Genomic DNA, 72,089 nt, shown 5'->3' with positions numbered 1-72,089 from the left:
CCAGGCCTTGGTTGCTTGTTTTCTGGTTCACAGAGGACTTGGGCTGGCAGTTCATGCTGACCTGTTCCCTTTGGAGCAGGGTCAAGACTGATTTGCACATGGCTGGGTCCAAACTGAAGAGACATGGTTTACAAAATAATCATGGACTAGGTGGTGCCCAAGTAATTACCAGTGGCTGACATTAATTCAAGCCTTCCAACCATCACTTTTTGTGTACTTTAGTGCACCACAGCCCCACATGATCAATCACCAATCACTCCTCCCTGTGGTGGGCATGCCCAGGCCAATTACTTTCTGTTCTGGTTGGTACTGAGTAAGCAAATATGGAGGTGGTCACGGTGGGTGACAATGTCATGAAGGAGAGGAAGAGACTGGGAGAACCATGCTTGACTGATTGGTGGGGGGCCCTTCATATACAGAACATTTGAGTTTGTGTTTTGTTAGCTTCTCCTTTTCAATTCGGTTTGCATTTCAATATGTGGCACTGTTCTTCTCCTCAATGTTCTTTGATCATGTCTACCATTGAGATATACAACATGAATAATGTCTGCCTTTTTACTCTGGGAAGTTTGTTTTTTAATACATGATTTGTGGACCTTGGTTTTGGCATGAGGGTGGCTGTGATCCAGTACAATGCAGGGGAACAGGAAGAAGTCCATGGGCTCATCACACAGCATGTCTGTTACTGCTAGTTTTGAGTACTTTGGCCATTTCCTTCACATACAAACAGAGATAATCCTCTGCATTCATAAATGTATGTACATGTTTACGCATACGACTGGGCATGAACAAATGCATCTTTTTTATTTTTCATTTTACAATTAGAACAATTATGGAAAATCAAGTAAAGTTCTAACTTTCTGCAAAGTTTGGTGTCAGCTGTTTATTTATGCATCACTTCACAAACTTTCTGGTGGAAATTAACATGGGAAAACAAAGTTTTGCCCCCTGCCTTTTTCATCTGCCCTAGCTTGACAAATCACCCTTTCCAGGCAGGAGCTCATGTGGATGAACTTATTTTTCGTAAAGTATGTCAAATGATGGGCCTCGTTACGAGTGTGGCAGTCTGAGGACTGCCACACTTGCGGTGATGGTTGGACCACCGCACTCCAGGAGGTCTAACCACCACATTACAACCCTGGTGGACAGACCGGCCAGGGGACTGCTGTCACTGCCATCACTGCCAAAAACACCATTCCCAATGGGCTGACGGTGGTCTCAATTGTACCTAGCCACAGAGGCGCTGAATTGGAAAGGCTGGTGGAAAGCTAGTGCTGGGCCAACGGGGGGTCCTGCACTGCTCATTCCGATGGTGCTGGTGTGCTATGATATTGACTCAGCTCCCTTAAGGGAGCCAAAGCCAATACCATAGCATTGTTCCTGCCAGTTAGCACGGCAGGAACTTTGTAGTACAATGGTCCCACTGTGGTGGAACTGCCAAAGTCGTTATGAGGCCCTATGTCTCTCCTGAATCTGTGCAGGAAACCACAGGTGAGAGAATTGAATGCTCCCTCCTTTGAGATGCTGATGCTCTTTGGCACCATCCACGCCTCTGACAGCATCTCCTATAGCAAGCCAGCGGTAGCCCTAAAAGCAAATGAACTGAGCTAGCAGGCGTGTGCATCACAAGCTAGTACAAAATTTAACAAATATCTGTAAATTCTTTTAAATTGATTTAACTATTCAAACCAGGTAAACGAACATGAAATAATTGTTCTATAAGTTCTTCTCTATGACAATTAAGAATTAATGAAAGCATTTCTCTTGTCTCTGCTGAAGGATTTTCCTCCAACTCAGTTGTTTAGTAAAGTGCACTGAAGAAGGAGATACAGAGCTGAATGAACAGCCTTATACTGGGGCTCATCATCAGGAGGATTGTGCGATCAGCTATCTTTGACAGAGCTTTGTAGGTGACAAGTGTACTGGATTTCATTTCAAGTTGAAACAGAAGTCTCAGATTAGTTGTGTCTGCGAGCCCATCTCAGTATTACTACCTTCTTTTAGCAAAGAAAAAAAAAGGGTTAATCCAGAACAAGAAACAGGTTCGATCTAAGGCTGATTGTAATGAGTGGTGTTAAATTGCGAGTCCTATGCAAATTTGATTTTGTGCAGGGATCTGAATTCTGAACAATGCTGTAATTATTGCACCTCCCGCAATGCACCCCTGGCAAAATTCATCAGGTCAAGTGTATTGAAAATCACCATGGAAAATATGCAATAATTTCCAGTGCATGCAAAACCGAGTGCTGAAAACGCTGATGCTTCATATAATTCCCCAATTACCACACAAAAGCATAGAACATGAAAATCTTAGCCACATCATTTAAATGATGCACCAAGGGGTTATCAGTATCTACATAGTGCAAAAAATCCCTCAAAGTTTACTGTGTCCCTTCTAAGCAGGGCCTAATTCTCGGTCATCATTGGCTCACGCAGCACAAACTAACTTATACAGATCACTGCCTAAAAGATAGAACAAGGGGAATGCAGGGCCTTAAGAATAACATTTTAATATAGTATTATGTGTGAAAGTATGTTTTAGTAAAGTGAAGGCTAAATTCTGCTCCATCAAACAACACAGTCTGCAGTAAGGCCTGGCACAATGCATACATCGTGCACAGAAAGGCTATAGCCAGTGATTAGCAGAACCGAGACATTTAGGTTAAAACCAACCAACAGCTGACACCTTGAATGAGCAGGTTTTTCAATTTAATAGGAAAACCTATTTGAAACACTGGTGTTTGACTACACTGCTACAAAAAATGTAAATGCAGGCATAAATATATTTCGAGGCAATGTGCATCTCAAATTACTTGTTTGCCGCTGTGGTTAAGGCATACATTTTCTATTTCCAATCTGAGTTCTGATTAATATCAGCAAGTTTGAGAAAGGAAACTATAATTTTGAATGCATAGTTTAATTTCTGTTGAGATTCAGTCGCAGCCTGGCTTAAGTGTTTTGGGTCATAAAATCAACAGTACTAAACGTACAGACCATGACCCCAATAAATGTGGTCTCGTAAATATGGTTTCAAGTCACTTAATTAGTAGGACTCCAAGAACAATTATAGGAAATCCTAAAAGCAGTTCACAGAACAGTTATGTGAATTAACAATCAGAGCAGTTTTTTGTCTTTCCGCTTGATATTATCGTCGATATCGAACTTTTAAGATTGTGCAGTTAGTTGTGCAGTTAGCTTTAAGTGTTTTAAAGCATGATGCCTACAATTATTAAAACAAAATGCACCAAAGGCTTATTTAATCTTTCCACTGCTGAAGGTTTCCACCCGTGTTGCCGAGCCCTATATTTGACAGATGAGCATGTGAGCCTTGTATCACTCAGAACTTTCCTTACATTGAAAGTAATCCTGGTGAAATATATTCTCTCTTCCCCCCCACAGTGCTATTATTTTGGTAAAATGTAATATTGGTGATTTGCATTTTTCTACTGTTTGAAAATGATCTAAACATGCAATATTATGTTTTCTTCTACAAGAGAGATGGCAGCAAAATATTTGCTTTCCGAAGTTTCACATTCTCTCAGGGTCGGCAGGGACCCTTTGAAAGTGATGGGGCGAGTGAAGTGCCCCACCACTCCCCCAAAAACACATTAAAACAAACCCCCCCTCTAAAACCCCAAAGAAAACGACCCCTCCCTCAAAAAGCCCAAAATAAAATACTGTATCCCTCCAAAAGCCAAAATAAAAACATAACTACTAACTACAAAATGAAACAGAACCTCTCTACTTACATGCCTTACAAATTTCTAATTAATAAAATAAAATAAAATGGCACTTACCCACTGACTGCCCGTCCTTCTCAGGGTTCTTCTGCTCTCTGATGTACGAAGAGCTCCCCTAATCAATCCAAATGCTGCTCTCATGCTGTCAACCAGCATAAGAGAAGTGCTTGGATTGGATGTAGCAGGCTGGCTGGACGCTCTCTCAAGCCCTGAAAGCCTATTCTTTGTCTCCAAACAGCTGTCTAAGACAGCTGGGTGGAGAGCTTCAGAATGCGCATGTCAAGACAGCCGGCCAAAGTGAAATGCGCACTTTGGACCATCCAGTCAGTGCCCCATGCTGCTAATTGGCAGCAGAGGACATGCTTGCATGTCTCTAGGATAGGGGTAGGCTGACTGTTTTTTTTTTCCTGTGGGCTCGCAGCAGGTGGGGGGGGGGGGGTTGCGTCGCTCACCTGCTTTGTAAAGAATCCACTGCTGCATTCTCCGAGCATTCACACAAAAGTAGTTTCATACACAGGGTCGTATAAAAGAATTTTGTGAACAAAAATATCAACTGATATGAATATTGTGTTAAACATTTGCTAACAAAAACATTGTGTTTCTATATTTAAAATGTAAATTACAAAAATATTGTGGCAAAAGTTTTGTGGAATAGAAGACTGACCCAAAACAGGTAAGAATATCAGTATTTCATAAATAATGAGTTTAAAGTGATTCATTTAGTTAAAGTATATTAATATGTATGTGTAAGTGTATGGAAATGTTAATTGAAATATTAGTAGTAAGGTAAAAAGAGCCTTTTTTAACTTTAGTGTTATTATTTAGATTAAGTATATTAAAACATTGTTTAATTAACGTTGTTATATGTATTGGTAGATATAAATAAATATATATATATAACCAATTTATTTTCAGTCGATATTCTTGTTCATGATATTCTGTCTTACAACCTTGTTTTGCCACTCCACTCTACGCTACTGTGCTCTACGCTATTCCATTGCATGGCACTCAACTGTATGATGTTACACTGTATGCTACTACAGTCTACCCCGCTCCACTCCACAACACTCCACTCTACAGTATTCCACTCTGCACCACTCTACTCTATGCCACTACATTCTCGCAGTATTCGAGTATACACCATTTCACTGTACCTCACTCAACTCTATGCCACTCCATTCTATGCCACTGCACTCTAGATCACTCCACTCTATGCTATTCCACTCTGCACCATTCTACTTTGTACCAAGCCACTCTATACCAGACTATTCCACTGTATGCCACTCCACTGTACGCCACTCTACTCTACTCCAATCTACTCTATACTATTCCACTGTAAACCATTACACTGTTCCTCACTCCAGTCTACACCACTCCACTCTATGCAACTCCACGCCACTCTATGCCACATCACTGTACACCATTACACTGTATGCCAGACCACTCTACCACACTCCACCCTATGCCAATGCACTCTACAGCACTTCACTGTATCCTATTCCACTGCCCACCCCTTCTCTCTACAACACTCCAGTCTACATCACTTCAGTGGAGGGCACTATAATATATGCCTATCCACTGTATGCTATTCCACCTTATTCAACTGCACTATACGCCACTGCACTTTATGCTATTTCACTTGGTGCTGCTCCACTGTATGCCATTCTACTGTACACCACTCTACTATATGCTACTCCACTGTATGCCAGTAAATTCTATGCCAATCCAATCTAAGGCAGACCACTGTATGCTACTCTACTCAACGCTATTTCACTGTAACCAACTCCTCTCTTTGCCACTCCATTCTATGCCACTGTACACTACTCCACTCTACGCCACTCAAGTGTACAGCACTCCACTATACTCCACTACACTGTATGGCTATCCATTGTAGGCTATTGCACCTTCTTCAACTCCACTGTACGCCACTGAACTTTATGCTACTCCACTCAATGCTGCTCCACTGTACGCCACTCTACTATATGCTATTTCACTGTATGCCACTCCACTCTATGCTATTCCACTCTATGCCACTTCAGTCCATGGCACTCCACTGCACGGTCCTCCATTCTACTCCATTCCACTGTACCCAACTCCACTCTTTGCCACTACATTCTATTCTACTGTACATCGCTCCACTCTACGCCACTTTAGGCTACTCCCCTCCATTGTATGCTACTACACCGTATGCCAATCCACTGTAAGCTATCCCACTGTATGCAACTCAACTGCAAGCCACTCCATTCTATGCTGTCTAATTATGTGCTGCTCCACTGTATGCCACACTACTATACGCAATTCCACTGTACTCCACTCCACTGTACGCTACTCCAATTTAGCCACTCTATTCTATGCCACACCACTCTACGCTATTACACTCTATGCCACCCAATTCTACAGCACTCCACTCTATCCTACTCCACTCTATGCTACTTCACCCCAAGCAACTCCACTTTATGCCACTTCACTCTACACCACTACACTATATGCCACTCCACTATACGCTATTCCTCCCCACACCACTCCACTCTATGGCATTCCACTCTACACCTCTCCACTGTGCAGTATTTCAATCTATGCCACTCCACTCTATGCTATTCCACTGTATGCTATTACACTGTATCTGACTCCACTATATGTCCCTCCACCCTAAGCTACTCGATTCTACACTACTCCACTGTTTGCTATTACACTCTGCCACACTCCACTCTACATCATTCCATTCTTCCTCACTCCACTGTATGCCACTTCACTCTACCACACTCCACTGTATGCTATTCCACTGTACACCACTCCACTGTACCCCACTCCACTCTATGCCACTCTATTTTATGCTATTAAACTGTGCACGACTACATTCTAACCCACTCAACTCTATGCTATTTGACTCTATGCTACTCCAGTGTACACTATTACACTGTATGTTACTCCATTGTACCTTACTCCTCACTATGACACTCCATTCTATGCCTCCAATCTATATTATTCCAGCCTATGCCACTCCACGGTACTCTACGCCACTGTGCACTATTTCAGTATAAACTATTCTACGCTATTCCTGTGTCACTCCACTCTACTCCATGCCCTTGTACACCACTCCAGTTTACACTATTCCACTGAAAGCCACTCATCCTAGTGCCACTGCACTCTTTGTCACTCCACTCTGTGCCACTCCCCAATCCCTCACTCCACTGTACCCCACTCTACTCTATAGCACTTTACAGTGTGATATTCCACTGTACACTATTGCACTGTACCCCACTCCACTCTATGCTGCTCCACTCTTTGCCAGTCCACTGCTTCAAACTACCCTCCACGCCACTTCACTAACAATACTATACTCCACTCAACAATAGTCTGCGACTCTCCACTCTACCACACTGTGCTCCACTGTATAGCACTGTGGTGTACAACAATGTACTTGTGTCAATGCCATTGTACAGTACTCTATCCCACTTTATGACACTCCACTCTACGTCATACCCCTCTATACCACTCCACCTCAGTTTACTATACTCTACTCTAGCACATACTACTCAACTGTATTCCACTGTACTCCACTACTGCACTCTACGCCACTCCACTTTATGCAACTTTATGCCACTCAACCCCACCACAGTCTATCCCACTCCATTCTTCTAAACTGTACTGCACTATGCTCTGCTCCATGCCACTCCACTGTACAACACTACAATCCACTCTACTGTACTCCAGTCTATGACACATTCAAAACTATACGACACGCCAGTACACTGCACTCTACCACACACCACTCTACTCTACAGAACGCTCCTCCACTCTATGCTACTCCACTCCGCTATACTCTATTCTACTCCACTGCATGATAATTTTCAATACTCTATGGCACTGTACAACACTCCACTCTACACCACTCCAATCTACCACACTCTACTCCACTCTACTAGACTCTGTGCCAGTATACAAAAGTGTACTCAAGTCAATGCCCCGATGCTGTTCAAACCTCCACTCCATTCTGTGCCCCCGCACTCCACTGTACTGTACACTGTGCTGGTATACAACAGAGTAGACTCTGTGCCAGTGTACAACAGTGTACTCCACTCTATGTCCCTACACTAGACTGTTCAACCCTCTACTCCTCTCCGTGCTCCTGCACTCCACTGTGCAACACTCTAGAACACATTCCAAAACTCTAGGTCAGACCACTCTACTGTACTGTAGAAAATGCTGCTCCAATTGATTACACTTTACTCAACTTTACACTACGCCTGCTTACTCTAATACACTCGATGACACTGTACTATACAACACTTTTGTATGCTTTGTTACTCAATTCTATTCCATTCCGCTCTATGCCACTCCAGTCTACCACATTCCATTGTACCCATCTCCATTGTACCCCATTCAACTCTACAACACTCTACTCTACCACACTCTGTTGTATGCTGTTCCACTGACACTCCACTTGACACTGGACTCTATGATTTGAAACAAATTTTTAAAAAAACAAAATATTAAAATTCAATAAGAAAAAATAAGGTTAAACATTTGGTAATATTTGGGAAAACTGTTTTTATTCTCTTAATACAAACCAAATTTAAAATACACAAACATTAGAAATGCTAAAGTTATAGTTATAAATGTATAATTTACACACCTCCTTTAAATTAATATCAGTTTATTTATTTGTCCTCTAGAAACAAAACTTAAACTACACACATTTTACAATTTCTAAACTTATACTTGTACCTTATTTTTATAAATTATAAAACATCTTCAAATTACTATGTCACACATCTCCATACACTCTGTCGTCCTCTCACTCGCCACACTACATTAACGCCAAATTGCCACTCTACCATGCACTGTCTTGTCACAAATAATGTAATTTGTGATGTCATACGTTTTACTACATGTATGCTGACTGACTATTTACATTATTATGGTGACCTGCTTCAGCATGTATTGTCCTACGATGACACACTCTTATCAGAATTAGATATACTCTGTATTCACATAATTGATTGTTGAAATATCTTATTAATTACCAAGGGGCACATGTACTAATATTAGGAATAGCGATTTCTTAACTGCAATTAGCTTCAAACCGTAAATGTGTGGATCTTTTAATTGTAAAATAGCAATTCCTAGTGGGTCGCAAATTGGCCTACTTCATGAATATTAATGCAGTAGGTCACAATTTGTGACCCACTAGGAGTCACCTAAAGTTTTCTTTTTTAATGCAGCCTGTTGTCCTTAAAGAAAATGGATTGTGTTTCAAAAAGGAAAAAAAAAGATAAGTTTCATTTTTTAACAGTAGGCACTGGTCCGTGGGACCACTGCGTGCTCCTAAAAAATATTTTGTTTAACATTCTCAAAGAGTATGGGGTCCCATGGTGACCTTTTCCCATTTGTGAATGGGTTACCACCAGTTATGAGTTGCTGGTACAGTATTAAAGTTTTTTGACCAGAATTTCGTTGCAAAACACTAATATATTCCATACCAGTTCAGTAATTGGAAGGGACACTCTAAACGTGCCCATTTCAAATACTTAATTTGATTTGGGTCGCAAACACAAATTGGGATTCAGTAACAAGTTGCCAAATTGCAATTTGATGTTTGTACTTTTAGAAAAGCCTTTTTTATCGCAAACGGACTAATTCTGTAAATCCGGCCATTTGCAACCCCAAAAATGCTTTGTATTTCTGACCTATATATGCAGTTTGGCAGAGAGAGTTCATGCTGAGAATTATACCGATAACTTCTAAGATGGGCCTATATTACTACCCTTAAACAGGGCTACTTCGTTGGGCACTTGGTGACTTGGTGAAACTTCACAAGAAAATTGTAACTGGCCTTTATTTTTCCCTTGATGACTTGAACGTTCATTGGACTTAGGGAGCGTTGAAAGGGCAAACTACTGCAGTAGAGGAAAATAGAAAACTGCTTCCTGCAGTTGTACTATTGTCCTCTAAAAAAGTGCATATTCCAGACATTCGTATTCATCAGGGCGGCAGATCTAGAGAATAACATCTCTTACTTGCCCTTAGAGAAAGCAAACAGTTAATAATGATGTGACCCTGATGGTCATAGGTGCTGACAGTAGGAGTGTGTCTGCAGTGAAGATAGTGCAGAATTGTACACTGTTCTGAAAATCAGAGTTTTGTGGTCCCTATGAAATACTGCTAGGTGCTTGGGCTCATATAGGGAAAATCATTCTGCATGTCACATATTTTCACTATGTGTATATGGATGTCAGCTTCATCTGGGCAACTGATGCAAACACATTTCCACTTATCGCAGTCATCCTATTCCCATGTGCAGCTGTGAATGTTCAGGTAGAGCCTCATCCAGCATATGTACTTATACAAACAGACAAACCCTGGTAGTAACATGATATTCTCAGACACTTCCATCATATACCCACCCCAGCCATATATCTATGGGTACAGACTAAAGTGTCCATGATTGCCTTCCTATAGTAGATTGAACTTCAAATGCCAACCTACAGCCATAAAGTTACCAGGAACTCATTCATATGCCCGTTCATAGACTTATATGCTTAGGAACAGACTCACATGCGCAAGTAATGCCATCATCTGACTGATGTTCCCATCATAATTTGATGCCCATACATCAAATGATAGGTGTGGTCTCATAAGACTACGTATTGTCATTATATGGCATGACATTCTCGGCAAAGTCCTCCACAGCCGTATTCTGCTGTATTTTGTCTGATGTACCTCCTTGTGACCAGGCAAGGTCATCACATTCGGCGGAAAAGGCTTGAAACCACATAACAGACTTGTACACCCATATACAGTCCTCCTATAGCAAATGTAGATGTCACTTATCCTCAACCAGGAAACCTCCCTGAGGCACACTGAGCCTGAACCCCTGCTTGGAAAACCCTAATGTCAACATGTCATGCCCTCTAGATATATTTGTCCATCTCTGAACGGGGAACAAAGAGACAGTGATACAGTCCAGACACTAAGGCCCTCATTATGACCTTGGCGGGCGGCTTCTGCCGCCCGCCAATGCGGCCACACTCCCGCCGCAGTCATTATGAGATCCCCGCTGGGCCGCAACACGGGAGCCAGCTCCAAATGGAGCCGGCGGTGTTGCAGCCGTGCGACAGGTGCAGTTGCACCCGTCGCACTTTTCACTGTCTGCTATGCAGACAGTGAAAAGCTGCATGGGGTCCTGTCAGGGGGCCCCTGCACTGCCCATGCCAGTGGCATGGGCAGTGCAGGGGCCCCCAGGGGACCAGCGACTCCCCGTACCGCAAGCCTTTTCGGCTGGCGGTCGGGGACTCGTAATCCCCTGGGCAGCACACCGCCGGGGCAAATGTGGCGGGAAACCGCCGGCCCCGGCGGTGGTACCACAGCGCTTCCGCCGCGGTCATAATTCTCGAGATTGCACTGCCAGCCTGTTGGCGGTGCAATCGCCACAACAGCCCTGGCGGTCTTTGACCGCCAGGGTTGTAATGACCCCCTAAGATTTTACTAATTGGCTAGGTAAACATATGCATCGATAGGTGATATCTCCTCCACATCAGCTAGCAAATTCATACATTTTGTAATAACCCTCAGTAATAATCTGTCCATAACTGTGAATTTCACTAAAGTAGTATTTTCTACTATCACTAAACGTAAGGCACTAAATTAGCTTCCCCACTTCCATCATCCCACAAATATATGTTCATCACTATCTGCACTGTACTACTAGCCTTTATTTTTTTTCTGTTCCTATCCACCAACAACAAACTTCGATCTCTTTAAGTCCACTCTGCTTTCCCTATATTTAATTCATCCTATCATGGTGTATACACTTTGGCCATAAACCATGTCATTGGCTGTCTTTCAGAGAAAGATCCTTTTTCGAATTAATCTCTTTCTTCCACAAATTCCATCTACATCACTAACCCAGTTTATCCCAGGATCAAATGGGCTCATTGCTTTTTCAGCCACAAACTTTTATCCAAACTTATTCATTCTGGAAAATGAAAATCTATGCATGTTCCTCTTCCTTGCCTGGTTCCTTCTTGTGAAAAAACTCTTGGCTAATCTTTGATTCACCACTAGTCACTTGAGCTTTTTCAAACAGCTAAAGCTAACTACATAAATAAATAAACACCTAAATAAATACAGGCACATGCTTCATGAGTAAGAGACAACACATTGTTGATCCCAAATGAGTTAGACAGTATCTATCCCAGTATTGTCTTACAAATGTTGTTACATGTTACTTTCTGTCAGACATCGCTATATCTTTTTATCAGCCACTTTCTTCCAAATGTGGCTGTTTAGCAGCATTTCATTTTTGGAATAAGGTCATGTAGAAAGCATTTTGACCACTTAGGGAGTGATTACAAGTGGGCCGTATGTTGATGGATGCTTAAAGCCCTGTTTACGTTTGAATCAGAATTATGAGTTTGAAGGTATTTAACGCATCTGATAATTATTGGATGTGTTAAATACATCAGCTATCTTTAAATGCCTGCAGGTCAAACCTGCCAAAATGTAACAGGGAAAATCCACACAGTAACTGCTGTATCATGTAGATTTTCTATAATCCGATCTACCTCAATGACATTTTGACTGACTTTTTTTTCTCTTTTGATCCTGTTATTCCCCCTTAGAATTGTGGTTCACAATCACCATGGTAGAGAACTTTACAGTCCATAATTTCAATCCTGCCAAAAGAACTCCAACTTTGAGGTGAACTTGCCTGCTTTATATCACACTTCACACATGTATACACATGGTGACAGATCTTGTAGTTGGTTGGTAAGGGTCAAACAGTTTTCTATGGTAGTTTGGTGTGTGGTTGTATAGACCCTTGGGAAGAATTCAAAGTGTTTTAGGGGCCAATCTTTCCTTAATGGAAGCGAAATGATCTAAGGGCATGAAGTAGGTAGTCATGTTGTTTCGGGTTAGCAGGAGAATTATAAAATACACTCTCTTAGAGGTTAAAGATCTTGGTGTGCCACAATAAGAAAGATATGAAATATGTCAGGGCTCTCAACCTCATTGGAGTGTCAGGACTGTAGGGTAGATTACCAAAGAATTGTCAGAGAAATCCTATAGAGGTGTTTATATGTTGTTTTTTTATTACAGTTATGAGAGTCGTTTTTGTTACAGAGTTCAATTGAACAGCTCTGGATATCAGTAATAACTCAGTTATTGTGACAGGAAGCAATTTCTAGATAGGATACACTACCTAATGAAGGCATAGTGTTTTGTCAATACCTGTGCCATAGATCTGTAATAGCAGTTCTAGGTTTTTCACCTCACCGCAGAAAAACATTTGCTTTAGATAATGTATCAGTTTATATGTAGATCACTCAATTAGAGCAATTTGACTATCTAACAATGGTGTTAAAAGATTAGTAAGATCCTTATTTGTCTATAATTTTAAATACGTGTTAGGCGCTGATTCATCTACGAGGGTAGTTTTTAAACAAATATTATGGTTTAGATTTAAAATGGATCTAATTTACATAGTCTTTTGTTATCATTAACCCTTTGGTCAGATACTATCTACCTATGCCAATGCTGGACACTCCTGGTCTACAATATCTAACAAGCATTTGCAATGCAATAGGTCTCGTGTTTCCTCGTGTTAGAGCTATTAGCGTTGTAAATTACTAACTGGACTTTTTTTTCACATAAATTGTAAATGAAAAGTAAAATAGTGGACATAATCGAGTTCATTTAAAGTTCCACGGTCGCCATGAGCGCAAAGGAGAGACACAAAAGTCAAACATATCTGCAACGTGCAAATATCCATGTAACAGGGTCAATAGCCAAGGCGGTATCAAAACCGCCCCCAAGGTGGGGCAAACATAAAGCATTTACCAATGATAACAAAGATTTTTGAGAGGCAAGACCAAGAACGGGTGATAGTGATGGGCGTGCGGTGGGCGTGGTTTAAATCCCACAGATACATTACAGCAGGCCACAGTGCTTGCTTGCTCATCCTAAAAAGTACATCTCTCTCGTCCCACTGTAATCAAATGCATTTACCAACTTTGGCTTTCTTTAAACAAGACAAACAGCCTAGTTGACGATCTCAAGCTTTAATCACTATATAAAAAGACCAGCAGTTCATTTGAAATGAGCACCAGAAAGCTAATTTTATTTTTGTCTATGCTGTGTTAATATCCTGAAAATCTACTGCAGCTCTGGGCCTGCCAAAGTTACAAAGACACCCTTGGACCAAATACTTGGTTTTCGTTGTATTTCAGGTTTTATGATGACTTCAAATGTTCTGAAAATGTAGATTTTAAGAATTCTTGCTAAAGTAATATTTCCGTAAATTAAACTGGCACTGAATGGGTGGTGAGAGCGTTTACAAATTATTATAGTGCAGACACTGCTAGTTGGTCCATATCTAGACATACTCTAAGGTAGAGCTTTCCTGGCTCTTTTTCTGTGCTGCTGCCTTGTATTCGTAGGTTCATGTTTACTGCCTTGCTAGGTCAATGTAGTTACTTGTTCTGCGTTCAGCAGCTGACAGTCTGTTATAGAACGAGTGCAGCTTTTGGTTCTGATTTGAATAGCACTTAGAAAACGAAATACATCATACATCGTCATATAGGTAAGTTTATCAAAGAACACAAGCACATCTAAGAAAAAAAAACACATTAAGACACATTAACACAATCTCGTCGGACACAACAACTTGTACCGCAGACTCTCCCTGTAGTAGGTAACCAAATTGGTGCATTATTACAAAAGCGTAATGTGACAAGCAATGATGCAATTATTCATATTTTGTGAATAATGTTGAGTCTTAGCAAAAGCGTATAGATCACAAGGAATCCCTTATAAAGGAGACATGTCTCTGAAGGGATGGCAGCATTAAACACAGTCAATACAATTCGGATGCAGACAGCAGAGATCTGAAAGCCGCGGTTTTAATTAACAAGCTATGAATCCCACTAATGAGGTTGAGGTATTACATAAGGCTGACAATCAAAATGGACCGGAAATTCCCGTGAGCGTCGTGACCCTCAAACACAACCTCCCAGACAAGTTTGTGTGCGGCCTACGTATGCAGTTGTTCCCTAAAGTACCATGCACATCTCCCAAATGCTTGTGTAAAACTGCCTCCTGAATTGAATTACAGATCTAAAGTGAGGGGCCTCGGATGGAGTAGAAATTCAAGTCTTTAAACCGCAGCTTCATTTTGAGCCGGTTTTGCATATTCGCGCCCGGGTCACGTGGAAGGGTAGACCTTGCAATGCTCACTTTCTGGCTCACAGCGGAAGCAGGGAGGAGTTGTCTTCCTCGCCCAAGGAGGACGAGAGGAGGTGAAGCAGCACAAAGCGGCGTCCCAGGCCCTGCTGTCCTCGCTAGCATCTCGCCGTTGATAACGTGTTCTTGTTTCGTTGCTCGCAGCTATGTTCCCCGGCTTTCAGATCCAGTTGGCGTTTCGCGCTGGAACACTAATGCTGTGATATCGGGCCAGGAAAATATAAGCTGCCATAAAACAAAACTAAATAAAGAGGGTGGGGCAGCGACTGCATTTTGGAGTATAATGAATGGCTTCGATTTAAGCGCTTAATTTAGAGCGTAAAATGTTTCATGAGTAATGATGTTTTAGGAGCAAAGAAAGTGTTTCGCTGAAGTATTAATAGTCTTTGCAGAGGTTACACAGACCCATGGGTACATCACAAAACAGTCCTCCTACACAATCGAGCATGCATCTGCAATCACGCCCCCGGGCACACCTACTCCGAGTTACTATCTAATGCATTTTTACATGTGCACAGATTAAACAGAGCGAAAAGAGCGCGGGTGGGGTGGAGGGGGTTCACATTTTCTCTGTTGCCTTTGTGCCCTGCGTCAGATGGCACCGTGAATCCGTGGCCGAGGTTTTTGTGTGCCTTTAATCGGTAATTAAGAATTCTGAGACTAGACCCTGCCATTGTGCCAGTGTTTCCAGCTGGCAAGTATTACAGAGGGACCTGGCCACTAAGACGAGCAGAGGACCAGGAATAATTATATTTCCATAAATAGGCGTGTCATACCCTTTGCAATTCACAAGTAACAACTGCTCACAGAAAAATCTTAGTGAACTGAACACTAAGGGCCATATGTACAAACACTTTTTCCCATAGACAGAATGGGCAAAACTGCTTGCTACATCTGGCCCTAAGCGTGTTCTAAACATACCGAGCTACAAGTACAACATTGACACATATTTTCACTTTAGTAGGGAAAGTTATTTAACTTAAATATGTCTCTTTGGCATTGCAGTGCATTGTGTCTTCTTTGGAAGATATTTCCATGCCACAAAACCTAAAAATGATTTCACAGTAATAGCAACTTCTAGAAAATGTATGAAAGTATATTTTGCTAGACATTGTGGCAGCATTTTTTCTTGATATGGAAAATACTGACACTGTTCAAAAGGGAGTGGGTTGTGGTTCACAAATACTGTTACACTGTCATTAATATTGATTGCAAAATAAAATACTACCCTACATTTTGTACCTGAGAGACGTCACACAATGCATAATGTTAAGTCGTCCCATGCATATTAAGCACCGATAATGTGCTCATTAGAGATTCCAAGAAGCACCAAGTAATCACAAAATTTCATACACATCCTTTAAACATGGGAACTAATTAAACAATAACTCTTTAGATCTCTAGTAGTGGGACACAGGCAATGAATGTTGTAAATGGAAAAACTCTAATCGGTATTACATAATTTGGGTGGCAGCAGAAAAGAGCCACGAGGAACAGGCGCATGAGCAAAGCCACTGGCAATCAGTCTATGCATTTTCTTTGACAAACTGCATACTAATAAATTAGCAACAAGGAATGTGTTAGTAAAACTACCCTGATTCATAATTCATCAAAAGCAAACTGCATTTTCACACTGTTGATGGGTATGGAAGTGGTTTAATTGGGCTGAAAAAGATAAGAGGTTTCTATGGAGGCTGTAGCCTAAGAAGACTAAGAATCATTCATAAGATGTGCTAGCTATGTAACTAAGGGTGTGTGTTAGGATCAAATTGGCCTCCTCCTCCCCCTTCACCTCCTGCATCTGTTCCTCCTGTTTCCTCCTCCTCCTCCTCCCTTGTCTGTCTGCTCCTTCTCTTCTCCCACTACCAGTTCTTCTCCCACTCCTCCCCTCCTTATCCCCTTACTGGTTCTTCTTTGCCTGGTCCTTCTGGTCTTCCTCCTCCTCTTGCCATCTCCTCTTCCTCTTGGATTGCCTTGTGGTGGTCCTCTTTATTCTGTCCTGGGCCTCTTAGCCCCCCTCATATTCCTACTTCCCCTCTGAGACCTGATCCTGTTCCTCCTTATCTTGACCGTCATATTTCTGTTTTTCAGTGTTCCGGTCCTTATAGTCTTGCTTTCCTTTGCCCTGGTCCTGATCATCCTCCTCATTCTGATCCTCCACCTTGTCCTAGCTCTCTTTCCAGCTTCTCAAGTTATTTTTTTGAATTGGTTACCACTCCCTCTGCCTGGTGATCTTCTTTCTCCTGCTTCTTCTTCTGTTGCTGGTCTTACTCTTCTACTTCTTACTCTTCTACTTCTTGGTCCTTCTCCTCCTGGTACTCCTCTGGGGTGTGGTCTTGAACTGGTCCTCCTGGCCCAGATTTTCCAGTGCCTGGTCACCCCAGTCTTCTTCAATCCTTGTGCATTTTTGGTCCTGATCGTTCTTGTCTTGGGCCCCCTCCAGGTTCTGACCTGGTTCATTGACCTTTTTTGGTCACCTCCCTATTTTCCTTGTCCTGGTATTCCTGGAAGATTCCATGAACCTAGAAGAGGAAACTAACAAAGTAAACTTTCTTACTGGATTAAAAAGACTTGAGGAATGATTCACAAAGGACAACTTACATGTTTGTGTAAGTTTGCTCTTGTTTAGTATTCACAAAACTGCAATTTAATAGTAAGTTTACGAGTTGGGAGACTCCACAGTCGGGAGTGGTGAAATCTGCACATAAAAAGATAAGACCTTTTTATCTTTTTATGTGGTGAGTCTCCACACGCATAAACTTGTTAATACATTGCAGTTTTGTGAATAGTGAAAAAGAGTAAACTTACACAAACGTGTAAGTTTACCTATGTGATTCAGGCCCTTGGTGTCAAATGACCCCTAAAGCACCTCCTTCCCAAAGTAATGCCTGAAAAAGAGTATAGTTAATTTTCACTTAAAGTTGGTATTCAGGTAATGACAGAATATAAAATAGAATCCTACCTCCAAAAAGTCCCTCTAGTGTGCAGCAAAAGTAGAGCGAGCTTGTCAGGATGGAAACCGGCATCACCCAAGAGGCACAGCCAAACTCAGCCCAACGCTCTAGAGAAGCTGGTAGTTATAGCGCCAACAAAGGAATTACCTCAAGGCGCCAGGTAAGTGGGGAGCCTGCATTCCATAGCTTCACTTAATCAGCAGTGAAAGCACTATAATCTATTTTTCATGGCTTCAGTCAGGAAGCTGTGTCAGGGTGACGGGTATTCAGAGGCATCTCAGAAACCTGAAACCAGTCCTCCTCCACCAGCCGAGCAATGGCATGGTTCCAGCTTGATATATGCTGGGTAACTGGACATCCCACACGTAGATTCTCCATGTGCAACTCCAAAACCACTGAGCAAAAGTCCACTAAATTTTAATGACACAACAGCCTTCCTTCCATTACATGCCTTTACTTGATTTGGGGAAAGTTTGTTAAGATGTGTTAGACACATAAACAAAAATATGACTGTACAGTGTGCATGCTTCAAATATATATATCCATGGATAATCACAATCAAAGGAAAATATTGCTAATCATTTGTGAACACTGGAACAGTTTCCAATGTTAGCAATCACTGGAAGAACAAATGCAAGAGGAGCACAGTGAGAGAATGCATCCTGCATGATGCTTACAGGAAGAAATAGCCTGCCCATCTACTCAGATCACTACCTACCTTGTTGTACAAGCTTGGGAGAGACGGAAAACAAAGATGGCCCTTCACTTCCACATCTTTTGCCTACTCGGGGGCAGGAGGTAATAGATATTCCCTGTTTTCCCAAGCTGGGGTGTTGAAAACAAAAGCTTCCCTGTCTTGCTGAGCAACCGAGTAGAAATAATTGGCCTCAGTCTCTTCAGAAATAAAGGAGACCTTATCCTTTTTAAGGACAGAAGGGGGGCTGAATGGAATTCCCCCTTGTCCAAGTTTTAGGTAGTCTAGTTACCATTATCCCTCAAAATTTACCAAGCGTAAGGGAGAATTGCTACAATATCATAGCAGTGCCCTAAGACAGGTGCTGTTTCATGACCCCTTACTGGCTGGCAAGTACAGAGCAGGTGGGGAGCTTTGAACACCGTCACCGTGATAAGAGCAAAAGATACATCCTTGCCCACCACCTGGCCAGTGGTCAAGCAAGCTACATTTAAACGCTCCAGAGAACATAACTGCATCCACATTGCCCTGCCTACATATGTCAACTGGGGAGCGGAAACTTCAGCCTTCCTCCCTCCTCATTTTTCTGATGGTGGAAAAGGGCTTGGACAGTTCTCAATTGCCCCAGTGCTTTGTTTGCAAAAGCGGACAGGGAAGCTTGCCAGTTGTTAGCGGCCTCAGGTCTTTTTATCTTAATGTTGAGTGCTTAATGTTGCTTATGGTTTTCTTACCTATGGCCAAAATATAGGGGTGCCTCGATGGTGAAAATCCCCCTCCAAGTCACAACAAACAGATCTATATTCTGTCATAGTCAGTAATATAATTACGTCCAGCATAGGGTATGGAAGATACTCAAATTAATATAGAACCAACAGACCTCTTGCAATTCTCACGCCACATCTTTACTTAGAATATACAGTTGTTCAGAATTGCTTTGCATTCTCACATTCACCTTAGTCACCCAGGAGCATTCCAAAAAGATCCAATTCAGCTGTTTACTGGCCCTACCTATTTACCATTTCCTATTTGATATAATCAGACACATGCCACTTTTCTTATCCAGTGGGTAATGTGATCGATAGATAAGATAATCTTTATATTCGGTTATAACAATACAACCATAAAACACATAGGGGGTTATTCTAACTTTGGAGGAGTGTTAATCCGTCCCAAAAGTGACGGTAAAGTGACGGATATACCACCAGCCGTATTACGAGTTCCATAGGATATAATGGACTCGTAATACGGCTGGTGGTAAATCCGTCACTTTTCCGTCACTTTTGGGACGGATTAACACCTCCTCCAAAGTTAGAATAACCCCCATAATTCATAGATAAAAACACATTTAGGGCCTGATTCTAACTTTGGAGGACGGTGTTAAACCGTCCCAAAAGTGGCGGATATACCACCTACCGTATTACGAGTTCCATAGGATATAATGGACTCGTAATACGGTAGGTGGTATATCCGCCACTTTTGGGACGGTTTAACACCGTCCTCCAAAGTTAGAATCAGGCCCTTAATATTTTGCTAAAATTCAAAATTCAAAGTTTTCCAAATCCAAAGATAAAATACCGATTAAAAATGAACGCTGTTACGCCAGCATATAGCACATTTTAAAAAGAAACCTCTACCCCCTCACACTGCAACATCAGGTACCATGCGTAGCCAAAGGTAAGCTGGACGACAATGCACAAAACCCTTAATCTTGAACAACGGCAATAGGAATCTCTGTCTAAAAGGAGCATAAAACTCACAAAATCTGTGGAGAAAACTCATCACACAGGCAATTTAGGGTAGTTTTTGGATCATATTGACCGAGCAGGAAACACAAATTACATCACATAGATCCTAGGCGAAAATTAGTAATAAGCTCCCTTTCCCAAACATTGTGGACCACTAAAAGGTGACCCTCAGGGTCCGCCAGCATCTTCAGCATTAAAAAATCCCTCACAGATGGTTTCATTAGTTCTCTTATGTCCCTATTCATTCTGATAATTTTAATAAAATTCTCCTTCACCCAACGTTTATCAGCGTGTTTTAAACATTGCAGGGCATTAAAAATCTCTAGGAGATTCAGAAACATGGCATTCTGTTTAATAAAAAATAACTAGGGAATAGCTAACCCTAGATTGCAGGCCAGACAATCACGGATCAACTTCCTATTGAGGAAGTCGTAGTCATTTGTCCACACAGAGATCCATAAAAGGAAGGGCATAATCTTAGTACTATCACCCACAAACTCCAAATCCAGTTCCCCATGCAGACAATGCCCAGGTGCATTTGGCCCGATTCCAAGTAGCCTATAAAAAAAAAAAAATCTTTTTGGGGTGCATTGCTACCAGAGTAGCCCCAAATTGAGGCCCCATACGATAGGACCAGAAGACATTTATGCCTATACACCTCAAGATGTGGTAAAATAGGCTTGTTTCCTACCCTGGCTGCAAAATCAAATGTGGCACCAACAGCGGCATTAAAGCGCGCACAGCGCCTAGCGATACAGGGGACCCATGACTCTTTGTTGTCAAAAGTCACTCCAAGATATGGAAACTTGTGCACACGACTAATTTGTTGACCATTAATGGCCTCAGCCCCAACGTTACTCAAACGTTTACCACAAAGTTTACAACACACCATATAATGAGTTTTACTGATATTAACCTCCAGGTCCAGGTCAGTCATAAATTCCACATAAACATGGACCGCTACATGTAGGCCATTCGTTTATGGGCCAACAACACTGCATCATCTGCAAAAATCAATGACAGAATGTTGTTTCCATTAATTGTGGGGACATCCATGCAACTATCTACTAGCAAATTATGCAGGGCATTGGTATACAAGAGAAACAGGACTGGCGCAAGAATACAACCCTGTCTCACTCCTCTATTAAGATTAAAAGGATCTGTGCATTCACCATGTATCCTGTATCTCCCGTATCTCACAGAAGCATTTGTTCCAGAATGGAGGTTTCGCAAAAGGTCAACAATTGGGCTCTCCAGACCCATCGATAACAAGCCCCATATCTTACCGCGATTAACCCTATCAAAATCACAGCTAAGGTCCATAAAAGCAAGGTAGAGTGTTCCCCCCTTCGCACATGTGTATTTGACAATCAGCAAGAGTAAATTTAAACACTGTTCCTGGGTCCCCAACCCTTCCCTGAACCCATACTGCACCTTGCTCATCAGGTCGTGCTCTCCCACCCAATCCCTCAATGCGCCGTAAAACAATGCAGCCCAATATTTTCACCAGAGAGTTTAGGAGTGAAATAGGGTGGTAGGACTTGTGTTCACAACGATTTCCCTTTTTACACACTGGAACAATAGGAGTGGATTTCCATGGTGGGTCCCCACACTCATTGGCACATTTAAAACGTTCACCATAATAGGCGCCCACAATTGCTTGTTACACTTGTACAGGTCCATAGGAATCACATCTGGCCCAGGCGCTTTATGCCTCAACCTCTCCTGCAGGGCGACAACAACCTCCTCCAGGGTAAATCTAATAGACTGGCTTGGGCTGGGGTCAACAAGGTCAGTCACCTCTTCACCAAGGGCCTCTACTGAATAGATACTACAAAAATGACTCACCCAAACATCAGGTGGAATATTACAGCCCATCCCCTCAGATGTACCTGTATCAAGGGTGCCCCTATTCACAATCTTCCAGAACAAACCTGAATTTTTAGTGCAATACGCAAACTCCAACTCCTTCCATGCCTGATCATTTAGCTGCTGCTTCCTTAACGTCAAAGCAAGCTTGTACTGTGCCCTTGCACTACTCACATGTGCCTTCTTTCTAGCCTGCTTTTTCAAAGCCCTCTGCAGAGTTTTACTTGCCACATGGCAAGTTTTATCAAACCAGCCGCCCGATGCTTACATGAGGACCCTGCATTATTATTCATGCTAGATTAATTTATTCTATCTGTGGCTTCAATCACAACTGCCGCTAGGGTGGTTTCTGCCAGAAGAGTCCCTACTATCAAGTTATAGTTGTTACTCACCACGCTCACCACCACCTGTGGGATATTAGTTTGCCACCAACAAACCCTGCATACCTGATCTTTTGCTGTCAGACCAACCGGACCTATAACAGCTGGTAACCACCTGTTACAAGTGATATTCAGAATCACTGTAAGGGGATTGTGATCACTGAAATTTTGCTTTTGGACCTCCCCTTGCCAAACCAAATTGCTCACTGAGGGGGACACAAACACATAATTGATTGTAGACCCCGCTCCCCTACCCACAAAGGTTGAGGCCTGTTGACCAGAATGGACTTCCAGATCAAAGATATTAATCAGCCTCATCTTTTGTAGCCTCTTAATAAGGATCCTACCTCTAGCATCCTGCAGAACCTCACAAATAGAAAAACATTCCTTTCACTCAAAAGGATTGTCTGAGGTGATATGACCACCAATCCTCACATTAAAATCTCCTGCCACAATCACTTGAAATTACTTTAAACAGGGCTCCATCCTCCCTTTTAATGTCTGCAAGATGGGGAAAATGGCAGTAATTTGACAATCTAACTCTGTCACTGCATTATAAAAATTCAAAAGTAGGACATTATACTTATTGAGAAAAACCACCCAAATAGTTAGAATTCCCTGATGGCTACATCTAATGTGATATGTTCTATACATTTTGGAAGTACAGACCAAGGTCACTAAACCCCCTAGAATGATGGCCCAGCACCCGAACAGCAGGAACAGCAAAACTTTGGTACCCATCCCGTTCCGCTTCCCCCTCTGATCATATCTCTTGGAGCAGGATGAAATCAAAGCTAGAGATAAACCCTACCCATTGCATGTCTTGTAGCTTGGCATCGTACCCTGCCACATTCCAGGAAATTAAGGAAGACAGGGATGACACAGCTCTCAAACCAGCCTCCTCTGAAATTAAAGACATAGGCACCGTTTTATCCACCTGAAGACTCACCTCTTGACTGGAAAAACTCACCTGTCTTGGCAGTCAATCAATGTCCTCTAAATCTGAGAGGGCCGAGAATCTGTTGTTCAGGCTGAGCAGAGGCTGGGCATTCCACAAACTGGGTACACCTCGTGCACACAAACCATCAGGATAATGAGCTTGCCTATAAAAGAAGCTCAGGGGTACCAGCCCAATAGCCTCACAAGCATATGGATCTGCATGACAAGAAAGAATAAAACAACGGGCCAGCCATGGATATCTACAATCCACTATAATACAATGCCCTGAACCAGTCTTCTCCAGAGGGCCCACCCACCAAATATGTCTGACAAACAGAATGTCCACCAAGTCTCGACATTTAAAATCACAGTTTTTACCTAACCAATGTCCAATCTTATTTTTCAACTGCTCTGTGGATTGACTTAAGTCCAGGGGTAACGGAGGTACATTTGTGAGGATTACCATGTAAGGGGCACAATCCGGTGCTAGCTCCAAACAGGAGTAGGAGGCATTGAGAGTTAAACTTGGATCCTGTCTCCCATTGCTGGCAGTCCCTGCTAGAATTTTTACACACAGGTCTAGCACTGCCCTGGTTCTCTCCAGACTTATAGAACTTGCATGGGCAGCCACCACATGGCAGTGGGAACGCTTTCCATTATCAATATAAGATCTCCGAGAAGGTTGAGAAGGCTACCTGCACACACCCGCATGAGAGGCAGAGGTGACCACCAGCGAAGTTTCCTTCGCTGAAATAGAGCCCACGGGTCCATGGCAATCTGGGTCAAAATTGTCTCAAACTTGGGCCACACAGCCCCCCACCTACAGGACAACAAAGAAACTGTTGATCCCAGGGCTGGTAAATTTTCCTTAAGGCTTCAAGCAGGCCTTGATCATTTCTTAAAATTTGTCCAGTAATTTGTCAACCTCAAGAACTTGGTCAAGCCCAGCACATAAAACCCTCTGGGGACAGGAGCGAATCACCAGATCAGGGGAGACCGGTTTGAGTGTTTTTTCAGATATTTTCAGTGGCTTTTTCTTATTAGGTGGGCTACCACAGCAGGGAACCGAATCAGAAAGATTTCGATTACCACTGACCAAGGGATCCCCACTCACACTATTGATTCCATCTGCCGGAGCGGGCCTGAGCAAATCAACCTGAGGCACCACTGAAATACTATCTTCCATATCAGTAATCACAGACTCCTCTGCCTGGCCGGATGCTCGTTGTCGGTCTCTCAGTTCCATAGAAAAACATCTCTCGGCCAGGACTATTTCCTTCAATACCACCCCCTCCATCTAGGCCAATAACGAGTCAAGCGTGGAGCAGATCGGCTCCCTTCCTCCCACTGCTTGGTCTCCACCTCGTAACGTCCTTTTCCTTCCCATTACTGAACCACCCAGAACTCCTTACAACACAAAGGAAATAAACTTGCACTCTGGAAGGCCCGCCTCCAACTTAATGCATAAAAATAGAAGGTGGAGTCAACACTCACCCCACTGTCCAAACCAATTAGGAGATGCAGGGGTCTGATGAAAGACAAAACGTAAGAGTTGGGGCCAGCCCAGCCCTGGCCGGCTGCAGACGGGCACAGAAGGGCCCGCTCTCAGTCCAGTCTTTGCCTGGGCCACGCCCGATTGCATCCTGCATGCACGAGTCTTTGTAGAGGGTCAGGCTCACGTCACTGCAAAAACCGCTAGAATGGGACCCACGCAGCAGTATACTAGTCTCAATTTAGTGCCCCGGCCCCCTGACCAGATGCTGGGAATTGGAGTCCTTGTGGGGGGTCAGGGCCATGTCCCTGCAAAAACCGCTGGAGTGTGTACGGCGCAGTGGTATACCAGCCTCAATTTAGCATCCCTGTCCTCCTGACCAGGGTGCTGTGAATTGGAGTCCGTGTGGAGGGTCAGGGTCACGTCGCGGCAAAAAACCGATAGAGTGTGTCCCGCACAGCGGTACACTAGCCTCAATTTAGCGCCCCGGCCTCCTGACCGAGATGCTGGGAATTGGAGTCCTTTTGGAGGGTCAGGGCCCTTGCTGCAAAAACCACTAGAACATGACCCACGCAGCGGTACACCAGCCTCAATTTATCATCCCCAGCCTCTTGAGGCCGAGCATGGGTAATGTGATGGATCAGGGAGGAAACATATCTGTAGAACAAGTCTATGGTTGTGATTCTGTGACTTCTCCAAAGGCCTTAGAAATGTCCTATGTGTTTTGATGTACCCATGGCCTATTCAGAAATCTTGGAAGTCTAATTGTGTTATCCAGAGTGAGCTAATAAATGAACCATCATTGTACTACTTCAAACAGCGCTTTCATTTATCACAAGAAGAGTGATAAGTCCAAAGAAGTATCAGAGGAATCAGTTGGCCAACCACATACCATACACCAGACATCATCCACAAAAGAATAGAGCCCCTACTGTGTGTGAACATAACTTGAAACTTGAACAGGATAGAAAACAACTGCATGAGTGCAGGACTTTGCTCACCTATTTCACCCCAACACATTTTGAATGAGAAGGTCTAGAAAGGACAATTAAAATTCCTTTTATTGATGGTGTGCTACCACTCCCCTGTCACACAAAAGCTGAGTTCATATGTTCAATTTCAAGACTGGCTTGGCTACCATATCTACAGGCCCTGGTCATAAATGTACTCGAGGGCTGTATTACTGACCAGCAGCACTTTCCATGCCTGCTCTGTGGCGCACCTTCAAGTGTGTGTATCTTGAGCAGGACAGAACAGTGTGCCACACCATAGAAACACATGCACTTTCAGCAGGCAGGTACAATTTGCACTTCTGGCAAGGACAATGTATCACTGACTGAAGGAGAGAGCAGAGATTTGAAATCATGGCTCTGTCTTTCACTGTCAGCAGGCTGGCATCTTTTTTATGAGCCAGCAGGGTGCCCGCTGTAGGTGTGTGCAATAAGTAACTTCCCCCCACTGTGGAGGGATGCCTTTCGGTGGTCGCGACTCCTCTGCACCCATCCCAAGTGGTGGGGCACACAGTCAGCGCTCCTTCCCAAAGGATTTGTTTGCATTGCACTTGCATCTCTAATTCAACTCCTGCACAATAGCCAAAGCATATCCTCATTTGCATGTCCTCAACCTCCATGCAGGTGAGGGGACACTCCCTATAACAGAAAGGGCCGCCTCTATAAAATGGATTGTGTCATCACAATATGTGCACTGGCATGATCCATTGCACAGAAGCGGCCCTTTATGTAATACCAGGAGAGCAAAACCCAGATGTCTTCTGGGCCCCTCGGCCTTTTGTGTAATACAGCCCTGAGTATTCTTAAAAAGAGCAAATGCTTTATAGTTCTTTTTCCCTGGACTAACTCCTCAGATCTGTTTCCCATTGATATCAGAAAGTCTCTCCATAATATAATCAGTACCATTGAGATTGCCCATCATATTAGTCAAGAACAAGGCATAATGTTAGACCATAGACACATAAAAACGTTCATTGCTTTGAGAAACATAAGCAGTTTAACACTGCATATCGATCCCCAATGTAAACATGGGCATAACATTACACAAGCAACTGGGAAATGGGCATAACTGTACTGTGACTAGGTAGCAGCAGATTAAGCACCCTCCGTCCTGGTTAGAGTAGAAATATAGACTTCAGGGCTGCAGTTAACTTTAAAGATGAAATGATTGCCATAACCAATCACCATTATGACAACTATCCCCTTTAAATTTGTACTAATATTGTGTGCGTGCAGACTAATATATTTTGAATATAATAAGGGTCCTTTACCATCGTTTTGTTTCCAGGCCATTTTTTTTTTCTGGCTAGAATCAGTTGTAGTGTGATATTCTTTTATAAACACACATAACTACTTTCTTTTATGGTTTACCATCTTGACAGACCGGATGCGTTTCCTGGGTAAATGTTACCTACGTAGGGCCTGATTGCAACGTACCCAGAATTTGGCATGGGGATGCTGGGTAAAGGGAGAGGAGGATGGAGAAGATCTTCCACCCTGGCAATAATTCTACAGGAATTATAATTTTGGTCTCTGGAATGAGAAATAATGACATGGACCCAGGAATACTGTGCATTTAGCCCCAATGCTGAGGACAAATTCCCTGTTATTCTTACCTGCTGACAGCAGGAGGAAAAATATCAGCAAAGGTAATGGGAGGGGTTCAGGGCCTTCCATCAAAAAGGAAGGCTGAATAGTCCAAGGGGAGCAATGTCTTCTCCCCTGTTTATACTGTGGGCAAGATTAGAGTGGGGAGAGAGGTGAACACAGCGTAGGGCTCTGTCTTTGACAAGGAGCTTTCTTTCATCCACAGGGTTAAAGGGAATGGGTGCGCATAGCCCCCGGCTTTGTCACTGATGAGCTGCCATTCTTCACCCTCAGGGAGTGGTTTAGGTAGGAGAAGGTCCGGGGGAGAGCAGGGTAAGTACCATTTCTGTAGCTGGGCAATCCCGATTTAGCTGGGTTTACACTTGCACCCGGAGCTGCTGCATTTTGGGGCTTGTTGGGGGTGGCAGAGGTTGGTTGAGCCCTGGCTATGCTCCCGCCCTCAGCCCCTTTGCATGTCTCTGCAGAAGTTTCACTGGGTGCCTTTCCACATCAAGTGAAACTAAGCAGATGGTTTCCAGACCAGGAATTAACATATCAAGAGTTTGCAGACCCAGAGATACTGGATTACTCATGAGGGTTAGCAATAGGATTCCACTCAGAGTTACAACTCCCGGCCTAATTCCCTCACTCATAATCAGGGCCTAAGCTTAATGTAAGAAGCCCCTGTGCTTAAACTGCGCATGCTCGATCCTAATCACACTATTCTATACTTGACTATTTTTGAGCTTTCACACAATTTGTGGCAGTCTACAGCATCATATTCAATGTATGGTCAGAATATCTAGTAATACAGTTCAAGGTTATAAGCCTTGATGGTTCACAATCTACCTTTTTTGAGATTTATACATCTTTAAAAAAATGGAGAAGGTAACATTGCACTCTCTGATTCCCCTTCAAACAGACTACAAAAAATATCACCACAAATGCAGGTTTTACTTGTAATCCACAATTCATTACTGGTATTTCATCTGCACTTGAGAAACTTGTCTCCAACAAGCTGCTTCAAATATTGATCCGCAATTACTTCAAACTACGTGGTTCAAAGCCAATTCCAAGCTAGGCAAAAAGGATCACCACTCAAGTGAAATGAAGAAAAAATTATTGAATTAAGGCCAATATACCATGAGATACACAGGTCAAGATAAAAAGAGGATAAATAAATAAATTGAGAATCAATGTGAGTATTCAACAAATGATCAAGTAGGAACATTTTAAGGTATTGAAATACGTGAATTCTCAACATTGTTTACAATGGTCGCTAAATTTGTGGCCTTAATAAGCAATCTTTTGCAATAGTTTTCTACTATTGTTAAGTTAGTAACACCGGACACTACCTAACATGCTTTATTGTCCTTTCAATATAGTATCATCCTAGTAGCATACTAGCATCTGCTGCCTCACTAGCCAACACAATTCTCTTTACGTCAATGCCACTACCCTCATATTTAGATAGGGTAACCACTTCTACTTATCATTATGAGCTAATGTCTGTGGATCACTATTGCTGATAGTAGATTCCGATGTTAGTTTCTGGATCTAAAGTATAATCTGATTATCGACAAGTCCTTTATAGTTCAATTAGTTTGGATCTCAGTAAATTCTGCCTGTCTCAATAGCGCTGGCATTTTTAGGGAATTTGTGGCACTGTCTTAGGAAGTCTAACCTTAAAATGCATCCTGAATATCTGAATATGAGGTAGATAGATTCATCTTCTACTTAGTTGACAAGTCTGATGTCCCAAAAATGCTGGGTGTTTATGGCATCATCATCAGAGCATTTAATCAAAAATAAAACTCAAGTCATTTTGTTAATTCTAATAAATGCTGTGTTAAGGGTTTACATATGACAGTGAATGTAGGATGCAGTTGAGAAATGTCATCCCTGGCAAAGGGAGGCAAACATTCTTGACTTTATCCAGCTTTGCGTGAGGTTACGTTAAGCCTGCCCATCCCATTTAAACTTTGGATTTCCAGCTGCCAGGCAATGCTAGTCCACCTCCTGTCCCTTTCAGCAGACGGAAGGGCTTCCCACTTCTGTAAAGGACACATAATGTGTCCCTATTTTTTAGGTTCTTGTGGTTTGTGATCTGCAAAACTCTTGAAGTTTAAAAAAGTGTTCAAAGTTGTGAGATAGACAACCCTGCACTTTCATACAATCACAAGAACATGTGAAGTGAATCAAAATGTAAATTTGTCTGCCCTTATATTGCAACTAATAATACTACTTTATTTGATCAGATCTCAAACTTTGTATCTGAAATATGCTCTATAAAAACACTGATACCATATGTGGATCATCTAGTGTAGCTGCTTGTTTTTGTAATATTGGCACACACACTAACTTCATCACAGCATTTGTGTTTGAATGGTAGCATTATGTCTCAAGCTCTTATTCATAACTTTAACCTGAAGATCTATTGGTACCGAGTGATTGTAATCATGTGGTTCACCTGTAGACTGCAACCGGGTATAAGGCAGTCACACTGAGAATTTTTAAAAAAATCATTTGCAAGCTCTAAATCTAAAACAGAATATGAATATGCCATTTACAGTTTGTAGTGAAATAAAATTTGCCAATTTTTAGAGGAAACTCCAAAGAAAAAGATTCAAATCTACCAGCTGGATTTCCTCCAATAATATGCATATCATGCATAAAAACCCGACTCCTCCGTATTTAGCCTTTTTCCCAGAATTTGAAAGAAATTTAGTTTCCTCCAAACTCTAGATGAGGCTTTAAGAGTGTCAATTCATTCCTTTACATATAGAGACTGGGCCAGATGTATGAAAGGGTTTTACCCATTCTGTTTCAGTGGGAAAATGCTTTGGTACATATGGCCCTTTATGATCTGAATATTACGACCAAATTTAGGGGCTTATTTACATGTCCTTTGTGCCGCTGGTGAATTCATTCGTTTGACGCAATAGCAGAGCAGGGTGCAGACCCATATCTAGGAGGCTATGCAAAGCCACTTAGCAGGGCTTTTCATGGCGCGTAGATATGGAGTAAGGCAAAGCAACAACTCGCTGCTTTGCCTTACTCTGCATCAAAGAGGCATTCCATGGGCATTGAGGTTGGTGTTCCCTCACAACACTCATGGATTTTGTTGCATTTCTAGATTTACAAGGACATGTAAACCTGGGAATGAGTCAAAAGTGTACTCCTCCCCAGGGGAGGCTTAACAAGGAGAAATACTTTTATTTCTCCTTGTTTTTCTCCTCAATCTGCAGCACACATAATAGGAAAACACATACATTCAATGTTTTTGTGCAGGAAGTTGTCCCTTCGTGCACAGAAACAATCATTCCTACAAAGCAGCCACCATTGCACCATGGTGCAAGGGCACCTGCATTGGCACAAGGCAGCCAAATGAGAGCCAGCGCAGTGAAAGATGACAGGAATCTCATAGATTTGGTGCACTCCTGCCCTTTTCTTTTTATGCAGGGCAGCGCTGCATCAAAAACTAGTAAATAAGCCCAGTGGTGTCTTCCGGCCACAATGTCTTGAGCTCTGTCTCTTAAGTCCAGTTGGGTAACAGACTAGTAACAAGTGGTTTGAATCATTTACATCAACTATCAAGAATGCATACTTATGTATTTCTTCTATTCTGCCACTGTGTCTACACTCCCATCATATGTGCAACTTCAGACCCATTGCCCACCTCCTCTATATTCCTGCGTGCCAAAGACTGCCAAGAAATGTAGAAAAATAGATACCTCTATTTGTAGTACAGATAAAGACGGTCTCAGAATTATGTTGAAATCAAGAGCGAGAACAATATATGAAGAGGGGAGTGGCATCTTTCAATGAGAACACTATTAAAGTAGAGTTCTTTTTTATGTCTTAAAAATAGGCAAATGATTATGCAGCTTTTATGTAGCAGTCTTCATTAGATGATGAAGTAGTGAATGCCAGATCTCAACAAATGCTTCAATCTTCTCTTATTTAATCAGATTATGTGGTCATTTGACGATCTGTGGACCTTGCTTGAGTTTCCACCTAGCAAAGGGTTTCATTTTGAAATTGCATAACCAATTAAAAAGGCAATATCAATTTTCAGGGCTTAACTTGTGTAGTTTTTGGGCACTGCCACTCATATTTGGGGTCGGAGACCAATTTGTTATCGACTTTGATCCAAAGCGGCAGAAATTAAGGCAGAATTAGAAAAGAAATAGAGGAAGTAAAAGATAGGAACACAGTGACGAAGGGAGATAGGGTTGAAAAAAGAAACTTCAGAATGAGAAAAAGAGGCAGAAAATGGGGTTGAGGAATACTAGAATGCATCCTTGGCATTCATCAGTGTCGGCAGCCGGCTTCTAAGAAAAACTCTGGGCTCCTGCATTTATTTATTTTTTATGTTCACAAATGGAACACTGACATATCACACATGTTCCGTTAACTTAATGAAGTCAAATCAAGAACCCAAATACAATCTCACATATTCTAACGTACCTAGAGTTGGCATAGTTGCTTTCCTAACTCTAAGTATACAATAATCAGTGAGCTGTATATAAATCACAGGGCTGCAGATCATCTCTGTCTTCTTTTGAAACACCTATCCCCCTTGGAGCAATATGCTTGTGGAAGATATTTTCTATGTTGCTTGCTTTTTCAGAATACTTTTTGCAGACAAAAGCTTGTAGGTCAGTAGTCCATTATCTTAATAAATGTAAGGAAAACAACAAACAAAGAGCTGTACCTAGCTGACAAACATGCTATTCATCCCTGTTTCTATAAAATCAGCACGACCGGAGGTAATATAATTGTGCAACATATTTTTCTATGTTGGTGTGCAGCTTGCTTTCTTCAGTATACACTTTTGCTTACTTTGTAGCGTAACATTTAAATAAATGTCAGCATTGTATAAATTCCATGTTAACAAAGCAGTGAGCAAAATCCCTCAGTATGTTTATAAAATATTACTGTTTAATTCACGTAGTTTAGACATTCCAAATGTTGAGAATAGGAAATAGGCCAAAGACCATCTGTTTATAACTATGATGCATTGTAAAACGTCTATTTTTAAAACACTGTGGTCAGCTATGTGGTTAGTTTAGGTCAAAATTGTTAGAGCCTCACAATCGGTGCTTATGTTGTGTAGAAGTATGTTGACTATGTGCAGATGACCTGTAAAATAAATAGTGAACACAACCCTTGTGAAATAAACTTAAACGTTCTGAAGTTAACTGGTAAAATCAAAAAGTAAAAGGTAACTCAATGAGGGCCCAGCTGAAAATACACGACACTGGTCTTATTAAGCATGTTTAGTATTAAATACAATGGTATTTCACCGCTTGAATGAGAAAATAAACATTAATATAACTGTGTGTTTCAATTTAGTCTCATAATTTATCATGGTAAATATTACTATCAATTCAACTCAAATCGTGCAATATCTGAGGTGATTTACTATCGGTGAGAATAGTTTGTTCAGTTGTCATTCCCTATTGAAGTCTTTGCTCAGTGACTGAATTTTTCATTTCTTTGAAACATTGCAACGATGACATCATGGTATTGTTTCGGTAAATGGCCTGCAAAATAGACCCTAATACGCTGTTGGAGTGAATAAAGGAAAGTTATGAAAAACTTTATACTATGGGGGCTGTACTTAATTTGAAAGTGTGCTCTCCACATTGGTTGAAGATGCATCCTGCTGGAAATGTCTTCTAATAGTGGGTGTTCTGCAGTAGAGCCATTATGGTCGGGGACTGCTAGTATTGCAGTGTTTTGGGTTGGCTTCAGGTGTTAAAAAGGAAAAGTGCTGGTGTCCAAAACGTTTCTAAGGATACTGTTTCCCACTTCCACCTCTGGTGTTGCACAGTTCCTGTACTGTGCACCCAGTGTCTTTGGTGCTAACACTAACCATGCCTGTGTATAGTGAGGCTGGTGAACCTTCAGTGTGTTGGGTCTTAAATATCTGCCTTCATTAGGATTGCGAAAGTGGTCAACTGAGACCTACTTTTATTTTAGGAGAGTCATAGGAATTAGGCATGGGTTGAAGCAGGGCCAAATTGTGAGTTTTAAAGCAGGTGTCATGAAGTAATTAAAGATCCATAGGTTCCTATGAGCGTGTACAAAGTATTACAGTTCTCTAGCAGTGTTTCAGGTAAGCCCTATCCTCACAGGGATTTCTGGGGTTTATCCTACTAATTCCATTTCCTGCTCCCTATCTTTACCAAAATCTCACCTGAATTTGCATTTGTTTATTAGTACTGTTCTAATTTTTTACCCACTCTTACCCACACCAGTCTCCAACGCCAGTCTTATCATGATCTGATGGATGTTGAGGCAACCAGACCAAATACTGAAAGATTACTAATGTGCAGAACCTCACGATCTCAAACCTTGCTTTCCTCTTGTTTTGACTGATTTTAGCTGCTAAAAAGCCTTTGCTCTCTGTAATGCATTAAACAAGCTATGGTGTTTAGTCTATCAAAACTATTTTGTATTTGTCATCTTGTAGTTATCTTCAAAATCAACACGTAAAGGGATAGGCTAGATTAAGCTTTCACAAATGACATGAAGCCAAGTGACAACTTCCAACACCTTTTTCTACCTTTTCAGCTCCATCGCTATCTCCTTTTCAGCTGACATTCTAAGTTACTGGCTACAGGGGTAAAAACAAAATGAGAAACCTAGAAAGCAGTAATAAGAAAATCATAGAAAGCATCATGGAAGGAAGCTGAAGAGAACTTTGAAGGAAGGAGGAACTTAGGGGGGACGGAGGAACGTATAATAGAAACAATGTGGAAGGTCTGTGTTGGAAATGGGGTCTCTAGTTGGCAGGAGTATGCACCCAGTCCAAGTAGGGACCACCGCTCTTTTCACGGTAAGCCAGATACACACTAAAAGATAACCTGTGCTCACCCTCTGGTAGCTTTGAACAGAGCAGTCAGGATTATCTAAAGAGACAATCTGTAAAGTATTTGTGCAACACACACACACACACACACACACACATACAGTAACACAAAGAAAGCACCAGAAAAGACTCCACACAGATTTAGAAAAATAGATAATAATCTTTATTAATAAATCAAGACCAAAACAACAAAAAAGTAGAAGTCAATTTTTTTTTAAAAAAAATAGTTCTAGATCTTATTACCAAATAGTGCTTTAGAGGTTGTTTGAGGTTGCGCTGGAATGGGGCAAAGTCAACAGTTCAAGTCGACCTCGATGGAATGCAGGACGTGTACAGGAGCCATGCATGCCCAGAAAAAGAGTACCTTGATCCTGGTCGCAGTCACAAGATGCATTGATTTTCTTCTGGCAGTGCATGGATTCTGAAGGCGAATCGCCAGTGATGCGATGTGTCAGTTCTGAAGCTGATGCCCCGGGTTTCTCCACGCAGAGAAGGGACGCATTGATCTTCCTTCAGGAGTGGGGGAAATGTTGTGGTTCGAATGCAATGTCAGTGCTTTGGTTCTGAAGCCGATGTTCCGGGTTTCTCCACACAGTGAAGGGATGCACCAATCTTCCTTCAGTAGTGGCAGCAATGTCGTGGTTCTGATGCAGTGACAATGCGATAGCAAAGCACTAGTTCCTAATGCAATGCACCGGTTCTACTCCCAGAACAGGGCTGATTCATCGTTTGCAGCTTTCAGCAGGCAGCAGATGCGTTGAGTTCACTGGTGCAAGCATCTGGGTCCACTTCCAGTGAACCAAGCACTGGGGCAGGGACTTTGATATCCCTGAGTCTCTAGCAACAGGAAGCAAGTCAACAAGCCCTTGCAGATCACTTTGAAGTGGAAGGCAGAGTCCAGCTCTACCTCAGCTAGGTCAGAGAGCAGCAGGCAGCAGGGCAGCAGAGCTGGAAAGCAGTCTTTCTAGGTCAGCAGTCCAACAGAGTGACAGTGGTTGAAGCAGCACAGCAGTTCTTCTGACAGAGTCCACTTGTAGATTGAGAGGTATCTAGTTTTGTGAGGTCAGAGATCCAGAACTTATACTCAAATGTGTCTTCGAAGTGGTGGTGACTTAAAAGAAGGGTCTCTGAAATGCACATGTATCCTTTCCTCCTCCTCAGCCCTGGCTCCAGACTATCAGTAGAGGGTAATCAGTCCTTTGTGTGGGGACAGTCACTGCTTAGTCAGGTGCGAGTGTCATCCTTTCCTGACCTTCCTGCTCAGGAAGAGGCACCAGAGCACTCAGACACACCTAACCTTCTTGTGTTTGTGGCTGTCTAGGGGGAATGCACAAAGTGTAGCTGCCACCCACGCCAGACATGTATTGGAGACATGATACAGGCACACAGAGTTATAAAAGCAGAGAAATGCCCACTTTCTAAAAGTGGCCTTTCTAAAATAGTAATATTAAATCTGACTTTACCAGTAAAGAGGTTTTATCATAACCTTAAGGGTGACTAAGGTGTAGTAAAAGGGAGGTTAAGGCTTGGCAAGAGATTTTAAATGGCAAGTCAAGGTTGCATTAAAACTGCACCAACATCCTCTGCAGTGGCAGGCCTGAGACCTACTTAATGGGCTACTTAAGTGGGTGGCACAATCAGTGCTGCAGCCCTGCTAGTGGCATTTAATTTAAAGTCCCAGGTATATGGTTTACCATTTTACAAGGGATGTACAAGTAAATTAAGTATGTATACACCAATGTTACCATGTTATTGGAGAAGCACATGCCCTTTAGCATTGGTCAGCAGTGGTAAATTGCTCAGAGGCTGAGGCCAACAAAACAAATCAGCAAAAATATGAGTCAAGCTGCCAAAAATCTTTGGGGGAAGACCATACAAAGGTTGACAGGCCTAACAGTCTGATACTGGGAGACGCTATGCCAGCGAGTACACATAAACATGGACCAAATATTTTGCCACAGCAGATAAGAGCCTTCAGGCCTACACAGGCCGTTCCCGTCTACCCCAGTTTCTACCGTAACAGAGACCATGCTTGGTCTCTTTATCTACACCGGAAATGTTAAGGATCTACAGGCATTTCTTCTTGTGTAATATGCTCTATCAATATTTTTGGTAAGATCACCATTGTAGGTGCCATGTCAGGGGTACTTCCCCAATCTGAGATGACATTTCAGTTATAAGAGTCCTTCAGTTCAGGACATTCAGTTTTCCTCTTACCAATAAGAAGATAGCCTTTAAAATCGCAGCATGCTAAGGCATGCTAGATAAAATGCCAGGACTAGCAGAGTTTTACATGTAGGTGGGAATGGTGGTGGTGTCGCTTTGGTGAACGATTCAACTAAGGAACAGACCTTACTCTAAAGCATGTTGTCGTGTAGCTTCGGGTGTGAGTGGACACCAGTATCACTTTCAAACAAGCAGAAGTGTTGCGGAGACTCTAGCATACTCCAAAGCTGTGCCTTCATGTGCTGCTTTAATAAAGTCTGTTTTCATAGATTGGTTAGGAGTGTGCTAGTTTTCCAAACCTCAGGAGCAAGATAGGAAGATGCACATCAGGACCTAGAAAGTGGGAAACCTTATTTGTGATGATTTCTACTCAACATATCTAAACAAACGAATTGACAGCACAGGCCACTGTTGTTTTCACTGCAGAGAGAATTGCTTCACTGGGTGTGCTAGGTTATGCTGTACATGCACTAATCAAGTCTTGCTCTGGTAGAGTAGAAAATCGAATAGAATGCTCTTTGGTCTACATTGATTTTTCCACTTGAGTCTTTGTCCCAACTAGACTTTCAATATCTTAGTTCTACTTCCTATCCCTGACTACAAAAGGCAGAATCTGAGTCTACTACTGTTGAAATGCTGTCATCCGCCTTCTATAGATCAAAAATTGTGCACTAATCTTAGCAACGGGTGCAGTGGGATATCCTAGAGATTTAGTGGTGGTCTGCTGAATTCTAAATTCTGAATCCTTGAATATGCCTTGTATTGCTGCACATGCAACAGAATAATGACGTTTCCGACATACAATGGCTGTGCAGAACCATGATTTGACCACTCTACAGCATGCATGTGAATTTCAAATGTGTTGTGTATGTGGTGTAGATAGTTGGTATTCTGGAAAGTCTTGTTTAGGATGGGTCAGACTCAACCTGTGCATGCCAACTGGCTACTAAGTCTCCTCCCAGTGAAACCACGGAAGATGCAAAGTTCTGATTTTGGGGATGCTAGCTCTTTGTATAAACTCCCAAAGTGGGAGTTGGCGATACAATAATCATGTTCTTGTCTTGGGCAGTAGATCTTTATTTATAAAGTTTTTCACTACTGCCAGGAGAATCATTTCTACTGATACTAAGCACTTTTCTGCTGTTAAGTCTAGGTGAGACTTGTACTCTAATACATTTGTTTGTCACCCTGAATGCCACTAATTAAATTTGTTAACTCTAATATGCTGGTATGTGGCTTTTATCAGGATAGTTTTGAGGACGTTTGACCAATGTTTCCCTGAAAATGTAGACGTTATTTATTTATTTTTGGTGCAGACTCTTGTTTTTATTATGATCATTATCTTTATTGTTTTTTTTCAATGAATTGTTTTTATTAGCATTTTCAGGGACAAACAAAAACAACAAAAGCTGTGCTAAGCGGTAAGAAAGCGAGGTTTGTGCCAATTGAGGTCATATACATTACATAAGTAGGTATCCGCAACATCACATTAGGGAGGTAAACTGGAGTGGACCCTAGGGCATCCTGATAGTGGCAACATGTGTCTAGTAAAGGTGAGATCTGACTTTGCAGAATAAAGGCAATTAGCCTTTAATTGTGAACAAATAAAGGTTCCACCAGCAGCACACCTGCTCAAAGGGCAATGAGAGGGGTAGTGGCAAGTTAGACTGGTTTGCTTCCCCTCCCCGATGTGTTTGTCACTTAAGGTAGGCCAGCGTCCCTCTGGCGGAGAAAAGTTGAAGGTCTCCTATATGTCTATATGTCTCTGGGGTGAGAGCCTGACGGCATGAGCTTCCAATAATTAGCTAATTGTTCCTGGCCATATGCTCCATCGTTTAACCATGCTATAATGGTAGGTGCTGGTATTCTGCAATAGTGTCTGGCCATCCTGCACTGTGCTAATAGGAACAGCATGGCTGTAATTTGGTGTTACATTTGGTGATACATGATGGGTGTATCTTTCAAGTCTCTAACCACCATGGGGGCACAGGTGGGCAAGAGGCCTGTGACCTCATGTATGATGGTATATACCTCTTCCCAGAAGTCAGCCACTTTTGAACATTACCATGTGAGGTGAATAAAGGTGGCCTGTGTCGAATGGCATCTCAGACAGTGAGAGTCAGGGGAAAGCCCCATCTTGAGCATGTCCATCGGTGTGTGGTACAATCAGTGTAAGAATTTAAAGTGTATAAGGTGTAGCCTGTAGTTCAGTGATAGCAGTGTCAGTTGGTTTCAGCAATAAGACCACTGCGCTTCTGTGGGAGGAGAGCCTAATTCTGCACTCCATGCCGTGTGCGCTCTCGAGGAGATGTTCGGTGAAGAGAGCTGCATGTGAGTATATAAGCGAGCAATCAATTTCTGTGGACAGGGGGATGTAAGCGTGTACTCTAGTGCCGGATGGGAAAAATATTGGTGCTATTAAGTGATGCAGAGGTTTGGCCATTTTCACCATAATTTGATAACTAGGTGGTACCAAATTTTATTAAGCACACTAGGGGCTGTATTGTACAAATTGTTTGGGAGACTGGAATTATGTACACTTTTTAATGAAATAAGGGACCTGGCTCAGTATCAGAGCATTTCATTTTTTTATCTGTAAGGGACAACAGCTCCAGAGAGACCATATTCCAAAGATTGAGAAAGTTTAGAGCCTCCATCTCCAGATACAGGCAGGCTGACAGCATTTAGAGTATGCTATTTCCGCCATTCCAGGTCCGAACACTGCTTTCAATTAATATTTTTTATCATGTTTTTTTGCTATTTCGTTACTTGTTTTATTGTCATTTTTACTACCTATTGGTATTTGCACAATGCAATCCTGCCAATGGAATGTGAAGCTGAATGTAGGTGGCGGAACTGTCCTCAAATTAGGATTTGAAATGGGACCACCTTTAACTTCAGGCGCCCTGTTTGGGCTAGGGTTTTTCCTTCACTGGACAATTTGTAACACAAAAATGACATTTAGGAAGGCAACTTTAGACTTCCTAAAGTTTATTATAACTCCTGATCATGTAAAGATAGTTACAACATTTTCTACACATTTTAAGGGGTCATGTAAGTGATTGTCTTAGGGTCTGATTTAGAGTTCAGTAGAAAGTGTACTGTGTTGCAAGGTCCGCCCACATCATTTAGAGTCAGCAGACCATGAGTATGTCAGTGGTGGAGACTACCCAGTCTTCAGCACTGACATACACCTCCGATGACCTGTAGGAGTAAAGGTCAATAGAGTTTTTAACATTTGTCCACCTGCCCTATTTAGAGTGGGCGAACAAATGGTAAGTTTTTACTTTCACTTACCATCATTCAAAACATGGTAGTATGTCGAAGTGAAAACATTTCAATGACCCCCATGCCGTGGGAGGAGCCAGAACAGCATGCACCTGAACACTGGACTGTAGCGCTTCTGGACTTCTAGGCTCCTCAATTGTGTGCTGGATTGCTGCTCGGTTGTTGTCACTGGCCAGCAGGTTTCAGGCAGGTTGCAGGCAGTTCTCGGGTAGCAGGTGCAGACTACAGTGTTGTTATTGTTATTGTTGAGCAGCAGAGCAAGTCCACTGAGCAGAGAGTGTCAGCAATCTGGTTACTGCTCCCAGGACACGACCTGTCTGAATGAAGGGTCAGGAGTGGACTCCAAGACCTTGGAGGAAGAGTCTCTTGACAAATGACTGTGGCTGCAATGGCAGTGAGCCACAATGGTGGTAAGACGCGAGGTGGAAACAGCTATGCCTCCCAGCAACCTGGAGGTCAGGAGACCACAGGGTTATCACCTGTGACTCAGGTGGAGTTATTGTTTATGAGAGTTCAGTTGTCATGTATATACTTTTTCAGGTCAGTTAAGTTATTATTACTATCCTGTATATGTGGTATACAACTTGTGACATACAGTAGGAGTTGAGTTTTTGGCAATCCAATACTAATATCCAAGATCTATCTCTCTTGGCTACCCAAAAAATCGGAATATTTATGGAGGGCTGGTGTAAAGTAATTATGCGCTAATACAATAGTTCATCTGGATTTTTTTTAACATCTCTCTTAACTTCGATTTTAAAAGGTATTGACTCTGAATGAATGGTTTAATGATGTGTCGTGAGACTTTCCACATCCCAACCTACTCGATTTTATAATGGGCAAAAGGTAGCATCAGAAACAGGCTTATGGCAGTGGAATCCACTGTTGTTTCAAACCTCCCTCATGAGGTCAGATCTGTATATGAATGGAAACAACAGTGCATGAGTAGACCCCAAAAGGAGAAAAGGATATAGCAAGAGAAAGAGAGAACACAGCATCTCTCGGACATGGAACCCTCTAATAGCCGAGTCAGCAGTATCATAGACAGAAATAAACTGTAACTACTCCATGGGAAGACCTGAGTACCAACCCATGAATCAAAAACAGGGTCTGGTAAAGCTTGCAAAGTAAGGGACATAGAAGGGAGAGGACAGCAAACTTAAGCAGAACACGACTAATGAAATTAGTGAAAAAACTATGACATGAAGAGACTGGAGAAGGAAAACCAAAATAAAGGTGAGGGACACAAAACAGGTGCGAACTGGGCATGGCAGCAAGACTTCATACAACATCTGTAATTGCAAGATGCCACGCTACACGTGGAAGTGAAACCTATGGTGGCACTTCCGTCTGATGACCTGGTAAGCATGCATGTCTGACACGTTTTGAGTGGACATCAAATCGGGCACTGGTACATAATTCAGGTGCCTCACCACAGGGTAAGCCAAAAATGGGTGATTGTGTGTATGTGTGAATGTATGTGCATGCATATGTGTGAATACGTTTTTGCTTATGGTTCTATATATATGTGTTTATTTGACTTATGTTTGGTGGCATAATGTGCCCATCACTTGTTTAATGTTGTCCCTATCATAATGGTTGTAATTATTGGCATATTGTGCATGCTTATGGCATGATGTTTCCCAGCTCTTTTATTTTATGAAGCAGGCCTAGCATAGTGGTGTTAATTCTTTGGATATAGTGGGCATCTATACATTGATGGCACTCAATCAAGACAAAATGATGACAATTATTGACATGATGTAGGCCTTCTTGTCTCATGATGCTAAGCTCTAGTATAGTCCTAGCCCTGTCTTAACAGTAGTACTTTTCAGCATAAGATGGGCATGCCAGCCATAAGATGGTGTTAGATTGTCGTCCAACGTAGAACTAATCATATGTGGCAGTAGTATGTATAAGTACTTGTTAGACCTGGCATCCTTGGTGTGGTCTTCCCCTAACTTTTTGCCTCTAAGTCCCAGGTTGTTGCTATGTGTTGTACTCTGTCTTTGCTTTTTTTGTTACTCTGGGCACTTTACCAATGCTGACCAGTGCTAAAGTGCAAGTGCTCTCTATGTGAAATTGTATGTGTAATTGACTTTTCAATGAGTGGTATATTAGATTTACTAGTAAGTCCCTAGTAAAGTGCACTAGAGGTGCCTAGGGCCTGTAACCCAAATGCTACTAATGCTACTAGTGGGCCTGGAGCACTGATTGTGCCACCCACATGAGTAGCCCTGTAAACATGGCTCAGACATGCCACTGCAGTGTCTCTGTATGAAGTTTTAAACTACCAGTCGACTTGGCAATTGCACCCACTTGCCAAGCCCAAACCTTTCCTTTTTATACATTTAAGGAACCCCTAAGTTAGGCCCTCGGTAGCCCCATGGGCAGGGTGTAGTGTATGTTAAAAGTAGGGCATGTGGTGATATTTTTTGACATGTCTTAACAATAAAAATCTGGCAAATTTGTTTTTCACTGTTGCAAGGCCCATCTCTCTCATAGATTAACATGGGGGCTGCCTTTAAATATTCTTAAAGTGCATTTTCCCTTTGAGAGAAGATAGAAATTTGGAGTTTGATGTCTCTGAACTCACCATTTAAAAATACATCTTTTAGTGAAGTTGTTTTTTAGATTGTTAGTTTGAAAATGCTACTTTTAGAAAGTACACATTTTCTTGCTTAAACCATTCTGTGACTCTGCCTGTTTGTGGATTTCCTGTCTGGGTCAGACTGACAGTTGAGCTGTTTGTGAATTGTCTCTAGACAGTGACACAAAGGGAGCTGGGGTGTAGCCTGCATATCCTGATGAGTCATCTGGGCTACAGTGGAGGGAGGATTGTTCACTTACACCTGAATGGGCTGTGCCTGCCCTCACATAATGCAGTCTCAAACCCCCTGGTGTGTGTCTGAGCCTGGCCTGGACAAGGAAGGATCCTGTAAACAACAGAGACTTTTCTTTGAACGTGGGCAACTAGCAAGGCAGAAAGGGGCATAAGTAGTGGACCCAAAGCACCACACTTTAGATTTCTTCAAGATTTGCTTTTGGAACCAAGAGGAGCCTCTGCCAAGGAGAAGAGCTGAAGAGCTGAGAACTGCTGCCCCAGCCTGTGGCTATGCTTTTTTGGGCTACGCTGCAGTTGCTGCTTCTGCTTGTGAAAGGGGACAAAGACTGGACTTTGTGGTATATTCCTGCCTGAGAAGAATCTCCAAGGGTTTGGACTGAGCTTGCCCCCTGTTCAGAAGTCTCAGGGAAATCAAAGAATTCCTCTGATAGCACATGGACTCTCCACTGAAACTCCTGCCCTGCCAAGTGGTGCCTAATCCAGTCCCTGGGCCCTTGAAAGGAGAAGATGATGGACAATCAAGAAGATCCGAAGAAACCGACTTTGGGCGACCCCGGACTGATGCCACTGTCAAATCCCGGGATGCTGCCTGCAACTGAATCCGAAGTCCTTTCTGGAGTGCGATGACCCCGTAGGCCTGACGCCGCTGCAGCCTTGCGGAAATCCGTGACTCTGTGGAAGTTGCCCCACCGCATCGTTACTGCCAGAGACCAGGTCTGCCAGAAGTGCACGGATCCAACGTTTCGGACCGACACCTCCTCTACTCCACTGCTGCAAAGCAAGGACCCGATGCCTCTTCCTGACGCCTCTACTCCTTTGCTCTGTAGCACCAGAACCAACGCCGCCACGATCCCTGACCCCATGCACCGGCTTGTTTCCTCATTTTCACAAGGTACTGTAGCTGGTGTTCCGTGTGACTCCATGACTGGCGACATGGGCATTGGATTGTTCGGAATGACTCAGTTACAATGCCGTTATATCACATAATCAAAGCATTTGTGTTTCTAAGCGCTATACTGAAGTATAATCTTTTAAGAATTCATAACTTCGCTTGTGTATGTTGGATACTTTTCTAACCTGGTGTTGAGTCATTTTGTAGTGTGTTCACTGTATTACTGTGTGTGTTGGTACAAATACTTTACACATTGTCTCTGGGTTAAGCTTTTGTGCTCGTGCTAAGCTACCAAGGGGATGAGTGTGACTCTTCTTTGCCCTGACTAGACTGAGGGTCCTTGCTTGGACAGGGGTTAGCCTGACTGCCAACCAAAGACTCCATTTCTAACAGTACTTATATCTGAGTACGAAGCAGCTAAATGGCCATAGAACACTTTTATTTCAGAAGAACTTTTTTTTTATTTTTCATACATAAACAAATGTGTATTTGAACGTTTTTTAGTTGAACTGGCAAGTTGATGATTCACAATACAATAATTGCATTTCCAAATATACACACACATATATATATATATATATATATATATATATATATATATATATATATATATATAAAAATCAGACATCTGAGTGATAATCACTATTGTTTCTTGAGATCTTCTCTCTACTGGGTCTCTATATCTTGCACAACTTCACTGCTGTGCTTGCAAAAGATGTTTTCATTTTACCACACTTGCTCTTTCAAGGGCATTCTCAGCCATGTCATAGGACTAAAATGAGCTTGGGAGGGGCAGATTTGAAAGATTAAAGGAAGTCTAATAAAGAAAGGAGGAAAGAAGATCTAGATCGTAATAGGTCATGTGAAATTGGTTTTCTAGAGTGTATTATGGGATTTAAAACATTGTTTAGGGAAAATGTTCTAAAATATGCAAATGTTGCTGCACTGTCTTTGTGTGTTCATGTCTCTTTATGTGTTCCTTGAGGTGTATTGTCCTCCACAAGCACCAGAGTGGGCCACACCATGAAAAATTATATGAACAGTATGCTATAACATGAACTATTTGCCACCAAATTATTATGGGGTCATTACAACCCTGGCGGATGGTGTTAAAGCGGTGGTAATACCGCAAACAGGCCGGCGGAAAAAAAAAGGGAACTATGACCGTGGCGGAAACCGCCAACATAGACAGCCACTTTAACACTCCGACCGCCACGGCGATACAGACAAGCAGCGCGGCGGTCACCGCCAACAGACAGGCGAAGACACAGTATTACAACAGGCCAATCCGCCACCTTTTCCGGGGCAGATTCACTGTGGATAAAAACACGGCGGAAACAGCCATTTCAATGGGAAAACGCTCACCTTAACACACTCCACGAGGAAGGAGGGCACCATGGAGCTGGAACTCCAAATACTCCCTGCGATAGTGTTCCTGCTGCTCTACGAACATCAGCAACACCGGCGCCGAAGACAACGGTGAGTACTGCACCTATGACATAAGGGAGGGGGGAGGCAAAAGTCAAGGACACACACACGCAACACCCCCACCCCCACCCCGACCCTCGCACACTACCACCCCCGGAAGAATGCAAAGACAAAAGGAAATGAGTACAACCATTGTAATGTATCAAAATACAGTAAGCTAATATATACAGAAATATATACACATTCCAAAAATATACATCACGATTAGTAGTGCACGTATGCACCATTCAATGTCCGTGGACCACTGGGCCCAAAATGCATGGGCGAAGCCCACACACGAAACCTGTCCAGAAACAGAGAGAACACTGCAGGGGCATCAGATAGAAATACAACAGGCACCTCAGGGGGAAGGGAAGGGGGGGCACCTCAGCCGGATGACAGCACCACGCCAGATCCACGACGGGGCTCAATGCCCATAGATGTATCCTGGGGAGTGCAAAGCCACAGTCTCACAAGTCTTTGCAGTGGGTGGTTTGCCCACTGTACCATCCTGGGGAGTGCAAAGCCACAGTCTCACAAGTCTTTGCAGTGGGTGGTTTGCCCACTGTACCATCCTGGGGAGTGCAAAGCCACAGACTCTCAAGTGGATAACAGTCTCCACTGGTTCTGGAGGGGGACTGGTGCCCAGAGTGCTTCATCTTGTTAAGGACTCAAGTAGTGGATGATGTTCTCCACTGGTTCTGTAGGGGGACTGCTGCCCAGAGTGCTTCATCCTGTTAAGGACTGAGGTAGTGGATGCTGTTCTCCACTGGTTCTGGAGGGGGACTGGTGCCCAGAGTGCATCACTCTCCCCGTGACGGTCCCAGTTCCATCACTGCCCCTGCTGCACATGGGCTAGCGATGCTTGAGTTGACGGTGCTTGCCCTATTCAGCGGTGCTTGCCATGGCGGTCTTTGCCCTGTTCAGCGGTGCTTGCCCTTTTCAGCGGTGCTTGCCATGGCGGTCTTTGCCCTGTTCAGCGGTGCTCGATTTTGCAGTTTCTGACCTGTTCAGCGGTGCTTGCCCTGTTCAGCGGTGCTTGCCCTGTTCAGCTGTGCTTTCCATGGCGGTCTTTACCCTGTTCGGCTGTGCTTGCCCTGTGCAGCGGTGCTTGCCATGTCGGTCTTTGCCCTGCTCAGCGGTGCTTGACTTTGCACTTTCTGACCTGTTCAGCGGTGCTTGCCATGGCGGTCTTTGCCCTGTTCAGTTGTGCTTGAGTTTGCAGTTTCTTACCTGTTCAGCGGTGCTTGCCCTGTTCAGCGGTGCTTGCCATGGCGGTCTTTTCCCTGTTCAGCGGTGCTTGCCCTGTGCAGCGGTGTGTGCCATGGCGGTCCCTCATTGCCCAGCGGGCTGTGGCTGTCGGGGCCCTCCTGGGCACTGACTCTTGCAGTGGTCTCCCGACCTGTGACGATTGTGCTGCCCTCCTGGGCACTGACTCTGGCGGTGGTCTCCTGGCCAGTGACGATTGTGCTGCCCTCCTGGGCACTGACTCTGGCGGTGGTCTCCTGACCAGTGACGATGGGGCTGGCGGTGGCGTCCTGGGCAGCGGGGATGATGGCGGCCTTCTCCGCCGTGCTGCTCTTCCCAGACTTTGGCGCTTTCTTCTGCCCCTTCCCTACTTTGGAAGGAGTCACAGCTGACTCGACACTCCCCCCGGGACCCGGGGGCTTGTGAGCGGCTTTGCCGGCAGGAGTCTTCACCCTCTCCCGTCGGGCACTGTCCAACTTCTGGTGCTTCACGGGGGGACTGGCTGTGCTTTGGCTCCGTGTCACACTGGCTGCCCTGGTGCCCGGTGCACTCCACATACCTCTAACAGGCACCACTGGTACCGGACATTTTTTGGCTGAGGTGCTACTACGGGACCTATGAATTGGAGGGGGGTGTGGTGGGAAAGAGGTCAACATTGCTCAGGAAAAGTTTCTGACGAACACTGGGACGGGTAGCTGGAGGGGGTCTGGGAGTGGAGGAAGAGGAGGTGGTTGTAGGAGGTGTAATTTTTGATGATTTGGGTGAAGGTGCATGTTCTGGAGGCTGTTGTGAGGTGGATGGATGTTGGGTGTGTGTGTGTGCCCACGTTTGTGTACTTTGGGAGGGGGCGTCACAGACACACTGGGAGAGGACACAGGGGACGTGTAAATGGTAGTGGGGGTGGTGAGTGCAGGTGAGCGGGGTGTGGTGCTGGGTGTTCTGGTGCGAGTCCTAGTGGCTGTAGTGGTAGTGCATGCAGGTGAGAGTGTAGACAACACTGGGAGGTAGGAGGGAGACGACGAGGAGGGGGACACAGTGGAGGCAGTGGATGTTGCTGTGTCTGTATGTGGGTGATGCTTGTGTGAGTGCCTGTGGGATGTGTGGTGCCTATGTTTGCCTGATCTGCCCTTGTGTGTTGAGGTGTGTGCAGGCTGGTCTGATGGTGTGCTTGGGATAGGCTGAGTTACAGGGGATTGGGTCTGGGTGGAGGAAGTTGGAGGGGGGGAGGCTAGACACAGGGACAATGGCTGCCATCAGTGCTGAGGCCAGAGATTGCAGGGTTCGATGATGGGCAGCCTGACCAGAATTAATGCCCTCCAGGAATGCATTAGTGTGTTGCAGCTCCCTTTCTACACCCTGGATGGCATTCACAATGGTAGACTGCCCAACAGTGAGGGACCTGAGGAGGTCAATGGCCTCCTCACTGAGGGCAGCAGGGGTGACAGGGGCAGGGGCTGAGGTGCCTGGGGCGCAGGTGATGCCCACCCTCTTGGGTGAGCGGGCACGGGGCGAAGGCTGAGGGGCTGCTGGGAGGGCGGTGCTGGTAGGGGGGGTGGCGGCTGTACCTGTAGAAGTGGGGGGCACAGATGGTACTGCCACCACAAGGGAGCTCCCATCGGAGGATGAGTCCGTGTCGCTGATCCGGTGACCGCTGTGAAGCTCCCCTCGCCCTCCGTCCCACTGGTGTATTCGGAGTCCGTGGTGTGGCCCTCCATGGCCATGTGGGATGCAGCCCCCTCGTGCTCTGGTGCCACTGTACCTCTGCCTGATGATGCTGATGCACAAAAGAACAGGGAGAGCACAAAAAGGGGGGGGGGACAGAAGAAAGACAGGTTGAGTGCATGGCTCACCGCTACCGTTGGCGGACAATACAGACACAGCAGCACCGTGCACTACGCCGCGCTCTTGGGCTCTACAGATGCAGTTCCTGGGATATGGTCTACATGGCTATGGTGGACATCTGCACACATAGATGACACAGGGGCATGTATACCTGTACTTGGCACCCTACAGAGGTGGGGTGGAGTGGCACATGGCCTGCATTACGGAGGGGCCTAGCCTACGGAACTCGCCCTGGCCTAGGGAAACCCACAGCCCTCCTCCCCCACCCAGACCCCTCCACTGCGCGCAAAGTCAGCAGAATGAGAGTGTACTCAACCCCTTGTGTCTGCTGTGATGCCCTCATGCGCCCATCCAATTCAGGGTAGGCCACCGCCAGGATCCTGAACATCAGGGGGGTCATGGTGCGACGGGCACCCCTCCCACATTGGGAGGCCATCCCCAGCTGAGCCTCCGCCGTCTTCTTGCTCCAGCAGCGAATGTCCTCCCATCTTTTACGGCAGTGGGTGCTCCGTCTCTGGTGGACCCCCAGGGTCCGGACGTCCTTGGCGATGGCATGCCACATTTCCTTCTTCTGGTGGGCACTGACCTACATGACATGTACAGTGGAAGAAGAGAAGTCATTATCAACTGCACCGTCGAAGTGAGTGGCCCACATCCCTGCCCTTGCCATGTGGCACATGCATTCACACTCCTTCATGCTCGCAGAACTCTGCCCCCTTCCTTCTTACATCCAGCCCTCTCCACCCAGGCATAGCCCATACAACTTGCACCCTATGTACTCACCTGTTGGTCTGGAGGACCGTAGAGTAGCGTGTACTGGGGGAGGACCCCGTCCACGAGCTTCTCCAACTCCTGTGCAGTGAAGGCAGGGGCCCTTTCCCCAGATGCACGAGCCATTGGCTCTTCCAGACCGAGGTCACAGCAGCACTTGCAGTATAGGTCCTCTCCTGTCGAAGATCAGGTATCGAGTGATTCAACAGATAGAAAATGGCGGTCACGTCCGCGGCGGTGACGTCCGCGGCGGTGCGTATCATCACCGCAGGCGCACTTCGTCATTGGCTCCTGGGACCCATAGGGTCCAATGTTAACCAATGCAGAATTGCGCCGCGGTCTTCGACCGCCTACCGCAACGGTGTACAACACCAGCGCACTTACCTCACATCCCATTGTCCCACTTTAGAGGTCAGGCATCCGCCATTTCAGGGGACCACATGGCTTCATTTTCAACTGCGTCACACATACCTAGGCCTGGACTCAACACACATACAGGCAACTTTTTGGATTTTGTTTCGTGTTCTGTGTAGCTGTGGGTACATACCTCTGAATTGCTTGACTGTGGTCGCTGTTGTCCTTCATAGGCACAGTCAGCTGGGACATGTGAGGAGATGGCGGAATCCTCCGGTGTACCGACCGCTGGTGGACCTGTTGACAATGGAGGAGCAACATTTAATCATCACCTACAGATTTGACCGTGCCACAATCCAGGAACTGTGTACCCAGTTGGAGCCAGACCTTATGTCACCAATCCGCCATCCCACAGGAATCCCCCCTCAAGTGCAGCTGCTCTCAGTGCTCCATTTCCTAGAAAGTGGGTCATTTCAAACAACAGTGGCCATGGCATCAGGGATGTCCCAGCCTATGTTTTCCAACGTGTTGTCCAGAGTGTTGTCTGCCCTGCTGAAGCACATGAGGAGCTACATCGTTTTCCCTCAGGTGGAGGATTTGGCTACAGTTAAAGGTGACTTCTATGCCCTGGGACATAACCCTAACATCATAGGTGCCATTGATGGGACCCATGTAGCTCTGGTCCCCCCCCACAGGAGTGAACAGGTGTACAGGAACCGGAAGAGTTATCATTCGATGAATGTACAGATGGTATGTTTGGCAGACCAGTACATCTCGCAGGTAAATGCTATGTTCCCTGGCTCAGTGCATGACGCCTACATCCTGCGGAATAGCAGCATCCCTTATGTGATGGGTCAACTCCAGAGGCACCGGGTGTGGCTATTAGGGGACTCTGGTTACCCCAACCTGTCATGGCTATTGACCCCAGTGAGGAATCCCAGGACCAGGGCAGAGGAACACTACAATGAGGCACATGGGCGGACTAGGAGGGTGATCGAACGCACCTTCGGCCTCCTGAAGGCCAGGTTCAGGTGCCTCCAAATGACAGGTGGTTCCCTATTCTACTCACCGAGGAAGGTGTGCCAGATCATCATCGCCTGCTCTATGCTTCACAATCTTACTTTGCAACACCAGGTGCCTTTTCTGCAGGAGGATGGTCCAGATGACGGTGTTGTGGCAGCTGTGGAGCCTGTGGACAGTGATGAGGAGGAAGCAGAGGAAGAAGACATTGACAACAGGGACTCAGTCATACAACAATATTTCCAGTGACACACAGGTGAGAACACTTTCTTTACTAATACATTTACTTTCACACTTCTACCTCTATCCTGTCTGTCAATTTCAAGCAGTATTCGGTAACTGAGTTGTACATTTCCATTATGGTTTCACAGGTGTGGTTACCAACGTGTGTCATCTGCTTGAATCCTTCATGGACTTGTGATGTGTGACATAGGTATGTTGACATTACTATTGAGAACGGATTTTGTCATTGTCATCGCTAATACACTTTTTCAAAATCACAGACTGACTCCAGATTGTTTTGTGGGTCAAGGGTGTTTATTGAAGTGGTAATTCTTGGAGGGGGTGGTAAAATGGTGATGGGTGATGGTGGAGGAATGTCCATGGCAGAGTCCAGTCTATTAGTCTCACAGGTGCATTGGCTATATGGGCATAGGAAGTGGAGCTGGGGCAGTTCCAATATGGACAGGTTTACAAAGTGGGACAGTGGGATGACAATCAGGATGGTCTCATTTCTTGGCGGGGGTCTTGCCATCGTGCTCTGTCCTGTTCCTGGATCTCAGGGACCGCTTGCGGGGTGGTTCTCCATCTGCAGGGGATGGGGTGCTGGTGTGGTGGTCCTGTGGTGGGGCGTCCTGTCCACTAGCGCCTGCGGAGGTGGTGGGCAGTTCATCGTCCAGGCTAGTGTCAGGGGTCCCTTGGAGTGCCACGGTGTCCCTCATGGTGTTCTGTATGTCCTTCAGCACCCCTACGATGGTGCCCAGGGCGGAGCTGATGGTTCTGAGTTCCTCCCTGAAGCCCAAATACTGTTCCTCCTGCAGGCGCTGGGTCTCCTGAAACTTGGCCAGGACCGTAGCCATCGTCTCCTGGGAGTGGTGGTATGCTCCCATGATGGAGGAGAGGGCCTTGTGGAGAGTGGGTTCCCTTGGCCTGTCCGCCCCCTGTTGCACAGCAGCCCTCCCAGTTCCCCTGTGTTCCTGTGCCTCCGTCCCCTGGACCGTGTGCCCACTACCACTGCCCCCAGGTCCCTGTTGTTGTTGGGGTGGTGGGTTATCCTGGGTTCCCTGTAGTGGTGGGCACACAGCTGATTGACGTGTCCTGGGGACGTAGGTATGGGCCTGCTGGGTGGGTGCTCTACTGGTGTTTCCAGAGGGTGGAAGGTCAGTGTTGGGCTGTGCCTGTGCGAGGGGAACCGACTGTCCCGAGGCCCACGATGGTCCTGGCTGGTCATCTGGATCCAGTTGTCCAGAGCTGCTATCGTCACTGTGGGCCTCTTCTGTGGGTGGAGTGGAGATGTCTGGACCCTCTGGTGTGGTGACGGTCCTTCGTGATCCTGCAGGGGCATAAGAGCATGATTATTGCATGTGAGTGTGTGATGGTGTGCAATGGGTGGGTGTGCGTGTACCCCAGTGCAAGCATTTCTGTGTGGGGGCTTGTGTGATGATGGTTAGGGGGTTGTTAATGGTATGTGAGGTGGGCATGATTTCGTGATGGGTGTCCATGCTTAGTTGTGTCATGCAGGGCTTGGTGTTGGGATGTGTGGTTTGTGTTATTAGTACATTAGTGAGGAGTTGGAGTGATAGGGGAGGGGGTGAGGGTGGGGGTGTGTGATAGCATGCAGGTAGGGTGGGGGATATGATAGTTAAGATTTGACTTACCAGTGTCCATTCCTCCACCGACTCCTCCGAGGCCCTCAGGATGCATAATGGTCAAGACCTGATCCTCCCATGTTGTTAGTTGTGGGGGAGGAGTTGGGGGTCTGCCGCCAGTCCGCTGAACCGCGATGTTGTGCCTGGAGACCACGGAACGCACCTTCCCCCGTAGGTTGTTCCACCTCTTCCGGATGTCCTCCCGATTTCTTGGGTGCTGTCCCACTGCGTTGACCCTGTCCACGATTCTTCGCCATAGCTCCATCTTCCTAGCTATAGAGGTGTGCTGCACCTGTGATCCAAACAGCTGTGGCTCTACCCGTACGATTTCCTCCACCATGACCCTGAGCTCCTCCTCCGAAAACCTGGGGTGTTTTTGGCGTGCCATTGGGTGGTGTAGGTGATGTGTGGGGTGGTGTATGTGGTGATGAGTGTGGTGATGTGTAGTGGTGTGGGGTGTTTCGTGCGTGGATGTTGTGTGGGTGATGGTGTTGTGTGCCTCTGTGTGGTGGGGTTGTCTATTGCTGTGCTCTCTCTGTCGCCTTCGTCTCTAATTTTTGGTCGTAGGGGTTTGTGGGTGATGTGGGTGTGTGTTTTATATTGTGTTGGGTGTGTGGGAGTGGTGTTTGTATGTGTATCAGGTGTGTGTATTTGTAATTGTCCAATGTGGCGGTGTTTTGGAGATGTGTGTGTATTTTGAGCGCGGCGGTGTGTACCGCCAATGGAATACCGCGGTTGAAAGACTGCCGCGTGGATTCGTGGGTCGTAATAGCATGGGTGTGTTTCTGTTGGCGTGACGGTGGAGAATTTGTTTTCGCCACTTTATCACTAACCTTTGGTGTGACGGACTTGTGTGGGTGTCTGAATTTCGGCGGATTCCGAGATGTGTGTCATAATAGCTGTGGCGGAATTCCACGGCCGCAGCGGTGTATTGGCGGTCTTCTGCATGGCGGTAAGCGGCTTTTACCGCCAATGTTGTAATGACCCCCTAAGTCTTTACCTGCAGAGAAACTCCTGAAACCGCTGGAGCACGCCATGATTGTTCCTATCACTCATTTCATTTTGAAGTGGCTTTTTAGAGGAGCACCCTCTGCCAATGCATGTGGACATTGTAGAAGCTCCTCCTATAAAATAAAATTTTCTTGAAATAACAAACGCTTCATCAGCCCTCCTCTGAATGTGCCATAAAAACCAGGAACATATTTTCACTTTAGCTGTATATTCATTCAACCTCATTTAAATCCTGAAATAATTGAAATACATCCTATTTAAAAGGTATCCACCTGAGATGTTTATTTTCTTTTGACCCTCAACAAGCATTCAGAATGTGTTACTTGTTTCATTAATCATTTACCTAAATGTGCAAGGCCAAGCACCTATATTAACTTGCAAGACTTGAAAATATACTTTGTATACATCCTGTGAACTTCCTATTTTTCATTGTTTTACTTAGTCGTAATTATCACATCGAGCTATTGTCCTTTTTCTTTTGCTATTGAATGTTTAAAAGTGTTATTACTTGCATCAGAGATGATAGCTGATTGGCTGTACCTTACACCTGCTCTGGCCAAGTCTTTTCATTTACGTGAAAATGCCAGCCTAAGTATAATGTTGGTGACCCCACTCCAAAATGATGGAGAGACAGGCGTGGTTCCTCTGCAGTGGCGGAGGGGCGTGACAAGAGGATCAAGTCAGCTGGAGGTGGAGGGAGACGGGCGGCGCAACAGAAATGGCAAGTGTTTACTTTTTAAAAAAAATATGTTGTTTCCCCCCGTTGTTGCCCCCACCTTAACATATGTGGCGGCCACCGCTGTCCGGATGCACCGCATTACTTTGCCCTACTTTGCACAAAGCCACTGACAAATGATCAAATGTGCAATTTGAATACCTCACTTGTGTTAATTTTTTAAATATGTAATCCTATGTTACCTCTTTCCCCAAGTCTCTTTTCAAAGCCATTGCATGTCTACACTTTTTGCAATTCCATTTTTTTGTTAATTATCTTCTCCCTATGCTTGGTCTGCAAACAAAATCACGTAGGTCATGATTTAGAGTGTGAAGTTCCCTTCCTCCACATTTAGAGATGTCTACTGACCCTGCTGTCATCTCTAGCCATTGGCAGGAACCAATATCATGTTGAATCCTGTCAATGTGCTACATGTTTGACGGACATACTTCAAATGTTTAACATGATTTTGATTTCCCAAAGAGGAAGTTTGCTTTTGAAAGATAAAAAAATAATCACCCCCATAATCTTGGAGTTGCTTTACATGGTGTAGGTGTCATTTACATTTTTACTGTCTCTCTCAAACAGACCATTGAATTGCCTAAACCCTGACTGCCTGTGCTCCTTTGAGCCACCCAGCACTATCTCTGTGACGAAAACGTAGTAGGCTCTGTCATTAAGATACTGATGGTCTGCCCTCCTGTAAATCAGGCTTGTGGACCGAGGGTTTGGCGGCAAGGGTACTCCGTCACAGATGCGGTGGAGTACCCTCTCCACCAAACTCTAAATGAGGCCCTTAGTGTCTCATTGTTTGAAACATTTAGATAGAATAAGGCCCTTGAAGGCTATTAATAAGCACTTTATGTAATCGTTTGTGAACAATTAAATGCCATTTATTGCTCTGTAATATTAGGCCCTTCATTACGAGTGGGCTGATAAATTCTGATCAATTTAGGCAAATAAAATAAGGCTAATAGATTTAAAAAGTGGCATGCAATGCCTATCTCTAACCCCCTCTAACCCTGTTCTGTTAGCCAAAAGAAGAAGTTGACTTCAAGGACAGACAAAACTAATGTTTTAAAAATTAAACAGACCATGGGCCTCCAAACAAGCACAACTCTGAAATGATAATGATTAACAGTCAATGGCCCTAACACTGGGAGGTAGTACCATACCAGCTAAACACCAGTAGGGTGAGTAGCGGTATTTGCTGAGTGTGGCATTATCTCTCTATTCTCGGTTTTGAGTTCTAAATCTTAGAGGAGGGGATAATCAGTGGTCGAAGGGTGTGAAATCCAAGAGGCACGACATACCCACACTTTTATGACTTATGAAACACTGTTCCCCTACTTTTTGTAGAAAGACAACTGTCCCAGGATGGTTAATTCTGAAAGTTTAAATGCCTCAGCTGAAGTGTCATTCAGTTAGCCTTCTGTGCTGTGAACCCAAAGCTGGGTGGACAGGTAAGCAAGCCTTTCCTGCCCGGGCACCCACTTGCCTAAAATAAATGCAAATGTGCACAGTGAGTTATCCTGTAAATGTAAAGGATGCTGCAGAGCTGGTACTGACTTTAATTGACCTAATCACTCAAAGCTTTGTGATGACAAAGATTTATTCTTTTGGAATGGTAGTGCAAATAGTTAACAAATGGGCTGTCAATCACTCAATCACTCAGAGTTTATAAAGCGCAGCTACTCCCCCGTTAGGGTCTCAAGGTCCTGGGGGGGTGTAGCGAGTACCGGAGGTGGATTAAAAAAGCCATGTCTTCAGTTCCTTCGTGAAGCTGGTGAGGGAGGTGGTTTGTCTGATGTGGATTGGTGGGGTGTTCAAGGTGGTGGCAGTGAGGTAGGAGAAGAAGCATCCTCCTTTTCTGTTTTTCCTGATGCGGGGTACTTCTGCGAGAGAGAGCTGGGCTGGGTGTAGAGCCCTGTGGGTTACATAGAAGTTGAGTCGCTGGTTAAGGTAGGCAGGTCCGGTGTTGTGGAGGGCTTTGTGTGCTTAGGTGTTGTGAGATGTGGTAGTGTCAGGGAAGGTCGAGTATCAATCTGGCGGCGACGTTTTGGATGTTGTGCAATTTGGGGGTGAGTTTTTTGTTCATTCCGGCGTAGAGTGTGCTTCCGTCGTCCAGTCTACTGGTGATGAGGGCGTGTGTGACAGTCTTTCATTTGAAGGTCTTCAGTTGGAGGTGGAGGGTGTGGAAGCAGGTGGAGGTGACTGAGTTGATCTGATGGTTAATGCTGAGGTCGGGGTTCAGGATGATTCAGAGGTTGCGGGCTTGGGTGGCGAGGGTGGGTGGGTTTCCGACGGAGGGTGGCTACCATGTGTTGGGTTGAGGGCCCAGGATGAGTACCTCGGTCTTGTTTGTGTTGAGTTGAAGGCAGCTATCTCTCATCCAGTTGGCGACTGCTTTTAGGCCCTCGTGGAAGTTGTGTCTGGCCTTGTCTGGTTTGTTGTAGAGGGAGAGGATGAGTTGGATGTCGTCGGTGTAGGAGATGATGTTTATTCCGTAGCTTCTGACGATGGTGGCTAGCGGGGCCTTGTAGACGTTGAACAGCGTGGGGCTGAGGGAGGATCCTTGGGGCACTCTGCAGGTGGTGGGTGTGGGTTCTGCGAGGAAGGGGACGAGTCTCACTTGTTGCGTTCTGCCAGAGAGGAAGGATTGGATCCAGTCGAGGGCTTTGTCTCAAATGCCGACTTTGTGGAGTCTTCTTATCAGGGTGTGATGGGAGTCTGTGTTGAACGCTGCCAAGAGGTCAAGTGGATAAGTGCCGCCGTTTCTTCCTTGTCCAGTAGCGAGTGAATGTCGTCTGTTGCCGACAGGAGGGCCGTTTCGGTGCTGTGGTTTGACCTGAATCCAGATTGAGAGATGTCGAGGATGTTGTGGCTTTCTAAAAATGTGGTGAGTTGGCTGTTGATTGGTTTGTCTATAACTTTCGCAGGAAATGGAAGTAGGGAGACGGGCCTGAAGTTTTTGAGGTCGGTGGGGTCAGCCGAGGGTTTGAGGAGGGGGTTGATCTTGGTGTGTTTCCAGTCATCGGTGAAGGTGGCAGCATCTAGTGAGCAGTTGATGGTGAGGCAGAGCTTAGGGGTGATGGTGTCTGCAGCTCTTTTGAAGACGTGATGGGGGCATGGGTCCGTGGGGCCGCGGGGTGTTTGGACTTCATGGTTTTCAATGTATCTTCAGTGGAGAGGGGTGTCCAGGTGGAGATTGTGGGTTTGTTGGCATCCATGGTTGGACGGGGTGTCCTGCCCGTGGGTTATCCTTGTTGAAACTGTCATAGATGGTCTTGATTTTGTGGTGGAAAGTAGCTGTTGAGTCTGTCGCATAGGTCCTGTGAGGGTAGGATTTCCGTAGTCTCGCTGTTGAGTTGGGCAAACTCCTTGATGATGTTGAAGAGTTCCTTGCTGTTGTGTGCTTGTGAAGAGATCCTGTCTTGGATAGCCTTCTTTCTGGTGTTTCCGATGAGTTGGTGGTGTGTGGTGGTGGTGGCCTTGTAGTTGCTGTGGGCTTCTGGGGATTTAGTGTTTCTCCAGATTCTCTCAAGGCAGGGACAGGTGTGTCTTGATTCCCAGAGTTCGAGGGTAAACCAGCTCGCTCTCTTTGTCTGGGTGTTGTTCTTTTTGAGGGTGGCAATGGTGTTGGTGCAGTCAGTGATCCACCTGTGGAAGGTGCGTGCTGCGGTGTTTGGGTCATTGTTGTGTGCGATGGTGGGTGCGGCGATGGGGAGGGCAGCGGTGAGCTGATCGTTGGTTATTCTTGTCCAATTTCTATGCGATGGCTAAAGTTGGGGTCTGGTGAGGGTGGGTGAGTTGAAGGTGAAGTGGATACATCGGTGACCTGTCCATGTGAGTTCCATGGTGTGGCTGAAAGTAGCGGAGGTTCCTGTAGTGAAGATGGGATCGAGGGTGTGTCCTGCCGAGTGTGTTGGCTCTGTCATGATCTGTTGAAGTCCTATGTTGTGGAGGTTGTCTAGGAGGGATACGGTTTTTGGGTCTTGTGGTTTCTCAGGGTGGAAGTTGAGGTCTCCCAGCAGGGTGTAGTTAGTGGCTGCGATGGCTTGTGCGGAGATAAAGTCCGTGATGGAGTCGGCGAAAGGTGTGCGGGGTCCGGGAGGGCGGTAGATGATGGTTCCCCTAATGCTGGATGTTGGGCTGGTGTGTAGCTTGAAGTGGAGGTGTTCCATCAGATTAGTGGTTTCTTTGGAGTCTTCGGAGTGTGTGTTCAGGTGGAGGTTGAACCTGTGGATGATGGCAATCCCCCCCCCCAGGTTGGCTGGGGTAATCTTTCCAGGTGATCTTGTTCCCTTGGGGGATGGCGATGGCGATGTCTGGGCCTGAGGTGTTGTTGATCCAGGTCTCGGTGAGGAATGTGACGTCTGGGGTGATGTTGTCGAGGAGGTCCCAGATTTCGGTGGCATGTTTATGGAGGGAGCGGACGTTGAGGAGGATGCACTTCAGGGGCTTCGGATTTGGTGAGTTGTTGCGGGTGGGTTGTGCTGGGTCCCTGGTCTTGGTGGTGGTGCAGGTTTGACGGCAGTGGAGGCAGCTGAAGGGACTGTGTGTGTTGCCTGGAGCTGCTTGCTTTCAGTTGTTGTTGGGTCCTGGGTTGAGTGCGATGAGTTCATCTGCTGTCTAGAGGTGGTGGGTGGCAGGACCACCCGCTGAAACTGGACAAGAATAACCACCTGGCAGGGTGGTTAGGGCTGTGAAGTTCTAACTTGGTGACTTTGAAAGAGCTTTGACATAATTGTGCGGGAACCACGTCCTTTGTGTCAGAGTGCTTATTAAAGATGGAGTCGGACTGATCATGACCATGAATAGAGTAGATCTGAGTATTCCGCCAGGTGAGCTGCGGTTTAAACAATAATCTGAGCATTTTCTATTGCTATAAGGGAATCTGTGCTTTATCGGTTATGTGAGTTCATGGCACTCATAGCTCTGGGCTGTGAAGTGTGTGCTTTTAATTATAATTGTATTTAAATCGCACTCACTACACCTGGAAGTGTGGAAGGGACAATAATGTAAAAAAAACCTGCATTGCATACACTTTGGGTATTACTAAAATCTATATTTTGGAATTACCCTTATATCCTAAACATTTTGTGCAATTTGTAGCAGTTTATCCTATACAGTGTGTAATACAAGGTTACATAATGAATTACTTATTCACAATGCTTTTTGTCACAGGCTGTGTGACCTCGTAGCACTAATAAAACACTAGTCACTTTTCTCCACTGCACCAACCAAGTTCTAATTGCGGCTCTCTTGTTACACACAGACTTCTGCAGACATTAACTAATAGGGGTTTCATAATGTACAATAGTGCATTTCCCACTGAGCAACGACTTTTTTAAAAATTAGTTATCATTTAAGCTGCAGGTTATTTTATATTTATCTAAAAGACCAGGAAAACTTACAGATGTTTTTATTTTTTTAACCCCGCCACCTCGCTCCCTGACCCCTCCGATACTGCGTGCATCATCACAGTCGTGCACCGTATTTTTAATGCACTTCGACAACTAGGGATAATGCAGTAACAGTGCTTGTCTTCCACTGGTCTCAGGAATCCTGCGATTTTCACAAAGTCCTCCAGGTTTTACCTCTTGAAAGTTGTAAGGCAAAAAGAATTGTGTGCAGTAATTTCACAAAAAATGAATCCCGAATCAGTCCCAGACTCAAATTTGCGCCTGAATCGGGATTTCCTCAGGCATCAAAACGAGACTCGAGGACATAGGGCCTGATTCTGACCCCGGCGGTCAAGGACCACCGGGGCCGGGGTCGGCGGTAGCACCGCCAACAGGCTGGCGGTGCTCTGCCGGGCATTCTGACCGCGGTGGTACAGCCGCGGCCAGAAGCGGAAAGCCGGCGGTGTACCGCCGACTTTCCGCTGCCCATGGGAATCCGCCATGGCGGCGCAGCTTGCTGCGCCGCCATGGGGATTCTGACACCCCATACCGCCATCCTGTTCCTGGCGGTTCTCCCGCGGTATGGGGTGTCGTGGGGCCCCCGTAAGAGGGCCCCACTTTGTATTTCAGTGTCTGCTTTGCAGACATTGAAATACGCGACGGGTGCCACTGCACCCGTCGCACATCCTCCACTCCGCCGGCTCCATTCGGAGCCGGCATCCTCATGGAGGGTTGTTTCCCACTTGGCTGGTGGGCGGCCTTTTGGCGGTCGCCCACCAGCCCAGTGGGAAACCCAGAATCACTGCGGCGGTCTCCTGACCGCGGAGTGGTGTTCTGGAGGGGGGATCTCTGGCGGGCGGCCTCCGCCGCCCGCCAGAGTTAGAATCACCCCCATAATTCCTTAATAGAAAGCCTATATATTTTTAGAATCTACAAAAATATTATTACCAATATTATGAATTAATAGTTTGGTCAATACTGAACAGAAAACGGTTGTTTATCCATACACAGTGATGAGCAAAACACCGACTTTTCCCAACGATTAAAGGCATTTCTGGCCCATTGACAGAAACGTTGCAGCACGCGGAGTGCGATGTGCACAAATAACATTGCTGATAGCAATGTGCTTACACCCCGCATCCCAGCTGCACTCATCGTACTGTTGATAATGACGCTTAGAGTTAGGACGGTTCTTTCTCTATTTCGCACATGGGGTCACGTTCCCAAAGGAAAAGGAATAATGGCGCTCTCAGGTGGCATTGGGAGCTTAAAACATGATCTTACTGTTGTTCTTCTGCATGGTGAATCTGGGTGGAATGATTTATGTGAAATGGTGAGCAGAAAAGCAAACCTTCCCCTACCTGCAAAGGGGATTGCTCGGTTGCTGAACGGCAGATTGCACCGGTGCATTGGTGCAAAAATAAAATAAAAAACGACAGAAACCTACCTGCATGTTTGTTTAAATGTATAATTTTATGGTAGTTTAAGCATGTCTTCAAGCGCACATGTCTGTGACATTGCGGTGTACCTATGGGATTTGAACAGGTTATGAAAGATGGTGTGCTCTTTTTTCCAATGGAGCATAGTTGAAATAATTGTTGCTGCTATAAATTGAAGCAAACGTGCATCATCTGTGCAAGCAATGTGTTGTTTCTTAGGTTTGAGGGGTTCATTGTGTTTATGGAGTAAATGTGCACAGTATTACAATTGAAGCTATGCTTACATGCATGGCCTAATGCAAAATATTCCCTCCCCCCCAGAATGAGTTCAGTGGTGCCCAAAACTCTAATATGATGCAAATATTCATAGTCCTGAGCCTGAATGGGGTCCACTGAAGAGTGCAGGGCCCTCTGCACTGCAGGTGCATCAGGGGTCAATAGTACATGCCTGGCTTACATATGTGTCACACTGAAGGTCTGACAGTGAAAGAAATGCATTTTATTAGGTCCATGGGTAAGCTGAACACATCCCTTAAAATGTAAATGCAAAGTGACAGGCGACTTCCCTTAAAAATGTGGTGAGGGGACTTCTGTTTTTCCAGCATTTTAGAGATATCTAAAGACCTTAGACTGAATATGGGGCCTTGAAGGATGAGGTGCGAATGTGCCACAGCGGGTACAGAGGGCTGTGTGAGGCCCCTAAGCGAAGCATAGGATCCGTCCAGGGAAAACTGAGCCAAACTTGATTTGTGGTAACTAGCACTAACTTGTGAATCTCTGCAAAGCTTACCCCCCGGAGGAACACGTCAGTGTGCTATTTTTAAATGGCTATATAAGTGTAATGATAAATGGACTCCCTTTCTACATGTTTCTTAATTCTGTCAGTTCGGCAGAATTTGTCCAAGGAAAAAATACAAATGAACGTAGGCGGTCTCATTCTTTTAAAGAAAACAGAGGTAGCCCTATTCTTTTACAGAAAAACACACAAGAATAGTGCAGGCCTTTTTTTAAAGAGTGGTATTTACATTGACACTATTGACTGCAGCATAATTCTAAAGCTTCTTTGCTAAGCGACTCAGCAAGCATGAAAATTATTGCTTCGACATAATTGTACAGTGTTTCATTTCATATACCCACGAATTCGAACATGACAGCCAATGGGCATTTGAGCGTGATAATGTATGTCATATTGATGTCCTTAAGCAATAATGACCTTATATTTCAAGATGTTTTCAATGAGATAATGATTCACCTCAACACGTAAAGTCTCTTAGTTTCGTGTCCGTGCTCCATCATCTTTTTTGAAGCCATGCATTTAAAATGTTGCTCGTAGTGTCCTTGTGTACTGCTATTACTAATTTTCTCACTAGGAAATCTGAAAAAATACAATTTCACAGTATCTATTGAAAGCATTAAATATAAACAACCAGTATGGTGGGCCTTTCTCGGTGTTCCATACCAGTATTTTATCATTGCCTGTTATCAAACCCTACATTATGTAAAAAGTCAGTATGTTCGTTTTGCATCCTTTCGGAAGTATTCTTACCATGAACCTCCTACTTTTACTCTGGATGCTGGACTCGTGAGAGAGTCCACTCTGTTGAAGTGTGTGGTATATGCAGCTGAACAAGAAGCATGGTGTCAGTGACATCTGGAGCATACCCTACACAAGAAAGGTGTAAGTGGGATGTCGAATTGGGCATCTTCTAGAAAGTGCCTGCACGTCATGGGTTCAGAGGGTGCATGTTGCGAGGAGGCTTGGAGTAAATATCTTGAAAAAGCCTCAAAATATCAGAATGTTAATTGGGTAGGAGTATACTGGAATACGTTTTAAGGACTTAGTAGGAAGCAGGTTGAAAGGTCACCAAAGTTCCAGATTGGAGAATTCACACTAAGCAGTATCAATTTCAAGGGTGCTTGTGAAAATTGTTGTACGATTCAAGAAGTGAAACTAGAATAAAAAAATATATAGCTATACATTTTCAGCAGGCTAAAAATCAAAGAGGATTTTTCAACCCTTAAGCAAGACATAGCCTCCAAAGTAAAAGAACTTAGAAGAGACGTTGGTGCTTTAGGTCAGCGAGTAGACTCACTTGAACAAACTACTGACTGCTGTGAAGAGGAAATTGATACTTACCAATGAGAACTACTGGAACTGTGGGATAGGAACCAGGAACTACACTATCAGTTGGAGGATTTAGAAAATCGATCCCACCACTCCAACATCCGAATGAAGGGAATTTCTTTACAAGTGATATCCGGGACCCTTGAAGATCTCTCTGTCTGTCTCTTCCATCATGTGACCCTGGAATTTAAAGATCAATACATAATTCTCGGTCACCCTAACAGGGCTGGCCATTCCACACACTCCCCAGGCCACGCACAGGATATCCTGCGCCATTACAAACAAAGAGCGATCATACTGCCTGCAGTATGTGATAAACCTACCCTAGACGTTGAACATCATAATATAGGGTTGCATCAGGACCTTTCATCTATGATGCTGCAACACCATCAGTTCCACCGACCACTGAAAGACCTAATCCATGAGCAAGGTAGGGAAATCCCTTCGGCTTTCAATTTGTGTGGAATGGTGCGACATGAAGCGTATGGATGCTGCAGGAGGCCTGATTGCTGATGGATATGCCGTCCCTCTCTAGTGGCCTCCTGGACCAATGGACATCAGGGAATCTGGTTTGCCCGTCGGTGGCCCGCGCCGCTTGACTCGTCCAAAGAAGGAGAAACTACAGAATCACTCAGAGACTGAAAGACATAAGCATTGATCTGCATTGTTACACCGATCGCAGTGTCAAGACAGTACCTTAGAGGCAGTTGGTGACCACTGATGTATTTGCACCTCAGAAGTTACTTGAGAGGAATGCACCTGCAACATGAGCATCTCAATATGGAGTCTTTCGTCTCTCCTCTGCCACTGGTTTTTGGTCCCAGGGGTGATTCCTCACACTGTAAATGAGGCACTCTCAGCAGCTGAGTTTCCCTCCCCCTTGATATTCTGCGATGGAGATGGGGAGACCTCAGACCGATGACATCGACCCCCCAAGATTAATTGTGTGAGTTCCCAGGTGGGGACATGGTTTGTCCCTGTTTATCCCCTTCCCCTCTCCCTATGACAACCTATATGTGCTTGTACATTTCACGACATCTGCCTCAAGCAAGTATACCCGAGATCCTATATTTATTCACAGGCCTGGGGGGCACACATTAAGTCCCTCTTTACCACCAAGTACATGGTTAACGTAATAATTATTAATGTGAGAGGACTTAACGACCCCATAAAATGATTAGCCCTCCTCCCCTTTATCAGAGAGACCAAGTGTGACATTTATCTTTTACAAGAAACTCATCTGCCCATGTCAAATTGGAAGCAGCTGCGATCCCAATGGTTTGACCACCAATATCTCTCATGAGGTTCTGGAAAAAGGGCTGGGGTGGCAATACTCTTAGCAACACAATTTCCATGGAGAGTGATGCAAACACATTCTGAGATACTTGGCAGAGTCCTCTCTTTGCAAATTGACATAAAGGGACCCAGGTTCACACTAGCTTCCCTTTAAAACCCCAATGACCATCAGGAGATTTCCATTTAAGAGGTGCTAGGTCGCATTCTCACTGCACCAGACATGGATATTATTATAGGTGGGGACTTTAACATTCTCATTGAATAACAGCTAAATAGATCAATCCAGAGATATGGTCAGACCTGTGCACTATCCCTAGCCTTTTGACAATGGTTGACGGAGGTGGGGTAGACAGATATCTGGTGTCAGGCATATCCAGTGGAGTGAGATTACACCTTCTTTTCTGCGGCACATCAAGCGTACTCACGCATAGACTTCTTTCTCACTTCCCTGCGCATCACTAGAGCAAAATCTACTATAGACATTGGGGTAGCTGCTGTTTCGGATCACTCATTTATTGCTCTACGATTCACACCTCCTAAATCCACATCTTCTCCTTGAACTTGGCACCTCACAGCCAAGTTCCTCTCCTATGAAAACACACCCATAGAAATTAAAGCCACAATAGATGCCTTCCTGGCAAAGAATAACACACTGACTACATCCACCACATTATAGTGGGATACCCTAAAAGCATTGGTCAGTTCATTGCTATCACAGCACACCTCAAAAAAGACAGACATAATAAATTAGTGCAAATAGAGACCGTGGTCAGGGATCTTGAAGCCACACCTAAAAACATTGTCTCGCTGGCAGTCCGAAGTCAACTCAACACAGCTCACAAGCAACTGTGGGCCATAGATATAAACAGAGTAGAGTTTGCCCTGTTATGAGTAAAGCAAAAATATTATGCGGGAGAGAACAAGGCAGGACACGTTCTGGCTCACCATCTCCGCTCCCAAGCTGTACAGCAAAGTGTAGAAGAGCTGATGATGGCATAAGGTACCCTGACTCACCAAGAGGAATTGATCATTCAGGAGTTTGAAACTTTTATGCCAACCTATGTTCCACAGAAACAGTCAGATGTTTTTGGACTCGGTTCCCCTCCCTAGTATCCCCTAGGCAAATGTTGCTTGCTTAGATAAATATATAACCCCCAATGAAGACCTCATGGCAAAACAGCGGTTTCAAACTGGTAAAGCACCTGGTAATGATGGGAACAGTGTGGAGCTTTATGAAGTCTTAGGGACTGTCCTGGCCCCCCTCTTGGCAAAGCTATATAACAATTTTAGCATCACTAGCTCCCTAACTCCCATGATGTATCTAGCAACAATCACGGTTATCCCCAAACTGGAGAAGGACCCCAAATACTGCTCCTCATACCTCCCCATGTCGTTATTGGATGTGGATGCAACGTTTTTATAAGCATCCTAGCCTATAGACTAGTTCCCTACATGCAGAGACTGGTAGACCCTGACCACGCTGGACTTTTTCCCAGAGAGGACTTGTAGCGATAACACCAAGCACCTCTGCCATGTTCTGCCTAAGACACAACTGTGCCGTGTGACCGCCCTTCTCCTGTCCATTGGTGCAGAGAAGGCATTCAACTGGGTCCACTGGCCATGCTTTCAAGTGGTGCTGGCACGTTTTGGTCTAGGCCTGTGGATTTTCAGGTGGATCCAATATAGCTATGCATCATCCAAGGCAACAGTATGAGTTAATAGGCTCCTATCTCGGCCCTTTCATATTACTAGGGGCACACAACAGGGTTACCACCTTTTGCCCTTGTTGTTTGCCTGGTATATGGAGACTTTCGCTGAACAGATACACAGTCATTTGCAAGTTTCCGGCATTACCATGGAAAGCAGGTCACACAGGATCGCACTTTATGAGGATGATGTTTCACTTCTTTTATCAAATCTGCATGTCTTTGTGTTAGGGTTATGAGGGAATTGGCTCACTTTGGGGGAGTCTTGGGATTTAAAAGTAACCTTAAAAAATCATCCACATTGAACCTCACAATTTCCAAACCAGACTTAGCCTCACTGTAGCTGGACTTCCTATTCATCTGGGCCAAGCAAGTAGTGAGATATCTGGGCCTGCAGACACATCCCACCCCAGCCTCCACAACAGCACATAAATATGCCACAGTCATGATGACTTATTTCTCAGACCTGTCTTGGCTGGGCCACCTAGCAGCAGTCAAGATGATACTCCTACCAAAGGTGTTATACGGTATCAGGCAATGCCACTCCACCCACCTCACTGATGCTAGATAACACTCTGATCTCACCCACTAATAATAGGGAACCCAGTCCTCCCGTAATGCCCAAACCTTTCTATAATACATGGCAAGAGAATAATTGTAAAAAGGTGGGTGACCTTTCTGACACTGATGGCCTTATGGATTTCCCCCAGCTTCAGACAGCCTGCTGGCAATACATAGCCATCTGACATTGGGTGTCCCTCCCCTCAATTCGTCCTCATGCCAGTAGACCCCTCTAGAAGTGGCTTCTCACTCGCACATCAGATAAACGCCTCTTTTCCAACATATACACCTTTCTTGTCACACCACCTAAAACACCTGCATGATATAGATGGGAGACGGAATGTGAACTCACTTTTACAGAGAGAGTGGCATGATATATTCTATCGTGCCTGGGCCTCTGTACATAGCATGTCTAGTAAAGAAATGTTCCTCAAGATATTCCACTACTGGTATTACACCCTAGCAAAGATTGCACACTGGAAGGTGGGTTGAGACAGCGCATGTTGGTGGCGACATAGACAGACGGGCACTCTCACTCATATCCTATGGTAAGGTCCAAATAAAACTCCTTTTGGCAGGGAGTGTTAGCCGAACTATATGACGCAGACATTCCCAGATTACCCAGCTATGTCCTATTAGGACTCCCAAGCACCCTAATCTAGCCTCTAAGATCACCCAGGGGCCACACCATCACTCTGGCACTGGGGTCTGCTAAGCAACTCTTGCTCTCTTGATGTCGCTCAGAATTGATCCCAACCTTTGCAGACCGACAACACAAACTATTGGATTTATTGGGGATGGAGAAGATGATGGTGGTGGCGACACACTTGCTGCGATTATTCAACAAAACATGAGGGCCCTTAATTCATAATCTCGTGGCCAAATTCTGAGAACTGACATGTCAAATACTACTGCGGGTCCTTCACTTAATGTACAGCAACAGGGATCTGGCTTAACCAGATGGCAATCAATCATTTGCAGCCTGCCCATGACACCCCCTTCATGCCGGTATCTTCTTTCCCTCCAAGTATGATTTTGATGTCTCATTATTACACTGGTTGTTACTATACTCCCAACCCAAACCTGTTCCAAACCTCATTATCCCTGTTGCTGTCCCTCCTTCCACTCCCCAGTTGAAGTTGATTGCTATACCACTGGATGTAGGTGGGATGATTGTTGTATTGTTGAATGTACTCTATAATAATAATAAAAGAGATCTTAAACCTAAATTGCTGAGTTGAATTACTTGGATAGGAACCTGAGGCTCCCGGAGTACAAACATCTCTAGATCTGATGCATCAACCCACCAATATGTCCTGCAGTGTTTGGACACCTTAAACCAGAGACTATAGGCAGACCTCAGAAACAGATATCACTGTGAATTATTTTGCTGCGGATGGAAACTTTGACATGAAGGTCACTCCAGTGTTCTAGTTATCCCCGTCAGATGTGAGTGGGTTACACATCCCACCCGTTTTCAGTGTTTGCATTTCAGCACTTGTAATCCTGTATTTATATTAGGCCCCCATTGCATGTTGATGGATGTCTTATCGCTTGTCCTGCACCAAATCAGTGAAGAGAATGCACTGTTAGTGATTCTCCAGAGATGTTTCCTAGTTGTTCTCAGATATAAATGTAAAACCCCTTGATCCGTCTTCTGATTCCCATTATGTATTATTCAGAGAAGGCTGTGCACCGTTCCCTCTTAAACCCCATCATGCTGCTAGAGTACTTTGAATGGACATGTGACGTAAGCCCCTTTATGTTGCCCAAATTCTCCAGAATTTTAAAATTTGTGAAATTGCTTCTATGAATATGCCCCCCATTGTGTTTGCAGTCTAACCCTTTCATAGAAGAACCCAGAGAGTTTCCTAATTTTGAGATATAGGACCTGATTACGACCTTGGCAGATGGGATACTCCATCACAAACATAACGACTTCTCGCCCGCCGTTTTACTAGTTCAATAGAATATTATAGAACATGTAATATGGCAGGCGGGATATCCATCACGTTTGTGACGGAGTATGCCATCTGTCAAGGTCTTAATTAGGCCCAAAGTCATTATTTCCATAAAGGAGCACAAGACCCACACCATTTCTTCTGTGAAAGAATCTGCACTTCAATTCAAAGCCCCTAAGACATTCTCACACTTACAGCATCACTTACAGATACTTAATGAAGTTGTGCTTTAAATGTACACTAATTTTTTTAAACTGCTTTTGCAAATACTGACAGGATACCACATTTGCATTGCCTAATCTTGTGACATCCCATGGAAAAATACAGTTTCCCACCACTGGTTTATGCTTACTATTATGGATAAATGTGCATATTATGCATACTTGCAGCTGATGAAAGGGGGTCCACATGGGAATATCCCCACATATTGATTTTGAGAAAGAGCATCAGAGATTTGCAGGTGGGGACACTGTCTAACATATACACATGTTCTATGATTCCAGCCCTTTATTCTTATAAATAGTACTTGCATAACTGATTACGCCCTTTTCTGGTGCCTAAAGTTAACACCCAAGAAATTGCCTATATTTGTTTGCCTCAATTTCTCTGCACTGCCCAATTCGATGATTACTGGAATTTTTAGTTTTAAACCTGATGGCATTTAATCTAAAAAGATTGAGGATAATCTAACTGAAAATGTATTGCATCATGTAGTACTCCACGGTCATGGAGGGGCCTCCCAAGCTCTGCGGCTCAGGTGCTGAGCTCTCTTTGTGGATTCACCGAGGTCGCAGAGGTCGGAGGTGAGATGAGGCAGGTAGAAGAGAATACAGTCGCCTGCACATATTGAAACAACCACCAGTCTCTTACGATGCTTCTCTGTAATGCACTGAGGCATCTGCAGACAGAGCTTTTGTAAAACATCTTTAATTTGGCTTGCATTATCCACTGATTTCCCATACATTTATAAGGCTCTTATTAAACATCCCTAGACTGTGCCACACCTTGAATTGGTATACTAGAACTGAAATATTAACATGACTCACTCAGTTCCCCTTTGTACAGACCCGCTGCTCCACTAACATATTTAAAAGGGTTCTGGCGGCTCATGACCAGAGCTAACACTAACTAACCCACTCTCCAAGCAATCACGTCCCTCTTGATTTCCCTCTGATCCTCTTCTCTCGAATCATCTGGCTTGTTCTTTTCCATGATTCTATTCTGACCCTTTTATCTTTCACCACAGAAGCCCCTCTCCGGTATCTAATGGAATGTGTATATTACCTGCTTTTTGGTGATGCTTCATACTAAGTCTGCCTCATCGCAGTTTTATAATCGTCTACTGAATCTTTTTTATCAACTATTTGTAAAACACAATGAAATAGGGTTAGGAAGGGGTTGAGCTTAAGAGAGGTGATTTGGTGCTTTTACTGCACAAAATTCATTAAAACACATATTTCACAGTGAACCATGAAATATGGGAACTATGCCACGGTTCCCTGCGAAATACAGATTACATCCTTATAATGACAGTTACCAAAAGGCTCTGCAGAGCTTTAACAACGCCTGGGCCTGAAGTATTAGAAGACCAAATTGTGTAGCAAGGGTTTTGTAATTATTGGTAATAAAATGGAAGTTATGCAGCACATTCTCCATGTCATTTTCATCACCTAGGTAGAAATTACATTTTTTGTGAAGTCTGCAAATTTTAACATTTATGGGACAAAATATGTGGTAAATGAAGTAAACCCATAATTATGTGATAAATGCTGCAGCCACACAATCACATAAATCCGCTTGCCCTGATCCTGGTCTACTGTGTTATCAACAAATAATTCATGAATAGTAAACCTACATTTTCTAATTGCAGCCAGTCCCCATTGCTCGCTGCAATTTGAAGAAAACAGCCTTTTCAAGATGGCGATCTAACAATAAATATTTACATACATAATGGGTAACCTATAATATGGTCCTATATTGCCTTCTCTAGTTACTTGTAAGATTTACAACCCACTCAGCGTCACCTGAACCATTTGACAGCAATACTTAACAATATTACACAGTTATGTTTACTCACAATCTCTCTTTCGCTGTCTGTATAATTCACTGAAAAAAACAAAAGCAGAGGTTAGTTCGTTATGGTTAGGCTGACATTTCAAACACACAAACCCAAAGAAATTCAGCAGTTATGATTACCTCACCAAACTATGTTACATCCCCACAATGCACTTTTTTATGACCTCACATATAACATCACTCATGACATGGTCAATGGCAGCACTGATGACATCACTGATGACATCTCACATTATATAATTTATAACATCACTGATGACATCATCCAGTGAGGGGGGTGTTTTGGAAAACTGTGAAAGTCAAAGGTGTGTAATGTGCTGTTGCCTAAGTTAAATTACTATTTGTACTATGTTAGACCTGGCAGCTTTTGGCATGTCTCCGCTGCCATTTTGCCTTCTGACCTCCTGTTTTTATGGTATACTGAACTCTGTTTTAGCTGGTTTACTGTTTCTGCACACTTTACCACTGCTAATCAGTGCTAAAGTGCAAGTGCTCCCTATATAAATTGTACTGCTGATTGGTTTGTCCATGATTGGCATATTTGATATACTGGTAAGTCCCTAGTAAAGTGCACCAGAGGTACCTGGGGCCTGTAAATCAAATGCTACCAGTGGGCCTGTGACACTTATTGTGCCTCAGACCTGCCACTGCAGTGTCTGTGTGTGCAGTTTTAAACTGCCAATTCAACCTGGCAAATGTACCCTCTTGCCAGGCCCAAATGTTCTCTTTTTATACATGTGAGGCACTCATAAGGTAGCCCTCGGTAGCCCCATGGGCGGAGTGCAAGAGTGCAGTGTATTTAGAAGGTAGGACATGTACTGATGTGTTTTACATGTCCTAACAGTGAAATAATGGCAAATACATTTTTTACTGTTGCAAGGCCTATCTCTCATAGGTTAACACGGGATCTGCCTTCAAATATCCTTAACATGCAGTTTCCCTTTGGGAGCAGCTAGAAACTTGGAGGTTGGGGTCTCTGAACTCACAATTTAAAAATACATCTTTTAGTGAAGTTGGTTTTTAGATGGTTAGTTTGGAAATGCCACTTTTAGAAAGTGGGCATTTTCTTGCTTAAACCAATTTGTGCCTCGGCCTGCTTGTATATTCCATGTCTGGGTCAGGCTGACAGTTGGGTTTTTGTGAATTCCCTCTAAACAGTGACACAATGGGAGCTAGGGGTGTAGCCTGCATATCCTGATAGGCCATCTGGGCTTTTGGGCTAGAGTGGAGGGAGGAGTGGTCACTTACACCTGAAAATGCTGTGCCTGCCCTCACACAATGCAGTCTCCAACTCCCTGGAGTGTTTCTGGGGCCAGGCCTGGCATGGCAGGATCTTATGAACAACAGAGAATTTCCATTGAAGTATGCCTACTTCAAAGGCAGAAACTGGTATAAGTAGTGGAGCCAAGACCCCAGACTTTTAGAATCTTTCTGGATCA

The sequence above is a fragment of the Pleurodeles waltl genome, chromosome 3_1 (assembly GCF_031143425.1).
Source record: "Pleurodeles waltl isolate 20211129_DDA chromosome 3_1, aPleWal1.hap1.20221129, whole genome shotgun sequence".
Lineage (NCBI taxonomy): Eukaryota > Metazoa > Chordata > Amphibia > Caudata > Salamandridae > Pleurodeles > Pleurodeles waltl.
This window is presented reverse-complemented; position numbering follows the sequence as displayed.